Here is a 72,089-nt window from a genome sequence, read left to right on the forward strand (position 1 = left end):
GAGGAACATTATTCTTAGATTGTTGAACTGATTTCTAAGTCTTTCACAAAGTGGTGAACCTCTCCCCATCTTCACTGCTGAGAGACTCTGCCTCTCTGAAATCATCTTTTTATACCCAATCATGTTACTGATCAGTTGCCATGGTAACCTGATCAGTTGTCAGATGTTCCACCAGGTGTTTTTTTTTTTTTTTTTTTAGCTTTACACAACTTTTCCAGTCTTTTGTTGACCTTGTCACAACTTTTTAGAGATGTGTACCTCACTCCCTTCTCTCTACTGTCTCCTCAGCCTCAGGGCACCCTTGAAGAGTCCCCCAGTGTCTCTGCAGGATCGGTCCCAGAGGATGGGAACTCTGACAGCCTGGACTGGTGTGAGAGAAGCATCGGAGGAGGAGACATTTCTGAGGAGTACTTTGACTCATGGCACAGCGACATTGTGTCAGACACGAGTCCAGACAAAGAGGACTCGGTGGACTCTCTGCTCCGACTGGAGGACACCTTCGATGGTCAGCGAGCAGCCGGCAGCTTCTGTACGGGACACACTAAAGCCAGACGGAGGGAGTCGGTGTCAGCCAGGGACGCTTACAGAGACACTGAGACTGATGGTGGACGGCCCAGCTGCAGCAGGAGGAGTCCAGAGAACCACCTGGACCCGGATGTCTACCTGAAACCCAGAGACCTGAGTCCAGATATCGGACCCAGTCCCAGTACAGAGACACTAGAACTGGACCAGGACAGTTTACATTCACACAGCCAGCAGCACTTAGACATCAGACGGACCAGACCTGCTGACCCAGAGACATGCAGGGTCCACATAGAAGACAAGGAGGACGAGACTATGGAGACACATGAGACACACACAGGAAACACTGAGGTCAAACAGAAAGAAAAGAAACATGGAGTAATATTAGACGTCTGTCATGTTCAGGATATTAAACGGTTCAGTCGTAATTTTGCAGAGAAAAACAGATGCAACAGAGATTTTAACAGGAAACATTTGGAGGGTAAAATCAGAGAAGACAGAGAAGCTGTGAATGTCCTCAGTGAGAACAGAAGAGACACATTTAGGACCGTGGAGACGCATCATAATAGAAGACATCTTAAAACAGAGAGTTACTGTAGAGATGTTCATCATTTAACTGATGTCATCAATACACATCAATCTGACAGTATTTACACAGCAGAGTCTCAGGTGACATCATCACACCTGAACGCAGAGTCTCAGGTGACATCATCAGCCCACAGCAGCACGTCCCAGCTCAGACACACCCTCCACACACTCATCCATGTGTCTGCACAGCAGCTGGATGAAGAGGGTCTGAATGGAGGAGTGCCACCGATCCACCCTCAGGTTGGTACCACGGTAACTTGGCCCCGGGAGCGGGGGGGAGGGGGCTGTCTCCACAGGCAGCAGGCTGAATGTGTCGGTACCGTCTCACTCAGAACAGAACCTCTAGAACCTCAGAATCAGATCTGTTCCTCCATAACATTCTCCTCACAGACCACACCCTCCTTTATCCTGGACACCTGTGGTGCTGCACACCTGTCTGATCTCACCTGTGGTGCCGAGAGGTCCCAGCTGGGTCCAGGTGGAGTCCAGGATTTAACCTCTAATGTTTATCATGTTTATCTGGTCCAGAGACAAACTGTAAAATCAGTCAGAACCGACAGTTTAACAGAGTCCAGAGGTCCGGTTCACTCGGTATCACAGAAGAGGGAGAGGAGGAGCAGCAGAGAGAGGTGGAGGGAGAGGAGGAACAGCAGAGAGAGGTGGAGGGAGAGGAGGAGCAGCAGAGAGAGGAGGAGGTAGAGGAGGAGGAGTAGAGAGAGGACGAGGGAGGAAAGGAGGAGCAGAGAGCAGAGGAGGGAGAGGAGGAGGAGCATATAGAACATGAATGTGACATGCATCTTGCCGTCACCGGGGTTCTTCCAGCACGAATGACCAACGACCAGCCGAAGTATCGTGTCCAACGTTTTTATTGGCACACAGCAGCACCAGTGTCCACAGCCAGCCTGCTGCTCCGTGTCCCCAGTCTGCTCCGTCAGGTGACCTGCTGGTGCTTTTATGTAGAGAGAGACCAAATCAGTGATTCCCTGCAGCTGAGCTAATGAAGCCTCTTCCAGGCACCGTTCCCTGAACCACTCCCCCAATCAGTCCCTCCTGCAGCTGAGCCAAACCACACACCCCCACCACAGTGAAGAACATGAAGATGCAGAACATGCAGAACATGCAGAACATGAAGAACATGTAGAACATGTAAACAGGTATGAGTCGTCAGTGATGGGTTTTAAACTGGACAGTGAATGTAGAGTGGAGACACCTGACACACACACCCTGCAGGAGGTCGCCAGACCCTCTGACCCCGATGTGAGCCTCCTGCTGCATGCTGGGAGTCTGGAGTCCCTCCTGGAGGCTGATCTTTCAGTGGAGACCTGTGAGTCAAGGATATCAGCTTAATCAGGATATCAGTACTTCCTATTTATCACGTTAATGTCCTCTTCATCAGGATATCAGCACTTCATGTTACTATCCTCTTCATCACTAGAAACTGAAATGACCCTCTGTCTCCACAGACCCCTACTGGAGGCCCCCTGGGGCCCCTGAAGGCCCACTGCTTCTCCCAGAGCACCCCCATTGGTCTGGACTGCCTGGGCTGGAGGAGGCTGGTCTCCTTCTCCTGTGAGTACCTGCTGGTTCATCTTGTCAGTGATGTTGGACAGTTTATTTGATCATCAGTGTGGTGAAGCTGCAGCAGGCGACTGACAGTCGGAGCTCCTTCCTGAACGCTGCTCTGTGAAGTGGTTGTAAACACGTGATGGGACTAGTCCCTCCGCTCAGATTCAGGACGTATGACGGCAATATATCTTAAAGACACAGCTGCAGTTAAATGGCTAAGCTAACGTTAGCCTGTGTGAATGTTGTGGTGGAGGTCGGGGGTCACTGTGTCTGTGGTTCTGTTGTGTAAAACTGCTGACTCAGTGAGTCTGTGTGAAGTCTTGAACGTACCCTGAGAGATGAGAAGACAGACAGGATATTAGTCACAAGACAGATCACCTACATCTTGGTAGTCAGAGGACAGCCAGCTGTAACAGTGCAGCCTGTTTCTACACTATCAGGTCAGTCTTATTTAGGCACACTGCACTGGTTCTACCTGAGAGACTCACCTGGAACCACCAACACGTCTCATGTCCACTATAGCACATCAACACAGAGCTGCTGCAGTTCCCTCTGTAGCCTGCAGGGTGCAGTAACTCATCACAGTGAGACAGAGCTGAGAGTCACACACAGGACAGCGTGTGTGTGTGTGTGTGTGTGTGTGTGTGTGTGTGTGTGTGTGTGTGTGTGTGTGTGTGTGTGTGTGTGTGTGTGTGTGTGTGTGTGTGTGTGTGTGTGTGTGTGTGTGTGTGTGTGTGTGTGTGTGTGTGTGTGTGTGTGTGTGTGTGTGTTAAAGGTCGACTGATTAATTAGTTTGGCCAATCAATTGCTGCCAGTAGGACATCTTAGATAGTGAGCACTGGCTGTGCAACATCATCAGTGACAGCTGACCACCAGTGACCATCAGTGACCACCAGGAGGCTCCAAACACTCACTCCACATTACGGCAGTATGAGATAACATTCCCTTGATATGAAACAGATTATTCTTATTGATAAGGTTGTAGGTCATAATGTGGCATCATTAATGCAGTAAACTGAAGATGTTAAGTGTGGTTGTTAATATTTGTCTCCAGAACTAGAACCGCTGACTTCATGTTGGAGTCCACAGAGCGCTGCATACGATTGGTTGGATCAGGGCAGTGAGGAGGACCTCGACCTGTCATGGTGACTTAAGGATGTTTTGGGACATCCAGCTGTTTTAGATAATGTATGTAGTTGACTGGAGTCCGAAGGGTTACATGAACAGCTGTGTATCACGTATAGTTCTGGAGGGAGGTTCTGTCATGATAAAGGCTAACGCGGGAAACAGAACCGGTCCTGAGACCGATCTGTGTGGTGCCCCATGTTTAGTCCGAGCATTTCATGAACTCACCAACAGAAATGTAGTCCAGAGGTCCGGTCAATGTTCCAGTCGGTCAGGACGGGTCGATGGGTCAGAACCAGCTCTGAGCTCATGTTCTGGTCAGGAGGTCATCTGGACACCACAATAATGAAGCACATGGACTCTGACACTAACGCTGATAATTCACCATTTCATGATATATTCGAACATATTAATGATTATTTCAGCCTCTGTGAGCAGCTCTGAATCAGTTTGACATGTTTTTAAGACAAATATACGTCAAATTACTGAAACTTCACTTCATCTGAAAGGTTTGATTTCAACAATCTTAAGAAAACATCTGCAGCATCATTAATATGGATGCAAATACACACCAATAGAAATACACACCAATAGAAATATACACCTATAGAAATACACACCTATAGAAATATACACCTATAGAAATACACACCTATAGAAATACACACCAATAGAAATACACACCAATAGAAATATACACCTATAGAAATACACACCTATAGAAATATACACCAATAGAAATACACACCAATAGAAATACACACCTATAGAAATATACACCAATAGAAATACACACCAATAGAAATACACACCTATAGAAATACACACCAATAGAAATATACACAAATAGAAATACACACCTATAGAAATATACACCTATAGAAATATACACCAATAGAAATACACACCAATAGAAATAGTTCTAGAGTTGCCCAGTCTTTGATGAGCAGTGCTGGATTTGGGTTGTATCGGCTGATCAATGGTTTCAGATGATTTTTATGAAGTTCCAGTCAGTCCTGTCACCATCAGCCTTGCTGTTCCTGGAACTTGATAATATAATAATAATATAATATATCTAATGAGGCCAAACCAAAGTTCCCTGAAGAAGCAGCAGTCAATAAATGATTCAGGAATCCTCCAATAACTTTACTCTTCTCAGAGGTTGTTCATCCAAATGATCAAAATACTAAATATCATGTTTTCTCTTTAGTCATATCTGGAGATATTGTCAAATATGGAGATACCATGAATATCCGTATATATCAGTAAATAACCACATCATGCATTGAGGAACAGTGATATTTCTATTTATTTAATTTTATTTACATTTACTTGACTAGTAAATAATCAGCAGAATATTTAATATTCATGAATACAGTGTAACAGAGCACGGTGTTATACACACATGCTAATATCAATATAAGATATTGATCTTCATCCTGATTATCCTCACTGATGTGGAGGAATACTTATTTATTTATATATTTTTATTTTTATTGTTATTTATTGATTTACTACCCTGTTTCCAAATACGTTGGGACATTGTGTAAAATGTAAATAAAAACAATGCAATGAGTTACAATTCACATTAACTCATGTAACTGAAAATAGTTCAAAGACAACATCTCAAATGTTGAAACAGACATTTTATTGTTTTATATAAATATCTTCTAATTGTGAATCAGATGTCAGCAACACGTCTCTATAAAGTTGTTCCAGGATCATGTTCACCACTGAGCTGCATCAACTCTTCTTTTAACAACACTCTGGAAACCTTTGGGAACTCAGGAGACCGACCAGCTTCTGGAGTTTAGAAAGTGAAATGTGGTCCCATTCTTGCCTGATAGAGGATTTCAGCTGCTCAACAGTTCAGGGTCTCAGTTCCTCAGACCTCAGGACAGTTTTCTACTTCACCTCAGTCCATCTTCAATGATCTCGGTCCAGAGAAGGCGGCGGTGTTTCTGGATCATGTTTCTATCTGGTTTCTTCTTTGGAGAGTTTTAACATCATTTGTGGACGCAGCGATGAACTGTGTTCACAGACGATGGTTTTCACAAGTGTTCCTGAGCCCATGCAGTGATTTCCACTCCAGAATAGTGTGTTTTTAATGCAGTGCTGCCTGAGGGCCCGAAGATCACCACCATCCAATATTGGTTTCCAGCCTTGTCCCTTGTGTTCAGAGATTTCTCCAGATTCTCTGAATCTTTTAATGATATTATGAACCGTAGACGATGAAATCCACTAATTCTTTGTAGTTTTACGTTGAGGAACATTATTCTTAGATTGTTGAACTATTTTCCAACACAGTCTTTCACAGAGTGGTGAACCTCTCCCCATCTTCACTGCTGAGACTCTGTCTCTCTGAAATCATCTTTTTATACCCAATCATGTTCCTGATCTGTTGCCATGGTAACCTGATTAGTTGTCAGATGTTCCACCGGATGTTTTTTTTTTTTTTTTAGCTTTACACAACTTTTCTAGTCTTTTGTTGAACCTGTCACAACTTTTTAGAGACATGTTGCTGCCATCAAATTCAAAATGAGCAGATATTAATTAAATATGGGTTCATGAGATTTGTAAATCATTACATTCAGTTTTATTTACATTTTACACAGAGTCCCTATTTTTTTTGGAAACAGTGTTGTAATCTAATGACTGGACGTCTCTTCTGTTTAGATCTGCCTCACATTAGCCCCACCGTGACTCTTACTGTCAGTCAGTGTGTGTGTGTGTGTGTGTGTGTGTGTTGGAGGAGGGGGGGTTGGCTCCACCTTAACGTCTCCTGGTGCAGTGAACCATCCACGCTGTCGCTAGCAGCCAAACGACGCGGTCGCTCTCTGGAGTCCCCCTGAAGGACCCCCACTGATGTCAGCCTGGAGAGAGAAAGAGAGTAGAGGGGCGAGTTAATGTGAGGAGATGAAGCGGAGAGAAAGAGACGGGAGAGAGGGAGGGAGGAGCAGAGAGAGAGAGACAGAGAGAGGGAGAGGGAGGTGAAGGAGGAGAGGAGCTGCAGCTTCCTGCTCTGAGTTGGGAGGAGACAGCAGCGAGCTGACAGCTGAAGCTTACCTCAGCAAATAGTGCAGCAAATCTCCTGCAGGCCACTTGCTCCTCCTGCTCCTCCTGCTCCTGCTCCTCCCCCTCCTCCTTCGCTGCACCCTCTCCCTGCCAGGAGAATAAAGCACCTGCTCAGCTGCCTCGCCTCCTCTCCGGTCCCCTCGTTGCCGTGGTTCCTGATCCGATGCGGACCCAGCAGGGGGAGGAGGGGGGCGTGCCACTGCCCGGGGGCAGCTGTGGCAGCAGCGGCAGCTCTGGTCTGTCTCCGGGGTCTGAGTCGGACGGAGGGAGCCCCACAGGCGGAGGGGTGGACGGCATGGTGGACGGAGGTCTCGGGGTGGGTGGATGTATGGGGGGAGGTGGAGGAGGAGGCAGCCTGGGCGGCACTCTGAGGGGGGTCCTGTCTCGCTACTGGAGCTTGGAGAGTCTGCACTCCACCACAGGTAAGTGCACGGCGCAGGTGTGTGTTCATCTGCAGTGAAGAGATGTGCATGGGTGCTGGCTGCCTGGAGGTCCGTGGGGTACCAGACTGGATGGGATGTCTGAGCAGCTGATGGGATGTCTGAGCAGCTGACAGGGTGCTGTGGCATGTGTTGGGTGGGCCGGATGCTCTTTGAGCAGAGACACCAGATTACTGTGTCTCCTGCAGCACCGGGTTTCTGCTCTTAAATGTGCTGATCTGATACACAAGCAGCTCTGCGCATGTGTTCTGGGCTGTTTGTCAAGGTTGAAGTCATTGAAGCAGCTCATATAGCGTGAGACGGACCGTCCTCACCTCTCAGGGACACATCTGAAACACTGGGGGGTCTGTTGATATGACGGTGACACAGCACACAGGACAGACAGGAGACGGGAGGGAGAGAGCAGAGACTCAGGCAGGAAGACTGGTGTGTCCAGCAGGTCAGCAGGACAGCAGGACAACAGGACATCAGGACAACAGGACAAGTAGCCAGAAGAACAGAAGGACAGCAGAACAAGATGACAGCAGTGCAGCAGGTCAAGAAGACAGCAGGACAGCAGGACAAGAAGACAGCAGGACAGAAGGACAGCAGGACAAGAGGACAGCATGACAGCATGACAGCAGGACAGCAGAACAACAGGACAAGAAGACAGCAGGACAACAGTACAGCAGGACAGTAGGACAGCAGGAAAGCAGGACAACAGGACAGCAGGACAGCAGGACAACAGGACAAGGAGACAACAGGACAAGAACACAGCAGGACAACAGGACACTTGGTCCCCCACATGACTCTTTTCTGATCTCAGTCTGAGAATGAGAAACATTTGGAATATCCAGATGTGGATCAGAACTCTGTGATCAGAGGGATTCTAAAACTAAGTGGATCCTCAGGTTTCATCGTCATACTAAAACCAAATTATTATATGATTTCAATCACAATATATTTGATTTTTAATTTTTTTTTTATATATAAACTGGCTAAAATTGAATGAGTAAATGTTCCATGTGACAGACTGGAACAACACGTTGATGTTTTTGCTTGATATATTTTCATAATATAAATTTTTGACCTGGATGATGATCATCAGGTCGATACTCATTCTGTCTGAGACATGATTCAGTTTGAACTGCAGCTGCAGGTCTATTCATGACCATGAAGGGTTGTGTCCCTTTTTACCTGTCGTAGTTTAACATCAAGTCCCCTCAGCTGCCACACCTGTCCACCATTACCCCCCCCTCCTTCAGCTCCCCCCTCCGGGCTGACGTCAGTGGAAAATGTCACGAGGTAACAAGGAAAGATGTGAAGGAGGATTCGTTACACAACCTCAGTTAGACTGTACTTCCACCAGATGTGCAAAACCTTTATTCTGCCTACACGCGCACGCACGCACACGCACACGCACGCACAGACACACAGACTTACTTGTGTCATAAACTCAGTTCAACAGCTACAATCCAACCAGGACAGAGCTGATGAGAACTTTGTCTGTGGTTTCATCTTTGATGTTTGAGATGAATGTTGTGTCCAACTTCAAACTGACTTCATCTTGTTGTTGATTATTGATCAGTGGATGGAGCGTCTGCTCGCTGCTTCACTCTGATTGTGCTAAGCTGTGGTGGACTGATGATTGGCAGTTAGACTGAACCTCTTCCTCTTTTATTTTGAAAGAGCTCCACTCTGAAATTCCTGTCGGCTGTAATTGTCTCTGAATGTTTCTGCTGTTCCCACGGTGACATCTGGTCTCCGAAAAAGACAACCTGTGTTCTGAGTCACATATTAATGGTCTCAGTCGTAGGAAACAATAAACACTGACGGTAGTAAACTGTAAACACTGACTGTAGTAAACATGGATTGTAGTAAAAAGTAACAATTGACTGTAGTAAACTGTAAACGCTGGCTGTAGTAAACTGTAAACATTGACTGTAGTAAACTGTAAACACTGGCTGTAGTAAACTGTAAACATTGATTATAGTAAACTGTAAACATTGACTGTAGTAAACTGTAAACACTGGCTGTAGTAAACTGTAAACATTGACTACAGTAAACTGTAAACATTGACTGTAGTAAACTGTAAACATTGACTGTAGTAAACACTGAACACTGACTGCAGTCAAAAGTAAACACTGACATAAACGGTGAACACTGACGAGGTAAACAGTAAACACTGACTATAGTTAACTGTAAACATTGACTGTAGTAAACAGTAAACACTGACTGTAGTAAACAGTAAACACTGACTGTAGTAAACTGTAAACACTGACTGCAGTAAATGGAAAACACTGACTAGTAAACAGTAAACACTGACTATAGCAAACTGTAAATACTGACTGTCATAAACAGTAAACACTGACAGTAGTAAACCGTAAACACTGACTATAGTTAACTGTAAACATTGACTGTAGTAAATAGTAAACACTGACTGTAGTAAACAGTAACAATTGACTGTAGTAAACTGTAAACATTGACTGTAGTAAACAGTAAAAACTGACTGTAGTAAATAGTAAACACAAACTGTAGTAAACAGTAAACACTGACAGTAGTAAACCGTAAACACTGACTATAGTAAACTGTAAACATTGACTGTACTAAACAGTAACAATTGACTGTAGTAAACAGTAACAATTGACTGTAGTAAACTGTAAACATTGACTGTAGTAAACAGTAAAAACTGACTGTAGTAAATAGTAAACACAAACTGTAGTAAACTGTAAACACTGGCTGTGGTAAACTGTAAACACTGACTGTTGTAAACGTAAATATTGACTATAGTAAACTGTAAACACTGACTGTAGTAAACAGTAAACACTGACTGTAGTATATTGACTATAGTAAACTGTAAAAATTGACTGTAGTAAACTGTAAACACTGACTATGGCAAACATTAAACACTGACTGTCATAAACAGTAAACACTGTCTGTAGTAAACACTGACTGTAGTAAACACTGACTGTAGTAAACGGTAAACACTGACTGTAGTAAACAGTAAACACTTCATGTAGTAAAAAGTAAATACTGACTGTAGTAAACAGTAAACACTGACTGTAGTAAACAGTAAACACTTCATGTAGTAAACAGTTAATGTTGACTATAGTAAACAGTAAACACTGACTAGTAAACTGTAAACATTGACTGTAGTAAACAGTAAACACTGACTATGGTAAACAGTAAACACTGACTGTCGTAAACAGTAAACACTGTCTGTAGTAAACACTAAAACATGACTGTAGTAAACAGTAATCACTGACTGTAGTAAACAATAAGCACTGACTGTAGTAAACAGTAAACACTTCCTGTAGTAAACAGTTAACGTTGACTATAGTAAACAGTAAACACTGACTGTGGTTAACTGTAACAATTGACTGTAGTAAACTGTAAACATTGACTGTAGTAAACAGTAAAAACTGACTGTAGTAAATAGTAAACACAAACTGTAGTAAACTGTAAACACTGGCTGTGGTAAACTGTAAACACTGACTGTTGTAAACGTAAATATTGACTATAGTAAACTGTAAACACTGACTGTAGTAAACAGTAAACACTGACTGTAGTATATTGACTATAGTAAACTGTAAAAATTGACTGTAGTAAACTGTAAACACTGACTATGGCAAACATTAAACACTGACTGTCATAAACAGTAAACACTGTCTGTAGTAAACACTGACTGTAGTAAACACTGACTGTAGTAAACGGTAAACACTGACTGTAGTAAACAGTAAACACTTACTGTAGTAAACAGTTAATGTTCACTATAGTAAACAGTAAACACTGACTGTAGTAAACAGTAAACATTGACATGTAGTAAACAGTTAATGTTGACTATAGTAAACAGTAAACACTGACTGTAGTAAACTGTAAACATTGACTGTAGTAAACAGTAAACACTGACTATAGTAAACAGTAAACACTGACTGTCGTAAACAGTAAACACTGACTGTAGTAAACAGTAAAAAATGACTGTAGTAAACAGTAAACACTGACTGTAGTAAACAATAAACACTGACTATAGTAAACAGTAAACACTGACTGTAGTAAACAGTTAACATCGACTATAGTAAACAGTAAACACTGACAAGTAAACTGTAAACATTGATTGTAGTAAACAGTAAAAACTGACTGTAGTAAATAGTAAACACAAACTGTAGTAAACTGTAAACACTGGCTGTGGTAAACTGTAAACACTGACTGTAGTAAACTGTAAACACTGACTGTAGTAAACAGTAAACACTAAACAGTAAAAAACACTGTAGTACATTGACTATAGTAAACATTGACTAGTAAAGTAAACTGTAGTAAACACTGACTGTGGTAAACAGTAAACACTGACTAAACAGTAAACACTGACTGTAGTAAACTGTAAACATTGACTGTAGTAAACTGTACAAATTGACTATAGTAAACACTGACTGTCTTAAACAGTAAACACTGACTGTAGTTAACTGTAAAGCATTGACTGTAGTAAACACTGACTGTCCTGAACAGTAAACACTGACTGTAGTTAACTGTAAACATTGACTGTAGTAAACGATAAACACTGACTAGAGTAAATTGTAAATACTGACTGCAGTAAACTGTAAACACTTACTATAGTAAACAGTAAACACTGACTGTAGTAAACAGTAAACAGTAAACAGTAAACACTGACTGTAGTAAATCGTAAACACTGATGTAGTAAACAGTAAACACTGACTGTAGTGAACAGTAAACATTGACTGTAGAAAACATTTACTGTCATAAACACTAACCACTGACTGCAGTAAACTGTAAACACTGACTATAGTAAACTGTAAAAATTGACTGTAGTAAACTGTAAAAAAATTCTGTAGTAAACACTGACTGTCCTAAACAGTAAACACTGACTGCAGTAAACTGTAAACACTGACTATAGTAAACAGTAAACACTGACTGTAGTAAACAGTTAACATTGACTATAGTAAACTGTAAACATTGACTGTAGTAAACAGTGAACACCGACTGTAGCAAACAGTAAACATTGACTGTAGTAAACACTGACTGTCATAAACACTAACCACTGACTGCAGTAAACTGTACACACTGACTATAGTAAACAATAAACACTGAATGTAGTAAATTGTAAACATTGACTGAAGTAAACAGTAAACACTGACTGTGGTAAACTGTAAACACAAACTTTAGTAAATATTGACTATTGTAAACAGTAAACACTCACTGTTTACTACAGGAATACACTGACTGTAGTAAACAAGTAAACATTAACTACAGTAAACAGTAAACAGTAAACACTGACAAGTAAACTGTAAACATTGACTGTAGTAATCTGTAAACACTGGCTGTAGTAAATAGTAAACACTGAATATAATAAACTGTAAACATTGACTGTCATAAACAGCAAACATTGACTGTTTTAAACAGTAAAGATTGTCGTAAACAGTAAACACTACTAGTAAACACTGATTGTTGTAATCTGAAAAAATTGACTGTCGTAAACAGTAAACACTGACTTTAGTAAACACTGACTATCGTAAACACCGACTGTCATAAAAAGTAAACACTGACTATAGTAAACAGTATACATTGACTACAGCAAACAGTAAACATTGAGTGACGTAAACAGTAAACACCGACTGTAGTAAACACTGGCTATAGTAAACTGTGAACACTGACTGTAGTAAACATTGACGATAATAAAAATGAAACACTGACTGTCGTAAACTGTAAAAATTGACTCGTAACAAGTAAACACTGACTGTAGTAAATACTGACTGTCATAAACGCTAACCACTGACTATAGTAAACAGTAAACACTGACTGTAGTAAACAGTTAACATCGACTACAGTAAACTGTAAACATTGACTGTAGTAAACAGTAAATGTCAGTGAATGTCATGTTATTTGAAGCACTGAAGGTTGTGTTGGATTATTTACCTAAAGTATGATTGTCTGAATTCAGTCACAAAACGTTCCCGCAAATGTTTCATAAAAAACCTTTTCATGAAGGGTTTGTTCGTATTAAAACGCGATAGAGCTTTTAGTTAGAAAAACTACTGGAAGTGTTGAGTTTGTAACAAGAAAGTGAACTGTACTGAACATGGCCAAGACCAGAGAGAATGTGGTCGACTTCAGGAGGAAAACGACGGCTCCACAACCACTGAGAGTTCTGGGAGAGGAGGTGGACATGGTGCAGGAGTACAAGTACCTGGTGTCTCCATGACAACAGACTGAACTGGAAGACCAACATCAACGCTGTCTACAAGAAGGGGATGAGTCGACTCTTTTTCTTGAGGAAACTTTGATCCTTCAATGTGTGCAGCGAGATGTTGGAGATGTTCTACCAGTCTGTTGTGGCCAGTGAACTGTACTTCTAGTAGTCTGCTGGGGGGAGAAGGGGGAGGGGGGCAGCATTGGAGCCGGTGACACCAACAGACTTAACAAACTGGTGAAGAAGGCCGGCTCCATCATTGGCTCCAAACTGGACAGTCTGGAAAAGGAGGTGGAGAGGAGGGCGCTGAGGAAACTATTATCCATATTGGATAATCCAGACCACCCTCTCCACCTGCTGCAGGGACAGAGGAGGACGTTCTCCAAAAGACTCCTCCAGCTGCTGTCACAAGGACAGATGCAGGAGATCATTGATACAGGAGATCATTCCTGATAGAGGAGATCATTCCTGTTACAAGAGATCCTTCCAGATACAGGAGATCATTCCTGATACAGGAGATCATTCCTGATACAGGAGATCATTCCAGATATAGGAGATCATTCCAGATACAGGAGATCATTCCTGATACAGGAGATCATTCAGGAGATCATTCCAGATACAGGAGATCATTCAGGAGATCATTCCTGATACAGGAGATCATTCCAGATACAGGAGATCATTCTTGATACAGGAGATCATTCCAGATACAGGAGATCATTCCTGATACAGGAGATCATTCTTGATACAGGAGATCATTCCAGATATAGGAGATCATTCCAGATACAGGAGATCATTCCTGATACAGGAGATCATTCAGGAGATCATTCCAGATATAGGAGATCATTCCAGATACAGGAGATCATTCCTGATACAGGAGATCATTCCAGATATAGGAGATCATTCCAGATACAGGAGATCATTCCTGATACAGGAGATCATTCCAGATACAGAAGATCATTCCAGATACAGGAGATCATTCCTGATACAGGAGATCATTCCTGCCCACTGCAATAAGACTGTACAATAACTCACTTCTGGCAAAATCCATCACACAACAATAACACCATTATTGTTCTTGTTTGTTGAAATCTTTGCACTATTGTTTAGTTAGTTTTAATTTAATTATTCTATTTTATTCTATTTATTGTATATACACTGTGCATTTTTATATTTAATATTTTTTACTGTTGTTTTATTGCTTTCCTGTATCTATAATGCTGCTGTAGCGAAAAAAAAAAAAACTGGAGCTGCTTAACCATCCTGCTGTTTCTGTTACTGTTCAGCACACGTAAATATATATTTCAACAGATTCATTATTTCTGTTCAGGACCTTCGATGTCACACAGAACAGCCCGACATAGCAGCAGTAACAGGGGGTACTTAGGGTTTACTGAGTGTGTACTCAGTGTGTACTCAGTGTGTACTCAGTGTGTACTTAGTGTGTACTTAGGGTGTACTCAGTTTGTACTCTGTGTACTTAGGGTCTACTCAGTGTGTACTCAGTGTGTACTTAGGGTCTACTCAGTGTGTACTTAGTGTGTACTCAGCCTCCTCCTGCTGCTTCACTCAGCAACAGCCAGTGTAACAAAGAGCTGAAATAACTCTTTGTAGGAGGAAGAAGTGAGTCGAAAGGAGCGTCTCTGTTCTCCCGCTGGCAGGTGGACAGTGAGATGTCTTTGTCCTTTAAATAGATTCCTGTGAATCCCCCCCCCCCATCCCTCCTCCTCTCTGTGGCCTTGTTACTGTTCAGTCCGTCAGCTCGTTAGTATGAACAGCGTGACGTGATACTTGATAGTTGATCTGCTGCTTAATGCTGCTCTGACTGACAGGCAGGGGGGGGGGTGCACTACACACAGTGATAGAGGTCAGAGGACAGTGTAGAGGACAAAGGACAGTGACAGAGGACAGAGGACATTGACAGACGGCAGTGACAGAGAACAGAGGACAGTGATAGAGGACCGAGGATAGTGATAGAAGACAGAGGGCAGTGGTAGAGGATGGAGGACAGTGATAGAGGACAGAGGACAGTGACAGAGGACAGACACACACACATACACAGAGGTTAATCGGAATGTGTATACCAACTCTGATAACTCAGTCAGTGTGGTCACAGGTTTAAAACTCCAACCAGCTACATTCTCCACCTCCTCATCCTCTTCATCATCCACCTCCTCATCCTCTTCATCATCCACCTCATCATCCTCTTCATCATCCACCTCCTCATCCTCTTCATCATCCACCTCATCATCCTCTTCATCATCCACCTCATCATCCTCTTCATCATCCAGTCCAGATTTAGACCACATAATTCTGATATACAGACTCTCTAACCTCACCATCACATCAATAATAATAATAATAATAACAATAATAATAATAATACAATTGCACCCTAATAATACGTTAAATATTACACATTGATGACATCACAGGTAAAATATGTTTACACCCATCAGCCATAACATTAAGATGTGGTTCTGTTGGAGCTTGTGGTGTGTGTGCAGTCCTGTCTGTCCTCCACAGTCCTCTCTGTCCTCCACAGGTCTCTCCTCCACAGTCCTGTCTGTCCTCCACAGGTCTGTCTGTCCTGCACAGTCCTGTCTGTCCTCCACAGGCCTTTCCTCCACAGATCTGTCCTCCATCTGAATCCCAGCTCACATCTGATGGTTGTTTCTTCTGAAGCAGTTTTGTCTTCAGGACTCTTCTGTGTTTGTTTATGATCTGCTCAAGTTTTTTGGAAAATATCCCACAGATTTACTAATGAACATAAAACTCTTCAGTGTTTATAAAACTAGTAAAAAGTGCAGTTAAGATTCAGAGTAAAGTATTTTTTTAGTTCTATCAGTCAGTGTAACATGTAATACTGTTGTGTTTGTACGTCCGTCCCAGTGAAGCTTCTGTCTCTGTCGTCTCTGATGTCTCACTGAGAGGGCTGCAGGTCTGTCATCCATCAAAGGTCTGAAGAAACTCTAATGAGGCTGAAAACGCTGACTCAGATGATTTTCCTATTTTTGTCATCCTGTTTGTTATTGGTAAAAACTGAGGTCGTTTCTCCTCCTTCAGACTGACACACATTTACTTGATCATTCTTCATCGTCAGCAGTCTCATTCTTCTGCTCCCGTCTCTGTCCCTCTTGGCAGACATGCTGAATGGGTCTGAAGAAACCCCTCACGTCCCACGTTGTCATGTTTCAGCTGTTCTGCTGGACGGAACCCAGAAGGAACAGAACCACCCAGCGGTGGTTTCGTCCTCTCGGCCTGCTGGATCTCTTTTATTTCTACTTCATTGTTGGTGTCATGGAAATGACTCCTCCGTCCAAATGAGGGGGAAACTCTCCTCAGAACCAACTTCTGGTAGAAAGTTAAAGGGTCCAGCAGTCTGTTTGTACTCAGACAACCCGGTTCTAGATGCTCCGCTGCCTCCTGCTTCCTCTCACATGGCTAACGCAGCACCGATATATCTGCTTTGTTTCTAAACACGTAGACTCAGCAACAGTATCTGAGACAGCCCAAACACATGCACAACATCCAGATCCACACCCTCCAGATCCACACCCTCCAGATCCACACTCTCCAGATCCACAGCCTCCAGATCCACAACCTCCAGATCCACACCCTCCAGATCCACACTCTCCAGATCCACAACCTCCAGATCCACACCCTCCAGATCCACACCCTCCAGATCCACACCCTCCAGATCCACAACCTCCAGATCCACAACATCCAGATCCACACCCTCTAGATCCACACCCTCCAGATCCACAACATCCAGATCCACAACCACCAGATCCACAACCTCCAGATCCACAACCTCCAGATCCACAACATCAACAACATCCAGACACTGTTGGGAACATGTTTAGTTGCAACACAAATGAAGACAACAATTTAATGTTTATAATCAGTCGAACAGGTTCATGTTGATAATCAGTATGCAGAGCGCCCCCTGCTGACTCAGACTGGTCTTTACCACTGTACACATCAGGTGATGGAGCACAAGAGAATGTGAAGATGATTCATGGAGACACAGTTCATTTATTGTAGAATGTATTGTTCCAGCGGATTACAAATATCACCAGATACACACACACATCCACATCCAGACAAACACACACACGTGCGCACACACACACACACACACACACACACACACACACACACACACACACACACACACACACACACACACACACACACACACACACACACACACACACACACACACACACACACACAGCTCTCCAGCGTCCTGGTTAGCTGAGTGGCTGAGGACAGGCATTTGGACGAGGCTGTCCAGTCATGCGTTGCTAGTAGACACATGACTCAGTGCAGCACACACACACACACACACACACACACACACACACACACACACACACACACACACACACACACACACACACACACACACACACACACACACACACACACACACACACACACACACACACACAGACATTGAATGAAAATGCAACCGTTCCGCCTGACTTCCTGCACTAACTGTTGGATGTTCTCTGATCTGATCTAACCTACATTCAAAGGGTGATTAAATCTACAGTTACACACAAACCCATTAAATCAATGTTGTGTAGTGATCCCATCAGTCCAGACACACACACACACACACAAACACACACACAAACACACGCACACACACACGCGCACACACACACACACGGGCACACACACACACGCACACACACAAACACACAAACACACACACTCACACACACACACACACACACACACACACACACACACACACACACACACACACACACACACACACACACACACACACACACACACACACACACACACACAAACAAACGCACAAACACACACACACACACACACACACACACACACACACACAGACACACAAACAAACACACACTCACACACACTCAAACACACACTCACGCACACAAACAAACACACACACACACACACACACAAACAAACACACACATACACACAGAGGCCTGTGTTGTGCGTGGTCAGAAGGTGTGACTGAGGCTTTGTTCTCTGTGGATACTAAAGATGGAGGACTGCCCCTCTATTGTCACCGTTACAATCCTCAGGATGTGGATCATTTTACAGTAATCCCATTGTTAGATAGAGGTCAGTAGGTGCAGGTCACTAGGTGGAGGTCAGTAGGTGGTCAGTAGGTGGAGGTCAGTAGGTAGAGGTCAGTAAATGGAGGTCAGTAGGTGGAGGTCAGTAGGTGGTCAGTAGGTGGAGGTCAGTAAATGGAGGTCAATAGGTGGAGGTCAGTAGATGGAGGTCCGTAGGTGGAGGTCAGTAAATGGAGGTCAGTAGATGGACGTCAGTAGGTAGAGGTCAGTAGGTGGAGGTCAGTTAATGGAGGTCGGTAGGTGGAGGTCAGTAAATGGATGTCAGTAGGTGGAGGTCAGTAAATGGTGTTCAGTAAGTGGAGGTCAGTAGGTGAAGGTCAGTAGATGGAGGTAAGTAGGTGGAGGTCAGTAGGTGGAGGTCAGTAAATGAAGGTCTGTAAATGGAGGTCAGAAGGTGGAGGTCAGTAGGTGGAGGTCAGTAAATGGTGTTCAGTAAGTGGAGATCAGTAGGTGGAGGTCAGTAGATGGAGGTCAGTAAATGGAGGTCAGTAGGTGAAGATCAGTAGATGGATGTCAGTAAATGGAGATTAGTAGGTGGAGGTCAATAGATGGTCAGTAGGTAGAGGTCAGTAAATGGAGGTCTGTAGATGGAGGTCAGTAAATGGAGGTCAGTAGGTGATCAGTAGGTGGAGGTCAATAGATGGTCAGTAGGTGGAGGTCAGTAGATGGTCAGTAGCATATCAGTAGGTGGAGATCACTAGGTGGTCAGTAAATGGAGGTCAGCAGATTGTCAGTAGGTGGAGGTCACTAGGTGGAGGTCAGTAGATGGGCAGTAAGTGGAGGTCAGTAAATGGAGGTCGGTAGGTGGAGGTCAGTAGGTGTGGGTCAGTAAATGGAGGTCAGTAAGTGGAGATCAGTAGGTGGAGGTCAGTTAATGGAGGTCCGTAGGTGAAGGTCAGTAGCTAGAGGTCAGTAGATAGAGGTCAGTAAGTGGAGGTCAGTAAATGAAGGTCAGTAGGTGGAGGTCAGTAAATGGAGGTCTGTAGGTGGAGGTCAGTAAGTGGAGGTCATTAGCTGGAGGTCAGTAGATGGAGGTCAGTAGGCAGAGGTCAGTAGTTTGAGGTCAGTAAATGGAGGTCAGTAAGTGGAAGTCAATAAGTGGACGTCAGTAGGTGGAGGTCAGTAGATGGAGGTCAGTAGGTGGAGGTCAATAGTTTCAGGTCAGTTGATGGAGGTCAAGAAGTGGAGGTCAGTAGGTGAAGGTCAGTGGATGGAGGTCAACAAATGGAGGTCAGTAAATTGAGGTCAGTAGGTGGAGGTCTAGTAAATGGAGGTCAGTAAATGGAGGTCAGCAAGTGGAGATCAGCAGGTGGAGGTCAGTAAAAGGAGGTCAGTAAGTGGAGGTCAGTAAATGGAGGTCAGTAGGTGTAGGTCAGTAGATGGAGGTCAGTAAATGGAGGTCAGTAAGTGGAGGTCAGTAGATGGAGGTCAGTAGGTGGAGGTCAATAGTTTCAGGTCAGTTGATGGAGGTCAAGAGGTGGAGGTCAGTAGGTGGTCAGTAGGTGAAGGTCAGTAGATGGAGGTCAGCAAATGGAGGTCAGTAAGTGGAAGTCAGTAAGTGGACGTCAGTAGGTGGAGGTCAGTAGATGGAGGTCAGTAGGTGGAGGTCAATAGTTTCACGTCAGTTGATGGAGGTCAAGAGGTGGAGGTCAGTAGGTGAAGGTCAGTGGATGGAGGTCAACAAATGGAGGTCAGTAAATTGAGGTCAGTAGGTGGAGGTCAAGTAAATGGAGGTCAGTAAATGGAGGTCAGTAGGTGGAGGTCAGTAAATGGTGTTCAGTAAGTGGAGGTCAGTAGGTGGAGGTCAGTAGATGGAGGTCAGTAGGTGGAGGTCTAGTAAATGGAGGTCAGTAGGTGAAGGTCAATAGTTTGAGGTCAGTAGGTGGAGGTCTAGTAAATGGAGGTCAGTAGGTGGAGGTCTAGTGAATGGAGGTCAGTAGGTGAAGGTCAATAGTTTAAGGTCAGTAGATGGAGGTCAGTAGGTGGAGGTCAGTAAATGGTGTTCAGTAAGTGGAGGTCATTAACTGGAGGTCAGTAAGTGGAGGTCAGTAAGTGGAGGTCAGTAAGTGGAGGTCAGTAAATGGAGGTCAGTAGATGCGTGCTCCACCCTCAGTGTGCTTCACCCTCATGGTAAACCCCCCATGCCCTTTCCTCCTTTTTTTAGCACCTGACTCTCTTCGTGCATCTTTTCCATATCAGCCGGGGGTTCTGTGCTCTTTCTTTATATCCATCTCTCTGTATCTCCATGGGGATCTGTCACCACAGAAATATCCTCCGTGGCAACAGCTGTTGGCAGGCAGCTGAGGGCAACGCTGTGATGAAGTGTGACAGTAGGAGTATTTTTAACTCGTCAGCGGAGGTTGGAGGAGAAACAGAGCAGCTGATCCAGGATGTTTACACCCTGTGTTATTACTCAGTGTTATTACACCCTGTGTTATTACACCCTGTGTTATTACAAGTGTTATTACACCCTGTGTTATTACAAGTGTTATTACACCCTGTGTTATTACTCAGTGTTATTACACCCTGTGTTATTACAAGTGTTATTACACCCTGTGTTATTACAAATGTTATTACACCCTGTGTTATTACTCAGTATTATTACACCCTGTGTTATTACACCCTGTGTTATTACAAGTGTTATTACACCCTGTGTTATTACAAATGTTATTACACCCTGTGTTATTACTCAGTATTATTACACCCTGTGTTATTACACCCTGTGTTATTACTCAGTGTTATTACACCCTGTGTTATTACACCCTGTTATTACTCAGTGTTATTACACCCTGTGTTATTACACCCTGTTATTACACCCTGTGTTATTACAAGTGTTATTACAATTGTCATTACACCCTGTGTTATTACAAGTGTTATTACAATTGTTATTACACCCTGTGTTACTACACGTGTACCGTGTTTTATTACATCTTGTTATTACACCATAATGTGTTATTACATCCTGTGTTATTACTGTTAGATAGATAGATAGATAGATAGATAGATAGATAGATAGATAGATAGATAGATACTTTATTAATCCCTCAGAGGGAAATATTTATGTCACAGCAGCATGTACAAGGCAAACATTTTTATATATAAAAAAAAATGCACATTCTATACAATAAAATAAAATAATATCAAATAAACGAAACAAAATAACCCTAACCTAAACCTAAACAACAGTGCAATGGATTAGAACAAAACAACATACAAGACAGCAGTGCCAGGGTGTTATTGTTGTGTGATGGATTTGGCCAGAGGTGATTTATTGTACAGTCTTATTGCAGTGGGCAAGAATGATCTCCTGTATCAGGAATGATCTCCTGTATCTGGAATGATCTCCTGTATCTGGAATAATCTCTTGTATCTGTCCTTGTGACAGCAGCTGGAGGAGTCTTTTGGAGAACGTCCTCCTCTGTCCCTGCAGCAGGTGGAGAGGGTGGTCAGGATTATCCAATATGGGTAATAGTTTCCTCAGCGTCCTCCTCTCCACCTCCTTTTCCAGACTGTCCAGTTTGCAGCCAATGATGGAGCCGGCCTTCTTCACCAGTTTGTTAAGTCTGTTGGTGTCTCCGGCTCCAATGCTGCCCCCTCCCCCCTCCCCCCAGCAGACTACTAGAAGTACAGTTCACTGGCCACAACAGATGGTAGAACATCTCCAACATCTCGCTGCACACATTGAAGGATCGAAGTTTCCTCAAGAAAAAGAGTCGACTCATCCCCTTCTTGCAGACAGCGTTGATGTTGGTTTTCCAGTTCAGTCTGTTGTCATGGAGACACCAGGTAAGTACCTCCACCATGTCCACCTCCTCTCCCAGAACTCTCAGCAGTTGTGGAGCCGTCATCTTCCTCCTGAAGTCGACCACTGGTCTTGGCCACGTTCAGAAGGAGGTGATTTCTACCAGGCCACTCCACAAAGTCCTCCACTCCTGCCCTGTACTCCTCCTCCCGTCCATCCCTTATACACCGACCACTGACTCCTCCTCCCGTCCATCTCTTATACATCCTACCACTGCAGAGTCATCAGAGAACTTCTGCAGATGTCTTGACTCTGAGTTGTTCTGGAAGTCAGTGGTGTAGGAGGTGAACAAGAAGGAGACAGAACAGTTCCCTGTGGAGCTCCAGTACCACTGACCACCGTATCAGACAGCACACTGCCCAGACGGACAAACTGTGGTCTGCCTGTCAGGTAGTCAGTGATCCAGGAGACGGTGGACATGTCCACCCCCACCACCCCCCACCACCCGCAGCTTCTCACTCAGCAGCAGTGGTTGGATGATGTTGAATGCACTGGAGAAATCAAAGAAAGTGATTCTCACAGTCACCGGTTCCATCCAGGTGAGACTGAGCTCGTTGCAGCAGGTAGATGATGGCGTCGTCCACTCCCACATGAGGCTGGTACGCAAATTGCAGAGAGTCCAGTGAAGACTTCACCAGTGGTCTGAGGTGGGCCAAGACCAGCCTCTCCAGCACCTTCATCACATGAGATGTGAGGGCAACCGGTCGGTAGTCGTTGAGGCCGGATGGAGTCGTCTTCTTTGGTACAGGAATCAGGCAGGACGTCTTCCACAGCACCGGGACCTCCTCCTGCTTCAGGCTCAGGTTGAAGAGGTGTTGTAGGACCTCAGCCAGCTGGACGGCGCAGGTCTTCAGGACCCAGGGCCGATGCCGTCAGGTCTTCAGGATCCAGGGCCGATGCCGTCAAGTCCTCAGGACCTGGGGCTGATGCCATCAGGTCTTCAGGACCCCGGGGCTGATGCCGTCAGGTCCTGCAGCCTTGCACTGGTGGAGTCTCTCCAGCTGTCTCCTAACCTGGCCAGTCGTCACAGAGAGGAGGGGGGGGGGTGTCATGGCGTCAGTGGTGGAAGAGCCCTTTGGAGTTGAGGACTCTGTGTCCATGCAGCTCACCAGGGGGGACAGATCGGGGAGGGGTAAGGCAGCGGAGGTGTTTGGGGGTGTGAGGTGTGGAGGAGACAGATGAGGGCAGTGAACTAAATCTGTTGAAGAAACAGTTTAGCTCATTGTTCCTCTCCAGGTTCCCCCTGGTTGTTCCTCTCCAGGTTCCCCCTGGTTGTCTCCCTCCAACCTAGAAGCCAGTAATCTCCTTCATCGCGGTCATCACCTCCCTCACGTTGTTCTGCTGGAGTTTGGCCTCCAGCTTCCTCCTATAGGAGTCCTTGCACTCCCTCATCTTCTCCTTCAGGTGGCGCTGCACTCTCCTGAGCTCCTCCCTGTCCCCAGACCTGAAGGCTGCTTTCTTCTGATTAAGAAGAACTTTCAGGTCACTGGTGATCCACGGCTTGTTGTTGGGGAAGCATTTTACAGTCCAGGATGGTACGGTGGTGTGTTCACAGAATTTGATGTATTCTGTGATACAGTCCGTCCTGCTGTTGATGTCCTCCCCATGTGGTCCACACAGCACATCCCAGTCCATGGACTCAAAGCAGTCCTGCAGGGCGTCTTTAGCCTCCTGTGTCCACCTCCTCACGGTCCTGAAGCCGAGTACAGTCCTGAAGCAGAGAACGGTCCTGAAGCCGGGTACAGTCCTGAAGCAGGGAGCGGTCCTGAAGCAGGGTATGGTCCTGAAGCAGTGAACGGTCCTGAAGCCGGGAACGGTCCTGAAGCCGGGTACGGTCCTGAAACAGGGAACGGTCCTGAAGCCGGGAATGGTCCTGAAGACGGGTACGGTCCTGAAGCAGGGAACGGTCCTGAAGCAGTGATCGGTCCTGAAGCAGGGAACGGTCCTGAAGCCGGGTACGGCCGCGCTGTGGTCTGGGAAATGTGAGTGCAGCCATATCTCGGTGAAACACATGATGCTGCACTCCCGGTATTCCCGCTGAGTCTTTACCAGCGCGCCGAGTTCATCCGTCTTATTGGCCAATGACCTCACGTTCCCCATTAAAATCTCCGGTACCGATGATTTATATTTCCTCCTCTTCGCCTTCAGCTTCTTGGTTTAATGACACTACACAGTCTTGCAGAATAAGTGTCTATTTTTTTATTTGATTAATTATTAAGATTATTATGGTTTATTATTACATTTAGAAAATTACAAACATCGACATAGCTGTCATCAGGTTACCTCAGACTCTCCGACTGCTTCCTTGTTCTGATGAAGCTCCTCCTCCGTTATGTGGATGTGTGCTTTGGTTCGTTGTGATGCTGGAAGGTGAAACTCACTTTCATCTTCAGTTTCAGTTTCATCTAAATCTTCAGTTTTATCTTCAGCTTCAACTTCAGCTTCAGTTTCAGCTTCAGCTTCCTGTCTGCAGGTTCTGTGAATTGAAGCTGTTCATGATTTCTTCCATTTTAAAGCTCCAGCTGCTCCACCATGTCCTCTGAGCCGCTGCTGACGTTGTTCTTGTGACAAACACAGTTCGGTTATTCGGTTATCCTGTTGTTAGAGATGTTATGATATGATGAAGAGTCATCTCCTCCTGCTCTTAGAGGTCCCAGACGTTGACAGAAAGGTGGTTTCAGTGCTGACGTTAGTCTCTGAACTCTGACAGCTTGTCTTCACTCTGATACATCTCAGTGTCTCTTCATGTCCAACAGCAGCAGTCTGAACTGTCTGGACTGGACACGGACGACTCGGAAACTTGACATGCACATTTATTATTATTATTTAAATAATCTGTACGTCAATTAATCCGACTGTCTTTGTCTCCCCCCCTATGCTCTGTCCTCCCCGTCTCAGCCGTGGTTGTCCCTGACGGGGCGTCTGATAAGGTTTGTCTTGGGGACGAGCTGGGCAGTGAGGAGGACCTTCTGTACGAAGAGTTTCGTAGTGCTGGACATCGTTTTGGACATCCAGGAGGGGGCGGCGGAGAGCAGCTGGCCATCAACGAGGTGGGTGGAGACTCTAATACTGATGGAGAACTGTGGTTGCATTAACGACCACCACAGCAGCTTTGTGTACATTACTACTGTAACACAGTGTTTTCATTCTGCCACCGGGGGCGCTGTTGTTGTCTTTAACATGAGTAATGGTTGGTTCAGGCTGTGGTATGTGTGTACTGTTATTAAGCTGTTACCATGGAAATAAATCTATCACATCACTTCACGTCCAGTCCATGAATGACGTCCATCCAGAACCTTTGTCTCAGAGAGCCTTCGCCCCACAGTCATCCTCACCGTAGGGAAGCAGCCTGTCATCAGTACAGGACAAGACTCAGATGGCTACTCGGGGGTCGTGGGTTTGTTTGGTTGTCACGGTTACCTGCTGTGTATTCTACATGTAGTAGTCCTGTTAATAATCTGTCCCTGTGCTATGGGTCATCATCCTCTGCTGCTTCATCATGTGGTCTCTTCTCTGTTCCTTTGATTGGTTGATGGGCTGCACTCTGACAGCAAATCAAAATGGAGAGCCAGCTGCAAAGAAAGCAGTTTCCTTCTTCTTCCTGAGTATCAGAGTCAGCTCTGTGCTGTCACCCTGTGGAGGACTGATGTATGTGTGTCAAACGTTTAACGTGTGGGAACAAATGTACAAATCAGTCTGTGTGTGTGTGTCAGTTCCATATGACAGTGAAGTCTATGTTTGTCCTTTTAACTGGTTCTTGAATAAAATTGCAGATTTGAGAACATCAGATAAGGAAATGATAACATTATTTTGAGGTTTGAGTGGCTGCTAGTTCATGTTGGGACGCTGCGTAAAATATGTAAACACATTTGATTTAAAATAGAACAAAGACAACATATCAAATTTGGAAAAAATTTTTTTTATTATTTTATGTAAAATATCTGCTCATTTTGAATTTGATGGCAGCAACACGTCTCTATAAGGTTATCACAGGATCAACAAAAGACGGGAAAAGTTGAGTAACAAAAAAAAAAAAAAAACACCTGGTGGAACATCTGACAACTAATGAGGTTACCATGGCAACAGATCAGTAACATCATTGGGTATATTGTGGGTAAAAGATGATTTCAGAGAGGCAGTCTCTCAGCAGTGAAGATGGGGAGAGGTTCACCACTCTGAAAGACTGTGTTAGAAAATAGTGCAACAATCTAAGAATAATGTTCCTCAACGTAAAACTACAAAGAATTAGTGGATTTCATCGTCTACGGTTCATAATATCATTAAAAGATTCAGAGAATCTGGAGAAATCTCTGAACACAAGGGACAAGGCTGGAAACCAATATTGGATGGTGGTGATCTTCGGGCCCTCAGGCAGCACTGCATTAAAAACACACTATTCTGGAGTGGAAATCACTGCATGGGCTCAGGAACACTTGTGAAAACCATCGTCTGTGAACACAGTTCATCTCTGCGTCCACAAATGATGTTAAAACTCTCCAAAGAAGAAACCAGATAGAAACATGATCCAGAAACACCGCCGCCTTCTCTGGACCGAGATCATTGAAGATGGACTGAGGTGAAGTGGACAACTGTCCTGAGGTCTGATGGATCACAATCTGAGATTCTGTTTGGAAATCGTGGACGCTGCATCCTCCAGGTTAAAGAGGAGAGGGACCATCCAGCTTGTTATCAGCTCAGTTCTACAGCCAGCATCTGTGATGGTACAGGATGCATTAGTGCACATGGCATGGGTAGCTTGAACATCTGGAAGGAAGCATTAATCCTGAATGATACTGTTCACGGATGAAAAATGGGCTGCTGTGTATTCTTGAATGTCATTTAATCAACATTTTATTTTAATTACACATTATAGTACATGAGAGGTATATTTAGTAGGATTTATTTCCCATTATGTAATACCACTTTGTACAGAAAGAGGCAACAGTGACTCACTGTGCCTGCTCTCATATTCTTCCCCTCACTCCTCATGTCTGAACAGAACCAACCTGACCAACACAGACTGTGAAGGGGGAAAGGTTTCAGTGTAACACCGGCTCTCAGCGTGTCAGCAGTATGGTGAAGTGTTGTTGTCCTGCTGTTCGTAGTTGTTGTTTTTTGTATAACTGATGATTGTTAAGTCAGATAGTCTGGCAGTCATTGATCCACAGAAACTGGTGATCAGTGAAGTTTGAAGTTACATTAAAGCTCATTATTCTATTCAGGATGATAATCACACCCAACCCCCCTCCCCCCACCTTTCTCTGAGGGGTTGCTATGGCCCTGCCCCAACCACTCTGGTATCCAGGATATGCTGACACTCTCTGCATTCTGATTGGCTGGCTGCTCTGTCAGGGTGGAGGCACTACCAGAGGAAGGGGAGGTAGGGGGGAGAGGAGGGTGGTGGTGGTTGGACGGATGCTGAGCACCATTTTAGAAGGAGACACAGATACGGAGACAAAAGCGAGTCAGAGGCGGAGCCAACGTCTGTCTGCAGGAGAAGCAGGAAGCAGGAGAGAGAGGAGCGCTCTGCAAAACAGACGGAGGACAAGAAGAGAAAGAACAGAGGAGGAGGAGGAGGAGGAGAAGGAGGAGGAGGAGGAGGATGGTGGACCGGAGAGATGCAGCATCCCATCCGTCTTTCATCCTCACGTCCTGACCGAGAGAGACGAGAACACGAGCACTGAACCGGAGACGGATACAAAGGAGACGAAGAGGGGAGGTCCCTGTTTCACAGAGGAGAAAGGAGTGAAGGAGGAGGTCCCTGTTTCACGGAGGAGAAAGGAGTGAAGGAGGAGGTGCCTGTTTCTCAGAGGAGAAAGGAGTGAAGGAGGAGGGGAGGTGCTCAGCTCTACAGACTGCCAGCGCTCTGACGGAAAGGCTCCGCCTCCACTGCAGGCCGGAGCAACGCTGCTCATCGGCAAAGTGGCAGGAGAAGCAGAGGAGGTGAGCGGAGCCGAGCGGAGGAGGACTGCAGCAGCGGAGGACGCAGACGGAGACGGGCGAGGAGGAGGACGAGGGGACGCCGTGTGGTGTGCAGGCTCGGCCCTGAGGGAAAGGAGACGGGGGAGGGGTGGTGAGGAAGAGGAGGAGGAGGAGGCCAGAGGACTGATGGCGCGCGGCAGCGGCTCGGGGAGGTGGAGCAGGCAGAGGATGGGGCTGTTCAGCACCGTGCTGCGCTGTAACCTCCCCCCCGACACGCAGAAGGTGGTCGTCTTCATCATCATGATGCTGCTCATCGTCATCAACGTGGTGCTCATGTTCCTGCTGGCCTTCCAGTAGACACACACACACACACTCACACACACACACACGCACACGCACACTCACACACACACACACACACACACACACTCTCTGACACAGGATTGTAGCTGGAGACAGCAGATGAAGTGATGCTGAGGATCAGAGGAGGACCGGCCCGTTAACGAGCGGCGCTGCTCGGATTCATGGGAGTCCAACATGGCCGCAGCAGAACGCAGGTACACCAGCAGAGGGAGGATGTGTGTTCATGTGTGTGATTACGAACATGTGAACATATGAAGGGTTGTCGTGTCCTGCTGGCTCTCAGCCTCCAGTCATCAGAGTCTGAGCCGATGGTTTTGGTCCGGTTCATCCAGGCTGTGACGTGTGTGTCTTTGTGATTCCAGTCGGCACCGCGCTACTAAACATGCTGATGCTGCACTTATTCTGTTTCACTCATATGTCAACAAACTCCATAAAAACAACCAAAACCAACATGTTAGTCCGTCTCTCAATACTTTCCTACTCCGCCCCGGGCAGGAACCACTGATGTCTTTAAAAGTATCCACGTGTTTAGTTTCATGTTTAAAAAGACTCAGGAACCCCCCCCTCCCACCGCACGCACACACACACACACACACACACACACACACACACACACACACACACACACTCTCACCCACTTTCTCACCCACTCACACAGACACACACAAACTCTCACACACACACACACACACACACACACACACACACACACACACACACACACACACACACACACACACACACACACACACACACACACACACACACACACACACACACACACACACACACACACACACACTTTCTCACACACTCACACACACTCACACAGACACACACACACACACACACACACACACACACACACACACACACACACACACACACACACACACACACACACACACACACACACACTCTCTGAAACACCCTCAACCATCAGTGATGTCATCAACCATCAGTGATGTCATCGTTGGTTTGTGAACGTTATGAATCCTCCAGTTCAGATTCTGTCCGTCACCATCTTGCTAGTTCGGAGCGGTTCGGAGCAGGAAGTGACCATATTTGGACGAGCTGGGGGAGGAGCCAGCAGTGGATCTGACCGATCTGATTGGAAACCTGACGATACTACGTCCCGCCCACCGATAGCTGCAACCTGACTGCACCACAGGCCTGTCAATCAAACAGACACGCCCCCAAAAACAGGTCTTCTTGAATCTTCTTTTCTAATGAATGAGGGATTATTTTCAGATGGACCTCCAGAAAACTAAGAAGAAGGAGTGACTTTAGCTAACAACACCGAGATAACTGATGGACACATTTTATTCACTTTGGATTTGATGAGAGAAGTTGAATGGGAGTCTATGGAGCCGGAGGCTTTTTGGAGCCGACCTCTAGTGGCACTCGCTGGTATTGCAGCTGAAGACACTTCTGGATCAGAACCATTTTACAGACCTGAAGCTACGAACTCTTTAATAAACAGTTAATACACCAAACAACAACTGCTTCAAGTGTGGGACACGTAGAGCTCTATTGTCTGAGGTTTTTTATCCAGTCTGAGGTTTTATAGTTTTTTATCCAGTCTGAGGTTTTATAGTTTTTTATCCAGTCTGAGGTTTTATATAGTTTTTTTATCCAGTCTGAGGTTTTATATAGTTTTTTATCCAGTCTGAGGTTTTATAGTTTTTTATCCAGTCTGAGATGATTATAAACAAAGTCAATGCAAAGACACGAACGTCCACAAATTCACGTCGTCCTCGCACGAGTAACATGAGGTGAACATTCCCATTGTGTGTGCGTGTGTGCGATCACATGTAATCAGAGGATTGTGGTGTCATGTAGTCAGAGAGGAATCTGGAAAGACCAACAGCAGAGGGAAGATGATGTGGGTGTGTTGCTTAGCAACAGCCACAGCGTGTGTTTTCCTCATCACCATAAAAGATCAGTGGAGCTGAGAGTCGGATCAGAGAGAGAAAGTAAAAGCAGTGTGTCTTTCACACTGTCTCCTCTCCCCCTGGAGGAGACGAAGGAGATGGAGGGAAGGCGGAGATGGAGGAGACGGCAGAGATGAAGGGACACTGGCTCAGTCACCATTGTGGATGGTGTATGGAGTTTTGTTGACGCAGGGGTCTGTAAAGGCAGAGAAATATGACCACTGCAGAGTCTCCATCAATAACTCTGCCACCTCCTCATCCTCCTCGTCCTCCTTCTCCGGCAGGAGGTGGTGGTCTCTATGCTGGTTCAGTGTTCATCATCACAGCTCCTGCTGCATGATGGGAACCACACCTGCAAATACCACCTGTTCATCTTCTCTGGGTCTCAAAGACCAGATCTCCCATCAGGACTCCTCAGATCAGAGTCCAGGTCTCCTCTGGTCTCGTGTCCTTTCCTGGTCTCTGTCCCAGCAGGTCTCCTCTGGTCTCGTGTCCTCTCCTGGTGACTCTTGGTCCCAGCAGGTCTCCTCCATGCTGACATGTTGATGACCTCATGAAGCTGCCGTTAATTCAAATCAATGTTATTTATATAGCTCCAAATCACAACACAGGTTATTTCATGGTACTTAACACATTAAAGTCTTTACAGCAAAACGTTACAATATTATACAGAGAAACCAACAATACAGCAATTCCCACATAAGCTAGGAGGGAAAAGAGAGAAAAGGACAGCATAGAGATACAAGAGAAGAACTGTTGGTGGAGACGACAATCGCAGAGCAGAGACATGCAGCTCCATGACGGGACATCTGGAAAAGAAAGAACAGAAACTACACGAGCGAAAGAACTGAATGGAGACAACAGATAATAAGAAGAAACTATGGGAGAGAAAAAGATGGTGAGGTATGAGTCAGTTAAAGAGGAGAAGGAAAGAAAAGAAGCTCAGCATGTAACGAAGTCCTCCAGCAGCCTCGGCCTATAACAGCATAACTAAGGGTTGGTTCAGGTCTACCTGAGCCAGCCCTAACTATAGGCTTTATCAAGAAGGAAGGTTTTGAGTCTAATCTTAAAGCTAGAGAGGGTTTCTGCCCCTCCAACACAAACTGGGAGCTGGTTCCACAGGGGAGGAGCCTGAACACTGAAGCTCCGCCTTCCATTCTACTTCTGGAAACTCTAGGAACCACAAGTAGACCAGCGTACTGAGAGAGAAGTCCTCTGCTAGGATTATATGGTTCTATAAGATCTCTAAGATATGATGGAGCCTGGTCATGTAGAGCTTTGTAAGTCATCAAGAGAATTTTAAATTCTATTCTTGATTTCACAGGAAGCCAGTGAAGAGAAGATAAAACTGGAGAAATATGATCTCTCTTGCTAAATCCCGTCAGTACTCTTGCTGCAGCATTTTGGATCAGCTGCAGGTTTTTAATGAGTAATTTGGACATCCTAACAACAAGGAATTACAATAATCTAGTCTAGAAGTAACAAACGCATGACTGAGTTTTTCTGCTTCACGCTGAGGAAGGATTTTCCTGATTTTATTAATATTATGTAGATGAAAGAAGGCAGTTCTGGAGATTTGCTTTATATGGTGTCTAAAGGACAAATTCTCATCAAAGATGACTCCAAGGTTCCTCACAGTTTTACTGGAGGCCAAGACAACGTCATCTAGAGTAACTAAGTGATTACAGAAAGAGTTTCTGAGGTGTTTAGGACCAAGTACAAGAACTTCTGTTTTGTCTGAATTTAGAAGCAGGACGTTTTTGGTCATCCAGGCCTTTATGTCTTTTAGACAGGCTTCAAGTTTTACTAACTGATTAGTTTCATCTGGTTTTATAGAAAGATATAGCTGAGTGTCATCTGCATAACAATGGAAGTTGATGCAGTGCTTCCTGATGACATCTCCTAATGGAAGCATGTACAAAGTAAAAAGTATTGGGCCTAACACTGAGCCTTGTGGAACGCCATAACTAACTCTTGTTTGTCTGGAAGACTCATTGTTTACATGAACAAACTGGAATCTATCTGATAAGTAGGATTTGAACCAGTCTAATGCAGTTCCTTTAATCTTCGTAACGTCTTTTAATCTCTGTAATAAAATCGTATGATCAATCGTATCAAAAGCAGCACTGAGGGCCAGAAGAACAAGTACAGAGACGAGTCCATTATCTGAGGCTAATGAAAGGTCGTTAGTAACTTTCACCAGAGCTGTTTCTGTGCTATGATGAACTCTAAAGACTGAACATCTTCAAACAGATCATTCCTTTGTAAATGATCACAAAGTTGATTTGAAACAACTTTTTCAAGGATTTTAGAAATAAACGTCAGGTTGAAAATTGGTCTGTAGTTTCCTAAAACAGCTGATCAAGAGTCGGCTTTTTAAGTAAAGTTTTAATTACAGCCACTTTAAAAGCCTGCGGTACATAGCTGGTTACAATAGATAGGTTGATCTGATCTAATATGAAAGTATTAATTAAAGGGAAGACTTCCTTAAAAAGTTTAGTTGGGATGAGATCTAACAGACAGCTAGAGGATCCAGATGAAGAAATAATTCTAGTTAACTCAGAGAGCTCAACAGGAGAGAAATGTTCCAAGTTTACATCTGGTCCTACAGTTGCTTTCAGGGCTGCTGTGTTTAACATCACATCAGTGATGGTGTCAGGAAGGGTCGGCCCGATTCTCTCCCTGATAGTAAGAATTTTATTAGTAAAGAAGTTAATGAAGTCATTACTGCTGAGAGCTGAAGGAATAGAGGGCTCAACAGAACTGGGACTCTTTGTCAGCCTGCTACAGTGATGAAAAGAAACCTGGGGTTGTTCTTGTTGTCCTCTATTAATGATGAATAATATAAAGTTCTGGCCTTACGAAGAGCTTTCTTATATAATATTAGACTCTCCTTCCAGGCAGGTGAAATTCTTCTAAATTAGTGGAACTCCATTTCCTTTCCATCTTTCTAGTCGCGGCCTAGCAGAGCGTAGTTCTGAGTTGTACCATGGAGACAACTTCCTCTGGTTCATGACTCTCTTCTTCAGAGGGGCGACATCATCTAGAGTTGTAGCAGAGATACTGCAGTGTTTTCTACCAGATGATCCACTTGTGTGGGACTAAGATCAACGTAGATGTCTTCCACTGCTTTAACACACGGCATCGAAGAGGATAAACATGTAACTGCTTCCTTAAACTTGGCCACGGCATCATCTGACAGACATCTACTGTAGTGGGATTTATTCCCACATGCTGTGTCGTCCATTATTGGAACTTCAGATGTTAATAAGAAGTGGTCCGACAAAACAGGGTTTTGAGGAAATACTATTACATTTTCAGTTTCCATTCCATACAACAGAACCAGATGGAGGGTGTGGTTACCATGGTAACGGGGTTTATTTACATTCTGAGAAAAGCCAATAGAATCTAATAATGAGCTGAAAGTAGAACTGAGGCTGTCGTTGTCCACGTCAACATGAATGTTAAAGTCTCCCACTATCATCACTTTATCTGAACTCAGCACTAAATCTGATCAAAAGTCAGAATTCAGTTAGAAACTCTGAATAAGGACCAGGTGGGAAATAAACAACAACAATACAATCCGTTTCTCTGCTTTCCAGTTTGGGTGAGAGACTAAGAGTCAGACTCTCAAATGATTTAGAACTAAATTTAGGCTTTGGATTAATTGATAAACTTGAGTGGAAGATTGCTGCCACTCCTCCTCCTCCTCGATTTATGATTAGCCTTAGTCAGCAGTTTCAGGTTTGATTCAATGTATGTCACCCGCTCTGGCCCCTGGAAGACATCTGTCTCTGGCCCCTGGAAGGCATCTGACTCTGTCCCCTGGTTTCACTAACTTCATGTTAAATAGGGTCTCCAATAACCAGAGTTGGTTTCTCAGCAGGTGTTTCACAGAATGTGGAACATCAGTTGGAGACGTGAAGGTCGGTGGTGAACCGTGGGCTTCTTCTTGGGACGATGTCTCCTTCGTACTGTCCCCCGGCCGCCCGGCTGTTCGGGTGCTGCGGGGGACCGGCTAACTAAACCTGTACCCTGGACAGCTGTCCACCCCCTCCCTGATTAGCTCCTACAGCTAGCTGGTTGTGTAGCATGGTGCACAGCAGTGATTCTAATTCTATGACCCTCCAGAGCCCTAACTACACTCCTCCTCCTCCTCCCCCCCCTCCTCGGTGACCCTGGCCTCCAGAGCCCTAACTACACTACATTTATTACAGGTAGCATTATCATTAAGGGAGGCAGGGTCGTAACTAAACGTCACACACTGAGCAGGAAAAACCAGAAGATGTGGAGGGAGAGAGGGAAGCCATTGCTAACTTCTAAGCTAGCAGCACCAAAACACCAAGTTAGTGAACGTTGGTCAAAGATTTAACAGTAGAATTGTTCAAGAGCAAACGTGAGTTTTAACTTGAGATTAGAAGAAGTGTGGAGAGAGTTAAGATATGTTTAATTCAGGAAAAGAAGATGAAATAGCAGAGAAGTAACACTAGTCACAATGTTTGTAGACAGGAAGAGATGCAATACGCTCACCGTGATGTCAGACGAGATTCCTCCAATCTGTGTTCACATCTGTCAAACTGAAGAGTCTGAAATGTGAAGTGTATATTTGTTTGTTTACACATTTTTTATTTATTCCATCATTCCATGTTTGATATTTCATAGTTGTGATGTCATCAGTTTGGTTCTACACTGTAGAAAATGGTGAAGAATAAAGAAACTCCCTGAATGTGTCCAAACTGGTTACCCAGTACCTAAAAACACTTCGTTACACTTTCCCACAATGCACCTGTTTGTTCCTGCAGAGTCTTCCTGTTGTCTTCCTCTGCAGTAGTCTGCAGGACCGTTGAGGCAGTGGTTCGAGGTCAGGGTTAGTGATGGTGAGGTTTGTGTTGGTCACATCGGAGCAGCAGAACTGACGAGCCGGGACGGAGCAGTGATGTTCCCGTCATGTAACGGCCACATTGCAGCACAGCACGTAGAACCAAAGCTCACAGAACCGGTCTGCTTCCTCTCCAGCTGATCAGCGATGGCAGCGTGGTGTACGCCGAGGCCCTCTGGGACCACGTCACCATGGACGACCAGGAGCTGGGCTTCAAAGCCGGTGATGTCATCGAAGTAGTGGATGCCACGAACAAGGAGTGGTGGTGGGGACGCATGGTGGACAGTGAAGGCTGGTTCCCCGCCAGCTTCGTACGGGTGAGACACAAATTATCGACCCGTTATATTTGTGTTGTCTGCAGAGTCCGAGCTTTATGCTAAAGGACTGTCATTAAAACAGAACAAAGCATCATAATGACGGTACGATGTTCGTCAACGAGGGACTGCAGGCAGAACGTGTGGTTCATATTGATGTGATTTTAAAGAGAACAAAGATGCGAGAGATCTTTGTCCGTGACTCTAACAGTCAACTCTCTCCCCAGCTGCGTGTGAACCAGGACGAGCCCATGGAGGAGTACCTGGCCCAGCTGGAGGAGAACCAGGTTGGGGAGCAGGACCGGGCAGGTCTGGGCTCGTTGCTGGGACCCGGTTTACCCTGCAAAGAGCAGATGAGGACCAACGTCATCAATGAGATCATGAGCACAGAGAGAGACTACATCAAGCACCTGAAGGACATTTGTGAGGTCTGACTGGAAAACATGCTGTCAATCATGATCTGCTTTATAAACTGTTAGACCAGCTCTAATGAACCTGCTCATGAACCATGAAATACACAACACACTCTAAAGCCAACGACTCTTCTAATGACACTAATCTAAGAAAACATCTACAGCTGTCTAACAAACATCCTGAAGGACCAACACATCAAACACATGAGAAAACACATCAATGTGTTCAGTAGAACATCAGAGTTCAACATGACGGAGAGGTTTGGTTTTAAAGTGAGTGTCAGAGTGGAGCAGAAGATCAACCGACATCATGCAGCACCCACAAACAGACCTGACATACTTCGTTACGTCCACATAAGTAGGAACAGGACCGGGGACGGACGGTCAGACTCACTGGCGACAGATGGTGGGAGACTAGTAGTAACAGGCAGCATCTGGTCAAAACTAGACAGAATCTGACAGTAACTTGCAGTATGGACCGACACCAGATGATTGCAGGGGCAGGGCAAATATAGTCTCTGGAGGTGATCAGGGAAATGAGCCACCTGCAGGTGGTGATTGGGGAGAGTGGTAGCAGCTGCTGAGACCAGTGATGGGTGTGGCCATGGGAGGTGACAGGAGGCAAGGAGAGGAGGACACAGAACACATGGGGACACAATAACTTGTTTGTTAAGGGGACCGACAGAAAACATGAGGAGAGAAGGGACCGACAGAAAACATGAGGAGAGGTGAATGGGGACAAAACAGAGGAGCAGACAGGAATCCTAACAGATTCAGTGATTCACTTTCACTGATTTACTTTCACTGATTCACTGATTTACTGATTCACTTTCACTGATTTACTTTCACTGATTTACTGATTCGCTGAATCGCAGATTCACTGATTCACTGATTCACTGCCACCCACTGACTCTCTGGTTAAATAATGTCCTTACAGGAAAGTCAAACCAGCAGAACACCTGCAGCTTTAAGATGTGGAACGTTCAGAAAATGTTAATGTCTGAAAAACGGTCTCGGAGTCGATGACTTCTGAATCAGAGGAACACAGCTGATGTTCTCTAACATCATCAAACTGTTTATCTGGTCTTCATGTGTTTGTATGTGACAGATGGTTCCATGTGTTTGTCATGTTTGCTGTTTAAACAATGTGTGCAGCTGGTTCTGAGCCGGTCTGCGTTCTCTTCAGGGTTACATCAAACAGTGCCGCAAGAGGACCGATATGTTCACCGAGGAGCAGCTCCGCACCATCTTTAGCAACATCGAGGAGATCTACCGGTTCCAGAGGAAGTTTCTGAAGGTTCTGGAGAAGAAGTTCAACAAGGAGCAGCCGCACCTCAGCGAGATCGGATTCTGCTTCCTGGAACACGTAAGCTGAGTCAGCTCGAATCCAGAGAACCTAGAACCTAGAACCAGGTGCAGGTCAGGTGATTCATGTTCTCAGAGAACTGTACGACAGACACCTGCTTCTTTCTGCTCTGAGTTAGTCTTCTCAGAGTTTCTTCCCCTGACCCTGTTGTTGTGGTTCATGTGCAGCAAACAGACTTCCAGATCTACTCGGAGTACTGTAACAACCACCCAAACGCCTGCGTGCAGCTCTCCAAGGTCATGAAGGTCAACAAGTACATGTTTTTCTTCGAGGCGTGCCGCCTGCTGCAGAAGATGATCGACATCTCTTTAGACGGATTCCTGCTCACTCCGGTTCAGAAGATCTGCAAATACCCGCTGCAGCTGGCGGAGCTGCTCAAATACACCAACCCCCAGCACAGGTGACGTCCTTAGGGGACACATGACTAATGTCCACGCGGGGGACACATGTCTAATGTCCACACAAGGGACACATGTTTAATGTCCACACGGGGACACATGTCTAATGTCCACACAGGGGGACACGTGTCTAATGTCCACACAGGAGGACATGTGTCTAATGTCCACGCAGGGGCACATGTGTTTAATGTGTACACTGTCTAGCTGGGGGACACATGTCTAATGCCCACGCAGGGGGACACGTCTAATGTCCACACAGGGAGACACATGTCTAATGTCTAGCAGGGGGACACATCTAATATCTAGCAGGGGGACACATGTCTAATGTCTAGCAGGGGGACACATGTCTAATGTCCATGCAGGGGGACACGTGTCTAATGTCCACACAGGAGGACATGTGTCTAATGTCCACGCAGGGGCACACGTGTTTAATGTGTACACTGTCTAATGTCTAGCTGGGGGACACATGTCTAATGTCCACACAGGGAGACACGTGTCTAATGTCCACACAGGGAGACACATGTCTAATGTCTAGCAGGGGGACACATCTAATATCTAGCAGGGGGACACGTGTCTAATGTCCATGCAGGGGGACACGTGTCTAATGTCTAGCAGGGGGACACGTCTAATATCTACCAGGGGGACACATGTCTAATGTCCATGCAGGGGGACACGTGTCTAATGTCTAGCAGGGGGACACATGTCTAATGTCCACACAGGGGGACACGTGTCCAAAAAGAGGAATAAGACCGATCAGTACTCAACAACACAACGGTCCTTTACTCTTCATGTTCACACCCTGACTGACGGTCTCTGATCTCCAGGGATTATAAAGACGTGGAGGCGGCGCTAAACGCCATGAAGAATGTAGCCCGACTGATCAACGAGAGGAAACGACGTCTAGAGAACATCGACAAGATCGCTCAGTGGCAGAGCTGCATCGAGGACTGGGAGGTCAGCAGAGGGTCACTTTATATTACCATGTACACCCATCTGATATTTACAACACACACAATACAACACATACAATACACACAACAGAATACACAGAAGACAAGATAAGACATCACAATACAACAGTACACAATACAATACAACATTATACAACTCAAAGCTATGCTATACAACACAATACACACAACACAACACAATATAATACAATAAAACTTTAGTAACAGTTGTCTGTGTCTCTGTGTCCTCACAGGGTGAAGACGTCCTCAGCAGGAGCTCTGATCTGATTTTTTCAGGGGAGTTGACCAAACTGTCTCAGCTTCAGGCCAAAAGTCAGCAGCGAATGTTTTTCCTCTTCGATCATCAGATGGTTTTCTGTAAAAAGGTACATTTCACCCTTTTGGTCAGACATTTTAACACTGTAACACATTTTAACACATTTCAACAAAGTGTAACATATTTCAACACGGTGTAACATTTTAACACAGTAACACATTTTAACACAGTGTACCACATTTTAACACAGTGTACCACATTTTAACACAGTGTAACACCTTTTAACAATGTAACAGTTTAACACATTTGAACACATTTCAACAAAGTGTAACACATTTTAACAGTGTAACATATTTCAACACGGTGTAACATTTTGACACTAACACATTTTAACAGTGTACCACATTTTAACAGTGTAACACCTTTTAACAATGTAACCGTTTCGCATATTTTAACACAGTGTAACACATTTTAACAGTGCAACACATTTCAACACGGTGTAACATTTTAACACAGGAACACATTTCAACACACTAACACTTTTCAACATAGTGTAACACAGCGTAACACATTTTAACAGTGTAACATATTTAAACACGGTGTAACATTTTAACAGTGTAACACATTTTAACACAGTGTACCACATTTTAACACAGTGTAACACCTTTTAACAATGTAACATAGTTTCACACATTTTAACAGTGTAACACATTTTAACACATTTCAACAAAGTGTAACACATTTTAACAGTGCAACATATTTCAACACGGTGTAACATTTCAACACAGTAACACATTTTAACAGTGTAACACATTTTAACACATTTCAACAAAGTGTAACACATTTTAACAGTGTAACATATTTCAACACGGTGTAACATTTTGACACTAACACATTTTAACAGTGTACCACATTTTAACAGTGCAACACCTTTTAACAATGTAACAGTTTAACACATTTGAACACATTTCAACAAAGTGTAACACATTTTAACAGTGTAACATATTTCAACACGGTGTAACATTTTGACACTAACACATTTTAACAGTGTACCACATTTTAACAGTGTAACACCTTTTAACAATGTAACCGTTTCGCATATTTTAACACAGTGTAACACATTTTAACAGTGCAACACATTTCAACACGGTGTAACATTTTAACACAGGAACACATTTCAACACACTAACACTTTTCAACATAGTGTAACACAGCGTAACACATTTTAACAGTGTAACATATTTAAACACGGTGTAACATTTTAACAGTGTAACACATTTTAACACAGTGTACCACATTTTAACACAGTGTAACACCTTTTAACAATGTAACATAGTTTCACACATTTTAACAGTGTAACACATTTTAACACATTTCAACAAAGTGTAACACATTTTAACAGTGCAACATATTTCAACACGGTGTAACATTTCAACACAGTAACACATTTTAACAGTGTAACACATTTTAACACATTTCAACAAAGTGTAACACATTTTAACAGTGTAACATATTTCAACACGGTGTAACATTTTGACACTAACACATTTTAACAGTGTACCACATTTTAACAGTGCAACACCTTTTAACAATGTAACAGTTTAACACATTTGAACACATTTCAACAAAGTGTAACACATTTTAACAGTGTAACATATTTCAACACGGTGTAACATTTTGACACTAACACATTTTAACAGTGTACCACATTTTAACAGTGTAACACCTTTTAACAATGTAACCGTTTCGCATATTTTAACACAGTGTAACACATTTTAACAGTGCAACACATTTCAACACGGTGTAACATTTTAACACAGGAACACATTTTAACAGTGTAACACATTTTAACAGTGCAACACCTTTTAACAATGTAACAGTGTAACACATTTGAACACATTTCAACAAAGTGTAACATATTTTAACAGTGTAACACCTTTTAACACCATCTACTCCACTGTGTCCAAACTTCAGACTAAGCATCCCGGTGTGTTTTTGTTAGTTACTGGAGACTTTAACCAGTCTGGATAAAGTTCTGCCAACTGTTCACCAGTATGTGAACTGCCCCACACGGAACAATAAAACTCTGGACCTACTGTATGCTAATGCCATGGATGCATACAGTACGACTGCCCTTCCCCCCCTTGGTAGATCAGACCACAATATGGACCTACTGACACCAAACAAAGTATGTTCCTCTGGTGCAGAGGCAGCCTGTAACCACCAGGACTGTGAGGAGGTGGACACAGGAGGCTAAAGACGCCCTGCAGGACTGCTTTGAGTCCACGGACTGGGATGTGCTGTGTGGACCACATGGGGAGGACATCAACAGCAGGACGGACTGTATCACAGAATACATCAAATTCTGTGAACACTCCTGGACTGTAAAATGCTTCCCCAACAACAAGCCGTGGATCACCAGTGACCTGAAAGTTCTTCTAAATAAGAAGAAAGCAGGCTTCAGGTCTGGGGACAGGGAGGAGTTCAGGAGAGTGCAGCGCCACCTGAAGGAGAAGATGAGGGAGTGCAAGGACTCCTACAGGAGGAAGCTGGAGGCCAAACTCCAGCAGAACAATGTGAGGGAGGAGTGGACTGGTATGAAGGAGATTACTGGATTCAAGGGGAGAGAGAGAGACAACCAGGGGGAACCTGGAGAGGAACAACCAGGGGGAACCTGGAGAGGAACAATCAGCTAAACTGTTTCTTCAACAGGTTTAGTTCACCGCCCTCATCTGTCTCCTCCACACACCACACCTCCCAAACACCTCTGCTGCCTCCCTCCCTCTCCCCTCTGCCCCCCCTGGTGAACTGCATAGAGCCCTCAATCTCAAAGGGCTCTTCCTCCATTGACACCTTGACCCCCGCCCTCCCCCACACCCCCCACTCTGTGATGACTGGCCAGGTTAGGAGACAGCTGGAGAGACTCCACCAGCGCAAGGCTGCAGGACCTGACGGCATCAACCCCAGGGTCCTGAAGACCTGACGGCATCGGCCCCGGGTCCTGAAGACCTGCACCATCCAGCTGGCTGAGGTCCTACAACACCTCTTCAACCTGAGTCTGAAGCAGGAGGAAGTCCCGGTGCTGTGGAAGACGTCCTGCCTGGTTCCTGTTCCTAAGAAGACAACTCCATCTGGCCTCAACAACTACCGACCGGTTGCCCTCACATCTCATGTGATGAAGGTGCTGGAGAGGCTGGTCTTGGCCCACCTCAGACCGCTGGTGAAATCTTCTCTGGACCCTCTACAATTTACGTACCAGCCTCATGTGGGAGTGGACGATGCCATCATCTACCTGCTGCAACGAGCTCAGTCTCACCTGGATGGAACCGGTGACTCTGTGAGAATCACTTTCTTTGATTTCTCCAGTGCATTCAACACCATCCAACCACTGCTGCTGAGGGAGAAGCTGCGGGTGGTGGGGGTGGACATGTCCACCGTCTCCTGGATCAATGACTACCTGACAGGCAGACTACAGTTTGTCCGTCTGGGCAGTGTGCTGTCTGATACGGTGGTCAGTGGTACTGGAGCTCCTCAGGGAACTGTTCTGTCTCCTTCCTGTTCACCTTCTACACCACTGACTTCCAGAACAACTCAGAGTCAAGACATCTGCAGAAGTTCTCTGATGACTGCAGTGGACGGTGTATAAGGGATGGACGGGAGGAGGAGTCAGTGGACGGTGTATAAGGGATGGACGGGAGGAGGAGTCAGTGGACGGTGTATAAGGGATGGACGGGAGGAGGAGTCAGTGGACGGTGTATAAGGGATGGACGGGAGGATGAGTACAGGACAGTAGTGGAGGACTTTGTGGAGTGGGCGGGAATAAATCACCTGCTCCTGAACATGGCCAAGACCAGTGAGATGGTGGTCGACTTCAGGAGGAAGACGACGGCTCCACAACCACTGAGTGTTCTGGGAGAGGAGGTGGACATGGTGGAGGAGTACAAGTACCTGGTGTCTCCATGACAACAGACTGAACTGGAAGACCAACATCAACGCTGTCTACAAGAAGGGGATGAGGATGTTGGAGATGTTTTACCATCTGTTGTGGCCAGTGAACTGTACTTCGCTGTGGTCTGCTGGGGGAGCAGCATTGGAGCCGGAGACACCAACAGACTTAACAAACTGGTGAAGAAGGCCGGCTCCATCATTGGCTGCAAACTGGACAGTCTGGAAAAGGAGGTGGAGAGGAGGACGCTGAACAAACTATTATCCATATTGGATAATCCTGACCACCGTCTCCACCTGCTGCAGGGACAGAGGAGGACGTTCTCCAAAAGATTCCTCCAGCTCCGCTGTCACAAGGACAGATACAGGAGATCATTCCTGCCGACCGCAATAAGACTGTACAATAACTGACCTCTGGCAAAATAATACTGTTGACTGTGTTTTTTGGTTGTTTGTATATAATATATATAGATATATACTGTACTGTATACACTGTATATACTCTGCATTTTATATTTATATTTTATAATTTTACTGCTATTTTATTGCTTTTCTATTGTTCTATTATTATCTTGTTGCTTCTGTATGCTGCTGTAGTGAAAAAATGTCCCCTCGGGGATTAATAAAGTAACTACCTAACCTAACAATGTAACATAGTTTAACACATTTCAACAAAGTGTAACACGTTTTAACAGTGTAACACATTTTTAGACATTTAAAAAAAGATGAACAGTTTCTGACATTTTAACACATTTCAACACATTGCAACACACTGTAACACTTTTCAACATAGTGTAACACAGTGTAACACATTTTAACAGTGACATATTTCAACACGGTGTAACATTTTAACACAGTAACACATTTTAACAGTGTAACACATTTTAACACAGTGTAACACCTTTTAACAATGTAACATAGTTTAACACATTTTAACACAGTGTAACACATTTTGACACATTTTCACAGTGTAACACATTTTTAGACATTTAAAAAAAGATGAACACAGTTTCTGACATTTTAACACATTTCAACACGCTAACACTTTTCAACATAGTGTAACACATTGTAACACATTTTAACAGTGTGACATATTTCAACACGGTGTAACATTTTAACACCGTAACATATTTTAACAGTGTAACACATTTTAACAGTGTAACATATTTCAACACGGTGTAACATTTTAACACAGTAACACATTTTAACAGTGTAACACATTTTAACACATTTTCACAGTGTAACACATTTTTAGACATTTAAAAAAAGATGAACACAGTTTCTGACATTTTAACACAGTAACACATTTTAATAGTGTAACTAACACATTTTAACAATGTAACATATTTCAACACGGTGTAACATTTTAACACAGTAACACATTTTAACAGTGTAACACCTTTTAACACAGTGTAACACATTTCAACACAGTGTAACACATTTTAACAGTGTAACACATTTTAACAGTGTAACATTTTAACATGATGACACTAACACATTTTAACACATTCTTTTGACATTTTAACAGATTAACACAGTTTCTGACATTTAACACATTTTAACACAGTGTAACACAGTTCAACACAGTGTAACAGTGTAACACAGTTTAACACATATTTCAATGCATTTTAACACAGTGTAACACATTTTAACAGTGTAACATTTTAACACAATAACACTAACATATTTTAACACAGTGTAACACATTTTAACACAGTTCAACACAGTGTAACAGTGTAACACAGTTTAACACATTTCAATGCATTTTAACAGTGTAACATTTTAACACAATAACACAGTTACACATTTTAACACAGTGTAACACATTTTAACAGTGTAACATTTTAACACAATAACACAGTTACACATTTTAACACAGTGCAACACATTTTAACAGTGTAACATTTTAACACAATAACTAACACATTTTAAAAAGGAGGGGGTGTCATGAGGAGGAGGTGTCATGAGGGGGGGTGACATAAGGCACGATTTGATTCAAACTATGTATAAAGAAGTCCCTTATTTCACTTTACCAACGTGTTATAAGATATAGTATTACAAAACAGATCACATTTTAAACGATGAGGTCATTCTACCTAATTAGTCAGATAGAGATGTGAGAGAGGTGGAGAAGAGTGAGAGAGAGGGGTGAGGGACATAGAGGAGTAGAAAGAGAGTGTCCGCATATTCACGTAAAGTCATAGTTTGCGATACAGAACACTTTCTATCAATGTCACAGTTAGCAGAATCATCAGAGTACATTAGGTAGGTAGGTAGGTATATACTTTATTAATCCCCGAGGGGAATTTTTTTTTAATTTTTTTATAGCAGGTTATATCATAGGAATCACAAAGTCCATATTTTGTTCTTATAGTTGGTGAGTTTTTGGTGACCTATGACCTCATGAGGGAGATGTGGATCTTAGAGATGGTCAATCCTGGAGGTCATCTGGCGTCTGGAGAGTATCACCTGTGGAGTTTGTGTATTGGAGCGGTTGTGACCCAACAGGGATTAAAGGGATATCCTGTGGTTTTCAGCTGGCAGGATGTGCTCTCCAAAGTGACAGGTTTTATACACCTAGAGGGTGTATGTGTGGATATTGTCACTTGTGGCAGAAGGGTTGGGTTTTTATGAGGTAAAAGGGTGATAAAGAGGGGCCAGAGCAGTTTAACAAAAGTTCACGGTACATCACGACGTCCGGGTTGAGAATTGGGAAAAGTACATCCAGGGTCAAATGAGATAACTGGGGAGGACTTATGGTTCTGGTACTTTGAGAAAGATACTTCAAAGCATGTACACTACAAGAGACACGGGTGAATTATAATCTGGTAGTAAACAGAGGTACAGGTTTTCAAAATATTTTTAAATCAGTGTAATTATATTTTAAGCATGCAACGTTTTATAATTAACCATGTAGAAGGACAGTTGGCCAAGTTGGGTTGCACTCTATAAAGAAGTGCTCTCTAAATGTGTCACTGTTGTCACTGCAGGATCTCCTGCGTCGGGACATGTTGTACTACAAGGGCCGGATGGACGTGGACCACATGGAGGTGATGGACGTGGAGGATGGAAAGGAGAAGGACTTTAACATCAGCGTGAAGAATGCCCTAAAGCTGCAGTCGCTGGATGGTGATGAAGTCCACATCCTGTGTGCCAAGAAGCCGGAACAAAAACAGCGGTGGCTCCGAGCCTTTGCTGATGAGAGGAGACAGGTCCAGCATGACCGCGAGACAGGTCAGGTCCAAGCACACTTCATGTTCACACTTAAAATCCAAGCACACTTCATGTTCATGCTTAATACTGAATTATAAAACAATTACTGCCGACCCAGGGATCTGATTGGTCAACAGAACAGAACATTTGGAATGTGGTCAAATCATCATGACATCACACCCTGCTCATCACTAGAAATACCATTCCACCTCCTCAATGGAAATATAGAATTAGAATAGAATTTCATGTAACGTGTAATTTAATGTAGTTTAGATGGATAGATGGATAGATAGACGGATAGACGGATAGACAGATAGATAGATAGATAGATAGATAGATAGATAGATAGATAGATAGATAGATAGATAGATAGATAGATAGATAGATAGATAGATAGATAGATAGATAGTTACTTTATTAATCCCCAAGGGGGAATTTTTCCGCTACAGCAGCATTTGTAGATACAGGAAAGAAATAAAATAACAGTCAAAAATTATTAAATATAAAAATGCACAGTATATACAATAAAATAGAATAAAATAAAATAAAATAGAATTAAATTAAATCTAACTAAACAATAGTACAAAGTTTTTTTGTTGTTGTTTTTTATATTTAAACAAACAAGAAAAACAGACAACGGTGTTATTGTTGTGTGATGGATTTTGACAGAGGTGAGTTATTGTACAGTCTTATTGCAGTGGACCGGAATGATCTCCTGTATCTGGAATGATCTCCTGTATCAGGAACGATCTCCTGTATCTGGAATGATCTCCTGTATCTGGAACGATCTCCTGTATCTGGAATGATCTCCTGTATCTGGTATGATCTCCCGTATCAGGAACGATCTCCTGTATCAGGAACCATCTCCTGTATCTGGAACGATCTCCTTTATCTGGAAGGATCCCCTGTATCTGGAATGATCTCCTGTATCAGGAATGATCTCCTGTATCTGAAATTATCTCCTGTATCTGGAATGATCTCCTGTGTCTGGAATGATCTCCTGTATCAGGAATGATCTCCTGTATCTGGAATGATCTCTTATATCTGTCCTTGTGACAGCAGCTGGAGGAGTCTTTTGGAGAACGTCCTCCTCTGTCCCTGCAGCAGGTGGAGAGGGTGGTCAGGATTATCCAATATGGATAATAGTTTCCTCAGCGTCCTCCTCTCCACCTCCTTTCCAGACTGTCCAGTTTGCAGCCAATGATGGAGCCGGCCTTCTTCACCAGTTTGTTAAGTCTGTTGGTGTCTCCGGCTACAATGCTTCCCCCCCCCAGCAGACTACTAGAAGTACAGTTCACTGGCCACAACAGATGGTAGAACATCTCCAACATCTTGTTGCACACATTGAAGGATCGAAGTTTCCTCAAGAAAAAGAATCGACTCATCCCCTTCTTGCAGACAGCGTTGATGTTGGTCTTCCAGTTCAGTCTGTTGTCATGGAGACACCAGGTACTTGTACTCCTCAACCATGTCCACCTCCTCTCCCAGAACTCTCAGCGGTTGTGGAGCCGTCGTCTTCCTCCTGAAGTCGACCACCATCTCTCTGGTCTTGGCCATGTTCAGAAGGAGGTGATTTCTACCAGCCCACTCCACAAAGTCCTCCACTACTGCCCTGTACTCCTCCTCCCGTCCATCCCTTATACACCGTCCACTGACTCCTCCTCCCGTCCATCCCTTATACACCGTCCACTGACTCCTCCTCCCGTCCATCCCTTATACACCGTCCACTGCAGTCATCAGAGAACTTCTGCAGATGTCTTGACTCTGAGTTGTTCTGGAAGTCAGTGGTGTAGAAGGTGAACAGGAAGGAGACAGAACAGTTCCCTGTGGAGCTCCAATACCACTGACCACCGTATCAGATAGCACACTGCCCAGACGGACAAACTGTGGTCTGCCTGTCAGGTAGTCAGTGATCCAGGAGACGGTGGACATGTCCACCCCCACCACCCGCAGCTTCTCACTCAGCAGCAGTGGTTGGATGATGTTGAATGCACTGGAGAAATCAAAGAAAGTGATTCTCACAGAGTCACCGGTTCCATCCAGGTGAGACTGAGCTCGTTGCAGCAGGTAGATGATGGCATCGTCCACTCCCACATTAGGCTGGTACGCAAATTGCAGAGGGTCCAGAGAAGATTTCACCAGCGGTCTGAGGTGGGCCAAGACCAGCCTCTCCAGCACCTTCATCACATGAGATGTGAGGGCAACCAGTCGGTAGTCGTGGAGTCGTCTTCTTAGGGACGTCTTAAAACAGCACCGGGACCTCCTCCTGCTTCAGGCTCAGGTTGAAGAGGTGTTGTAGGACCTCAGCCAGCTGGGCGGTGCAGGTCTTCAGGACCCCGTGGCCGATGCCATCAGGTCCTGCAGCCTTACGCTGGTGGAGTCTCTTCAGGTGTCTCCTAACCTGGCCAGTCGTCACAGAGAGAGAGGGGGGGGAAGGACTCTGTGTCCATGCAACTCACCAGGAGGGACAGAGGGGGGTGGGGGAAGGCAGCAGAGGTGTTTGGGAGGTGTGAGGTGTGGAGGAGACCGATAAGGGCGGTGAACTAAACCTGTTGAAGAAACAGTTTAGCTGGTTGTTCCTCTCCACGTTCCCCCTGATTGTTCCTCTCCAGGTTCCCCTGGTTGTCTCTCTCTCCCTTTGAAGCCAGTAATCTCCTCCATCCCGGTCATCACCTCCTTCACGTTGTTCTGCTGGAATTTGGCCTCCAGCCTCCTCCTGTGTGGTGTGTTCACAGAATTTGATGTATTCTGTGATACAGTCCGTCCTGCTGTTGATGTCCTCCCCATGTGGTCCACACAGCACATCCCAGTCCGTGGACTCAAAGCAGTCCTGCAGGGTGTCCACCTCCTCACAGTCCTGGTGGTTACAGGCTGCCTCTGCACCAGAGGAACATACCTGGGAGTCAGCAGGACCAGGTTGTGGTCTGATCTACCAAGGGGGGGAAGGGCAGTAGCACTGTATGCATCCATGGCATTAGCATACAGTAGGTCCAGAGTTTTATTGTTCCTTGTGGGGCAGTTCACATACTGGTGAACAGTTGGCAGGACTTCATCCAGACTGGTTAAAGTCTCCAGTAACTAACAAAAATGCACTGGGATGCTTAGTCTGAAGTTTGGACACAGTGGAGTAGATGGTGTCCACTGCTGCCTCTACGTCAGCTGATGGAGGAACATACACAGCGATAACAATGGCGGACGTGAACTCCCTCGGTAAATAATAAGGGCGCATCCCCACGGCTAGAAGTTCAATGTCCGGGCTACAGAAACGTTCCTTCACACACACATGGTCAGGATTGCACCACCTCTCGTTCACATAGACTTCAATCCCTCCACCTTTCTTCTTAAAGCTCTGCACAACGTCTCCGTCCCCCCGAACAGTCCTGAAGCCGGGCATGGCCGCGCTGTGGTCCGGGAGATGTGAGTGCAGCCATGTCTCGGTGAAACACATGATGCTGCACTCCCGGTATTCCCTCTGGGTCTTTACCAGCGCGCCGAGCTCGTCCGTCTTGTTGGCCAACGACCTCACGTTCCCCATTAAAATCTCCGGTACCGATGGTTTATATCTCCTCCTCTTCACCTTCAGTTGAGCTCCAGCTCTGCGACCCCAACGTCTTCTCTGAAGTTCGTCCGGGATTTCAGGCCTCGCTCCGGGCAGCAGCAGTAGAGGCCTACTCAGCGCAATCAGCTGATCACGAGAGTAAACAATGGCCCCAGTCCACTGTGCGTAGCTCTCCGTTACAAAGAGGGAAAAAAGTAGAAGAGCCACCAGAAAAGTGGAAAAGTTACGGTCCATTGTCTGACCGTCACTTAACAAACGTGAAGAAAAAACAACAACTCCGAAGAGAGAAGAAAGAAAAAAAAATACTTGAAACAAACACACTCGGGGGAGCTGCTGTAACAGGCTGCCACTAGCACGGCGTCATTTTACTTGAGTCGAAAACTAAAAAAATACGAATGTGTCAGAGTACTAACGTGTCGGATTATTAACGTGTCAGAGTATTATTGCATCAGAGTACTAACGTGTTGGAGTATTAATGGGTCAGAGTACTAATATTTCAGAGTACTAAGACGTCAGAGTGCTAACGTGTGAGATTACAAACGTGGCAAAGTATTAACGCGTCAGAGTACTAACATGTCAGAGTACTAACGTGTCAAAGTATTAATTTGTCAGAGTACTGACGTGTGAGATTACAAATGTGTCAGAGCATTAACGTGTCGCTGTATTAACGTGCCGAGTATTAACGTGTCAGAGTACTAACGTGTCGGAGTACAAACGTGTCTGATTACTATCTAGTCGGAGTAATAACGTTTCAGAGTATTAATGCATCAGAGTACTAACGTGTCGGAGTACAAACGTGTCTGATTACTATCTAGTCGGAGTAATAACGTTTCAGAGTATTAATGCATCAGAGTACTAACGTGTCGGAGTATTAATGTGTATTAACGTGTCAGAGTATTAACGCGTCAGACTACTAACGTGTCGGAGTATTAACGTGTCAGAGTATTAACGTGTCAGAGTACTAACGTGTCGGAGTATTAACGTGTCAGAGTACTAACGTGTCGGAGTACAAACGTGTCTGATTACTATCTAGTCAGAGTAATAACGTTTCAGAGTATTAATGCGTCAGAGTACTAATGTGTCGGAGTATTAATGCGTCAGACTACTAACGTGTCGGAGTATTAACGTGTCAGAGTATTAACGTGTCAGAGTATTAACGCGTCAGAGTACTAACGTGTCGGAGTACAAACGTGTCTGATTACTATCTAGTCAGAGTAATAACGTTTCAGAGTATTAATGCGTCAGAGTACTAATGTGTCAGAGTATTAACGCGTCAGACTACTAACGTGTCGGAGTATTAACATGTCAGAGTACTAATGTGTCAGAGTATTAACATGTCAGAGTACTAACGTGTCAGAGTACTAACGCGTCAGACTACTAATGTGTCGGAGTATTAACATGTCAGAGTATTAACGTGTCAGAGTATTAACGCGTCAGACTACTAACGTGTCGGAGTATTAACGTGTCAGAGTACTAACGTGTCAGACTACTCCTTCCACTTACAGTAGTTTTAATATTCAGTGTTGAACCTACTCATGTCTTTATCAAACTCACCACTGAATCAAAGTCTCCTGACTTTTTGGGATGTGTCTGTCAAACATTCATTCATGCATAGTTCCTTCATTAAATGATGTTTCAGAAGTTTTCCTGTCGGTTCTCAGGCTTCTCTCTCACAGAGGTTCAGAAGAAACAAGCCATGCTGAACGCCTGCAAGAGACATCCAGCTGGGAAACCCAAAGGTATGCCGATCAATCAGAGCTTTCTGTCTGTCTGCTGTCTGTCTTTCTGTCTGTCTGCCAGTCAGTCAGTCAGTATGTCTGTCTGTCCTCTGACTGTCTGCTGTTTGTCTGTCTGTTTTCTGTCTGTCTGTCTGTCTGTAGTTTAGTCTGTCTGCTGTTTGTCTGTCTGTTTTCTGTCTGTCTCTCTGTCTGTAGTTTAGTCTGTCTGCTGTTTGTCTGTTTGCTGTTTGCTGTCTTTAGTTCTGTCTGTCTGTTTGCCTTCTGTCTGTCTTTTTGCTGTCTGTTGTTCTGTCTGTCTGTCTAACAAACATAGTCCTCGATTGTAAGTGTGTTTTGAGTCAGATGGAGATGAAGCAGAATATTCTGATTGTTTTTTCTGACCTTCACTCGTTCAAACTGCATCAGTTCATTAATACAAAGCTGGATGGAACCAACAGTTTCTTTGCTTGCTGATCATTTCTAATTACATAACACATATATATATATATATATATATATATATATATATATGTATATATATATATATAAAACACTTCCTGTCATGTGCCTTAACGTGCCAGCGGTGACCAGACCCTACTACGACTTCCTGCTGCGACAGAAACACCCCTCCCTGCCCACCGCTCTGCCCCAGCAGCAGGTCTTCATGCTGGCCGAGCCAAAGAGGAAAACCTCCACCTTCTGGCACAACATCGGCAGACTGACTCCGTTCAGGAAGTAAACCCAGCGGCCCAGAAGTGAGGAGGAGGAGGAGGAGGAGGAAATCTCTTTGCTCGTGCCTGAATAGACCCTTTTTACTTCTTCCTCTTTTCTTTCCTACTCGTAACATTGCCCTAACTGATGTACTGATTTACTGTAGAGATGAAGATGATGATGAGAAGGAGGAGATTATTTTTGAAAGCACTTTATCGTTTGATCAACAGTCAGACTGGAGAACGGTCTGGTGGAGACACTGAGTGGAACAGGGAGCCTGGACTCTGCTCCACCTTCAGTCAGCTACTGATGGTTACTAATACGACTACTGTTCTGTGAGTGAGGAGGACTCCTGGCTGCTGCCTCTGTGAAGACGTTGCCTGTGGACAAGTGTGTTCTTTTCTGTTTTCTGATTTGAGGCCTACTGTTCCTCGTGCCAGATGATCGCTGTATGTTTCTTAGTGTCTGCTGATGACTAAAGGGAAGTTTAGGGGTCAACATTTCTTATGCTTCTCTCTGTGCAGATTTCTCCTTTCAGGATGAGTTCAGCTCCGTTCTTCACTGTCTTGTGTTTTCCACCTGCCAGGATCTGCCTGTGTATTTGTCTGATGCATTAGTGGTGTATTGCAGCCAAAAGAAGATTCAGCTGATCCCAGAGTCTTAGCTTTTTATTACATTTTTTTATTACATTTATTTAGTACAAGCAGCAGCAGCCACATTCATCTCATCCTCGACTCCTCCTTCTACCTACATGTCATGAAAGTACACAAATTCATCCTCTATCTTTTCCTTCTTTCCGTTTATCTTATGTTTTGAAGTGCCATTTGAAGTGTGTCACGGATTACCTACAATGACCTACAACAACCTTCAGTGACCCACAATGAACTACAATGACCCACAATAACCTTCAGTGACCCACAATGACCTACAATGACCCAAAATGACCTTCAATGACGCACAATAACCTACAATGACCTAGAATGACCAACAATGACCCACAATAACCTACAATGACCTAGAATGACCAACAATGACCCACAATGACCTAGAATGACCAACAATGACCTACAATGACCCAAAATGACCCACTATGACCTACACTGACCTACAATAACCTACAATGACCCACAATAACCTACAATGACATGCATGGATGTGATAAAACCTGCTGTGAAGAATATTTTTTTATCTGAGAAACCTGCGATATTTAACCACAATCAGGAACTGAGGCTTCACAGAGACACTGAGCTGACACACACACACACACACACACACACACACACACACACACACACACACACACACACACACACACACACACACACACACACACACACACACACACACACACACACACACACACACACACACACACACACACACACACACATCTCTCTGTTCTTCTGATTTCCTCCTGCTGTGTGTTTTCAGTATAAACATAGATCCAGTATGATCTCTGCAGCCCAGCTCCTCTCTCTCTCTCTCTCTCTCTCTCTCTCTCTCTCTCTGTCGGTGCATTCAGTAAATGTACTCCTCTCACCTTTATGTTCAAATGTTTTAGCTTCTATTAAACATTCCTAAACTGATGAACGCTGCTGTCAGTCAGAGTGATTATTATTTAATGTGACACTCAGGAGGTGATGAATTCAGTTGGTTGCAGTCTGTAGCCTCACCACTAGATGGCACTAAACCAGTGAGGTGGTTGTTAGAGTGGAGGGTGAGTTTAGGATGTATTACTGTATTATATGGTGTTAATCTGCAGCCTACTTCACTAATAACAGATAATTATACAAACCCAGAGTACATGACATACATATGCTCTTTTTACATCTAATATTAAAGTTGCTTCCAGTTCTCCCCTCCTGTAAACTCTGAGACCTGCAGGATAAAATTCTGCATCAGTCTCATGTGCTGCCAATTATATATTATTATATAATTATGTATATCTGACTTCACATTCCAACAGGGACACAGTGGGGTTGACCAGACCAAGAGGATTCCTCAAAGAACAAACATTATACTGGGAGTAACTTTACATTGAAATGGTCCTTAAGAGTCCAATGAAAATTTGTATTTTTATTAATGTGAAATCAATTAATGTTCAGAGCAAATGTAGCCCCTGTTCCTGTCCCCATTCTTGTTCCCGTTCCCTCTCGTCCTCGTCCCTGTCCCCGTTCCCGTCCCTGTATCTGTTCTTGTTCTTTTTGCCATCCCTGTCCCTGTCCTTGTACCTGTTCTTGTTCCGGTTCCTGATCTTTTTCCTCTCCCTGTTCCTGTCCTTGTCCCTGTCCCTGTTCTTGTTCCCATTCTTGTTCCTGTTCCCGTTCTCGTTCTTGTTCCCATCCCCATCCCTGTTCCGTCTCGTCCTCGTCCCTGTCCCTGTATCTGTTCTTGTTCTTTTTGCCGTCCCTTTCCCTGTCCCTGTTCATGTCCCTGTTCCTGTCCCTGTTCCTGTCCTTGTTCCTGTTCTTTTTCCTTTTTCTTTTCCTCTTCCTGATCTTTTTCCTGTCCCTGTCCCTATCCCTGTTTTTGTTCCTGTCCCTGTCCTTGTACCTGTTCTTGTTCCCGATCTTTTCCCTGTTCCTGTTCCAGTCCGTTCCTTTCCCTGTTCCTGTCCCTGTCCTTGTACCTGTTCTTGTTTCTGTTCTTTTTCCTTTTCCTGTTTATGTTTCTGTTCCTGTACCTGTCATTGTACCTGTTCTTGTTCCTTTTCCTTTTCCTTTTCCTGTCCCTGTTCCTTTTCCTTTTTCTGTCCCTGTCCCCGTTCTTGTTCCCATCCCCGTTCTCCTGTTCCTGTTGTTTTTCCTTTTCCTTTTCCTTTTCCTTTTCCTTTTCCTTTTCCTTTTCCTGTTTCTGGTTCTGCTCCTGCCCCTGTCCCTGTTCCCGTTCCCGTCCCCACCCCCGCCCCCGTCCCTGTTCCTGTTTTTGTTTCGTTCCTGTTCCTGTCCCCGTTCTTGTCCCTGTCCCCGTTCCTGTCCCCATTCTTGTTCCTGTCCCTGTCCCTGTTCCGGGCCACTAGCTTCCGGCCGGGTCGACAACGCCGTCTCTCCTGTTTCTGTCTCCAGCTGGGTTGATGCTACGCCGCCTGCTCGGCGCCCGGAGGAGTACTGCCTTGGCCGACTCTCCCCTACTGGCCTCCAAGCGAGCCTTCGCCTGTGGCTTCCTGACGCTCTGCCAGTGACTCTCTGCCTTCGTGGTCATCTCTCTTTCCTGCCACTGGATGAACCCTGGTCCTTCACTCCTGCATTATCAGTTTGTTACATCTACTCACCCTCAACCTGTCAGCATACCTGCAGTCAACCTGACCCGTCTCCTCGTCTTTATTTATTTATTTATTTATTTATTTTGCAGGGACAATACACACCAATCAACAGTAAAACTGTAAGTGAGCCAGAGTTAGCCAGAGAGGCAAATTTTCATCTGCTGTCCCCGGCCAGATGTTTGAAGGCAGCCTAAAATTACAAAATTTAAATTAACAATGAAACTAAAATTAATCGATAAGCAGACAATAACGTATGGACAAAATCAATTCACGTAAGCAAAAGAAAAGTGTGCCTACAGTACAAACACATATATAACACTGAGGCACAGAACATACATCAACACTGAACAAGACAAATGCACATATAGGTGAACCAAGCAGGCAGGACACACAGTACATTAATGCTTGCACACCTGAGTGGCAACAAGCCATTTATTAAGGCTGTTTGAATGTTTTGTACATGTTTTTTGTGTGTATGTGTGATGGCAGAGCATTCAACAAGTGTGCTGAATTCACAGATAATGCAGATTTGCTAAAAGAACTTGACCTATGGTGAAATTACACAATCACCTCTTAAAGTAGATCTAGCGTGTCTGCTACTTTCAGTGCGTCGTTTAATAAAATCACTAAGCGGACGCGGGGCCATGCCATGTAAAATTTTTATAAACAGACACACAAGTGAATTTAATGAGGTTCTCCCAACTCAAGATATGGTGTTTGATAAGGATATTGCAGTGACGGTGACTTTTTGGCTTTTCAAGTGTTTTTAGAGCTTGTTTATGGAGAATATGTCAGGAGTCCAGTTTTTTCCTCCGTTTTGCCCCCGATCACCTCTCCTCCTGTGTCCCCTGTCTTTGTCTGTGGCCACGCCCCTCACCTCCCGTGGCCACGCCCCTCACCGGTCCCAGCAGATGCAGCCACTCACCCCTGATCACCACCTGCAGGTGTGCTGCATCTCCCTGATCACCTCCCCGAACTATATGTAACCTGCCCCTGCACAACTCTGGTTGTTGGTTCATTTTTGTTAGTCACCCGTCCATCCTCTGTCAGCTCTCCGTCAGTCCTGTTCCCGTTCCCGTTCCTCTGGCCTCTGTGTCTCCTGCGGATATTCCCTGTCAAAGTCACCAGTCGGTGGAGTTGCCCTCCCGGCTTGGAGGATTGTTGACGCCGTCCCTTCCGCTGGTCTGCCGGCTGCTCTGTCAGCCGTGTCCCCCTGGAGCTGTCGGTCGAGTTGCCCTCCCAAATGGACGCAAGTGGACATGATCGGTGCCACCTTTTGGTTTGTTGTTTTTTTTACAATAAAGACTGTACTTTGAAACCTATACCTCGAGTCTGTGAGCTTGCATTTGGGTCCTGGAAAAACACCCACCACATAACAGAATATGGATAGATTTTAATGTTGTGCTGCTGGTTTGTGCCCAGCTGGTTAATTCAATTAAATTTTATTTATATAGCGCCAAATCCCAACATAGGTTATTTCATGGCACTTAACACATTAAAGTCCTTACAGCAAGACTTCACAATATTATACAGGGAAACCAACAATTCAATAATTCCACATAAGCTAGGAGGGGAAAAAACCTCCTCTTTAAGGGAGAAAAACCTCCAACAGAGGGAAGAAAAACTCCCTTTAACAGGAAGAAACCTCCGACAGAACCAGGATCAGAGGTGGGCGGAGCATCTGTCAACAGAACCAGGATCAGAGGTGGGCGACCATTCAGCCTCAACCGGTTGGGGTGAGAGGAGAGCAGAGAGAGAAAAGGACAGCATAGAGATACAAGAGAAGAACTGTTGGTGGAGACGACAAGCGCAGAGCAGAGACATGCAGCTCCATGATGGGACATCTGGAAAAGAAAGAACAGAAACTACACGAGCAAAGGAACTGAATGGAGACAACAGATAATAATAATAAACTATGGGAGAGAAGAAGATGGTGAGGTATGAGTCAGTTAAAGAGTAGGAGGAAAGAAAAGAAGCTCAGCATGTAACGAGGTCCCCCAGCAGCCTCGGCCTATAACAGCATAACTAAGGGTTGGTTCAGGTCTACCTGAGCCAGCCCTAACTATAGGCTTTATCAAGAAGGAAGGTTTTGAGTCTAATCTTAAAGCTAGAGAGGGTTTCTGCCCCTCCAACACAAACTGGGAGCTGGTTCCACAGGGGAGGAGCCTGAAAACTGAAGCTCCTCCTCCCATTCTACTTCTATAAACTCTAGGAACCACAAGTAGACCAGCGTACTGAGAGAAGTGCTCTGCTAGGATTATATGGTTCTATAAGATATCTAAGATATGATGGAGCCTGGTCATGTAGAGCTTTGTAAGTCATCAAGAGAATTTTAAATTCTATTCTTGATTTCACAGGAAGCCAGTGAGGAGAAGCTAAAACTGGAGAAATATGATCTCTCTTGCTAAATCCCATCAGTACTCTTGCTGCAGCATTTTGGATCAGCTGCAGGTTTTTAATGAGTAATTTGGACATCCTAACAACAAGGAATTACAATAATCTAGTCTAGAAGTAACAAACGCATGAATGAGTTTTTCTGCGTCAAGCTGAGGAAGGATTTTCCTGATTTCATTAATATTACATAGATGAAAGAAGGCAGTTCTAGAGTTTTGCTTTATCTGGTGTCTAAAGGACAAATCCTCATCAAAGATGACTCCAAGGTTCCTCACAGTTCTGCTGGAGGCCAAGACAACGTCATCTAGAGTAACTAAGTGATTACAGAAAGAGTTTCTGAGGTGTTTAGGACCAAGTACAAGAACTTCTGTTTTGTCTGAATTTAGAAGCAGGACGTTTTTGGTCATCCAGGACTTGATGTCTTTTAGGCAGGCTTCAAGTTTTACTAACTGATTAGTTTCATCTGGTTTTATAGAAAGATATAGCTGAGTGTCATCTGCATAACAATGGAAGTTGATGCAGTGTTTCCTGATGACATCTCCTAATGGAAGCATGTACAAAGTAAAAAGTATTAGGCCGAACACTGAGCCTTGTGGAACTCCATAACTAACTCTTGTTTGTCTGGAAGACTCATTGTTTACATGAACAAACTGAAATTTGGCGGCACGGTGGTGCAGTGGTTAGCATTGTCGCCTCACAGCAAAAAGGTTCCGGGTTCGAATCCGGTCCTGGGCCTTTCTGTGCGGATTTTGCATGTTCTCCCTGTGCTTGCGTGGGTTCTCCGGCTTCCTCCCATCATCCAAAAACATGCACCTCAGGTCAGGTTACCTGGCGCCACGCTAGTGGCAGCCTGTTGCAGCAGCTCCCCCCTGAGAGCCCCCCTGCTGCAGCGAAGAAATTTCCCCTCGGGGATTAATAAAGTGAAATAAAAAAAATCTATCTGATAAGTAGGATTTGAACCAGTCTAATGCAGTCCCTTTAATCTTCATAACGTCTTCTAATCTCTGTAATAAAATCGTATGATCAATCGTATCAAAAGCAGCACTGAAGTCCAGAAGAACACGTACAGAGACGAGTCCATTATCTGAGGCTAATGAAAGGTCGTTAGTAACTTTCACCAGAGCTGTTTCTGTGCTATGATGAACTCTAAAGACTGAACATCTTCAAACAGATCATTCCTTTGTAAATGATCACAAAGTTGATTTGAAACAACTTTTTCAAGGATTTTAGAAATAAACGTCCGGTTGCAAATTGGTCTGTAGTTTCCTAAAACAGCTGATCAAGAGTCGGCTTTTTAAGTAAAGGTTTAATTACAGCCACTTTAAAAGCCTGCGGTACATAGCCGGTTACAATAGATAGGTTGATCTGATCTAATATGGAAGTATTAATTAAAGGGAAGACTTCCTTAAAAAGTTTAGTTGGGATGAGATCTAACAGACAGCTAGAGGATCCAGATGAAGAAATAATTCTAGTTAACTCAGAGAGCTCAACAGGAGAGAAATGTTCCAAGTTTACATCTGGTCCTACAGTTGCTTTCAGGGCTGCTGTACTTAACATCACATCAGTGATGGTGTCAGGAAGGGTCGGCCCGATTCTCTCCCTGATAGTAAGAATTTTATTAGTAAAGAAGTTAATGAAGTCATTACTGCTGAGAGCTGAAGGAATAGAGGACTCAACAGAACTGGGACTCTTTGTCAGCCTGCTACAGTGATGAAAAGAAACCTGGGGTTGTTCTTGTTGTCCTCTATTAATGATGAATAATATAAAGTTCTGGCCTTACGAAGAGCTTTCTTATATAATATTAGACTCTCCTTCCAGGCAGGTGAAATTCTTCTAAATTAGTGGAACTCCATTTCCTTTCCATCTTTCTAGTCGCTGCCTAGCAGAGCGTAGTTCTGAGTTGTACCATGGAGACAACTTCCTCTGGTTCATGACTCTTCTTCAGAGGGGCGACATCATCTAGAGTTGTAGCAGAGATACTGCAGTGTTTTCTACCAGATGATCCACTTGTGTGGGACTAAGATCAACGTAGATGTCTTCCACTGCTTTAACACACGGCATCGAAGAGGATAAACATGTAACTGCTTCCTTAAACTTGGCCACGGCATCATCTGACAGACATCTACTGTAGTGGGATTTATTCCCACATGCTGTGTCGTCCATTATTGTAACTTCAGATGTTAATAAGAAGTGGTCCGACAAAACAGGGTTTTGAGGAAATACTATTACTTTTTCAGTTTCCATACGACAGAACCCGATGAAGGGTGTGGTTACCACGGTGACGGGGTTTATTTACATCCTGATAAAAGCCTATAGAATCTAATAATGAGCTGAAAGTAGAACTGAGGCTGTCGTTGTCCACGTCAACATGAATGTTAAAGTCTCCCACTATCATCACTTTATCTGAACTCAGCACTAAATCTGATCAAAAGTCAGAATTCAGTTAGAAACTCTGAATAAGGACCAGGTGGGAGATAAACAACAACAATACAATCCGTTTCTCTGCTTTCCAGTTTGGGTGAGAGACGAAGAGTCAGACTCTCAAATGATTTAGAACTAAATTTAGGCTTTGGATTAATTGATAAACTTGAGTGGAAGATTGCTGCCACTCCTCCTCCTCCTCGGCCTGAATCTCTAGGAATATGATAATTAATATGACTGGGAGGAGTTGCTTTATTAATACTAACATATTCTTCCGAAGCAGTAGGTCAGATGGGGGATAATCATTGCATTAAAATACAGTTCCACAGCCTGCATGGTTAGACTGTTTCTTCTATATCTGAAATTCATGAGGTTAAATTTGAAGACCTTTGTCACATGTTTTACCTGCTTTTTAAAAGAGATTCGAATCAATAAAAAAATCCTAAATATTTAAAATCTGACACTATCTGTAGCCTCTCACTAGCAACATAAACATCTGGCTCTGGTTACACTTTGCAAGCCCTCTTTGTGAAGAACATACAAACAGTATTTTTAACATTCAGGTGAAGGCAGGAATTTGCAAGCCATTTAGTTACATTTGTCATTGTGGACATAAACTTCAGTGCAGCTTGTTCTTTGCATGCACATAAATCACTATCATCAGCGTACATTTGAATATCACACCCGGCAAATCATGAATGTATAAACTGAATAATAAAGGCCCTAAAATAGAACCGTGGGGTACTCCCACGTTAGATCTCAGAATAAATGATGAAACATCACCCACTCTGACACACTGGGTTCTTCCTTCAAGGTAGGATTTCAGCAAGGCAAGAGACTCTCAGGAAAAGTTAAAATTTGACAGTTTATTAATCAGGACATTGTGATTAACCGTATCAAAAGTCTTCTTGAGGTCAAGAAAAAACCCTTTATTTTAAACCCCCTTTATTCATTTTAAGCTTCACATTCTCTAAGAGAAAACAGTTGGCTGTTTCAGTCGAATGATTAGCCCTGTAACCAAACTGCATAGGATGTAGCTGATATGGAGCTGTTGAGGTGTTTAATAAGTTGCTCTGCAACACATTTCTCAACAATTTTGGAAACAGCAGGTAGAATACTGATTGGCCGATAATGAGACGTCGGTTGAATCTCCTGATTTAAAAACGGGTGTTACTGTGGCTGATTTCCATCCTTTCGGAAACACACTTTGGCTGAGAGATTTGTTGACAATGCTTGTGATAGGGTGAGGGAGTGTGCCTTTGGAATTGACTTTTTTTTTCTGAAGAAACAAACATCTTTTGCCCTAGAATTCTTGAGTGAGCCTAGAACTCGGATGACAATAGATTCAGAGACTTCCTGAATAGAGAAGCATGGTTGACCTTCATATACTGGTGTATGATGAAATTGACCAATATTGGAACTTTGAGTTAAAGCTTCCACTGAGTTGATAAAGTATGAATTGAAAGCTGTACAAATTACAACTTCATCTTGTGCAAGACAGCCATTCACATTCATTTTAAGTTGCTTCATTGAATTGCTGTTATGTTTGTCTGTTAACTTCTTTAGATTATCCCATATTATTTTAGAATTCCCCCCTGCTTTATCAATGATCTTGATAAAAAAAAAAAGTGCTTTTGCGTTTCTAAGTTCTTTCGTTACCTGGTTTCTCAGCATTATGAATTTCTGCCTATCATTTCCTAATTTAGACTTGAGTGCCAGTTTTAACGCGTAGTCCCGTTTTTTCATTAAATTCCAGATGTCACTATTTAGCCATGGAAGTGTGTTCTTTTGATTTTGTTTAATTTTGGCTTTTTTAAGGAAACTGTTAATTGTGGTCTGTATTGTGGATAAGATGTTGCTGTCTTCCTCCACACTTGCAATCCCTGTATAGCATCCTCAAATAAATGTTGGTCACCTTTCGGTATTCTTAATTGATAAGCCTTTCTGGTAAAGAGATTTTAAAACATTTCTTTGCAAGTTTTCTTGTTAAAAGTATTAAATTATGGTCAGACATACCAGTTACCATATTGTGTGTTTTGATCATTCTTTCTGGTTTATTGCTAAAAAATCAAATCAATCTGGGACTGTGTGTTTGTTCACTAACTGAGTCATATTAAAACAATCAATTGTACATTTTAGGGATTTTCTTCCAGATTTATCCTCCCAATTTACATTAAAATCACCCATTAATATAACCTCTTCAAAGTCAAATTCCTTTAACATGGAATTAAGCTGATCATAAAATTCACATTTGGACAATGGTGGTCTGTAGATAAGAGTAAGAGACATTTGAGATGATAGTGACACTTTCAGACCAATACATTCCAATTTGACATCACTTGACCACTCAATCTGGCTACAATTAAGGTGTTCTTTAATGTAAAACATTGCTCCTCCTCCTTTACCACTAGATCTATCTCTTCTAAACATATTGTATCCACTTACATTCAAAGCAACAGAGGGCGAGTTTATATGTAGCCACGTTTCTGAGGCCTCGGACTTAGCTGATGTCCTGCGGAGATCCACGTAGATCATCGTCAACATGGAGCCTGCTGCTCCCAGAGTCCTCTGGTTCCTCCACCTCACTGCTGCTCCACCAGTTCAGACTCAGATCAGCAGGATAACTTTGCTCTGTCTCTGTCCTGCTGGCAAAATCTCTTACCACACACCCACCCACCCACCCACACACCTCACACCCACACCCACCCCCCACACACACCTACCCCCACACCCACACCCACACCCAACCACACACACCCCACACACACACACACACCTACCCACACACACACACCCCGCACACACACCACACACACACCCCACACACACACCTACCCACACACCCACACCCCACACCCACACCCACCCCACACCCACACACACACACCCCACACACACACCTACCCACACACCCCCACCCCCCACCCCCCACACACACCCCACACACACACACACACACACACACCACACACACACACACCCACACACACACACCCCCACACACACACACACCCACACCCCCCACACACACACACCCACCCACACCCACCCACACACACACACACACACACACACACACACACACACACACACACACACACACACACACACACACACCCCCACACACACCCACACACACACACACCCCACACCCACACACCAACACCACACACACACACCACACACACACACACCACACACACACACCCCCACACACACACACACACACACACACACACACACACACACACACACACACACACACACACACATACCCACACCCCCACCCACCCCCACCCACACACCCACACACACACATGGTGGACAAACTCCAGTGTGCCTACAAGGCGAAACGGGACGTTTGGCTTCTCTTGCAGTTGTCTGTGAATCTTTCATGGTCTTGTTTTTCATTGATTATTATGTGATGACAGTAAAGTTTTATACATCTTTGAAAAGCCACTCTGATGATGAAGTTTTATTGGAAGGAATCCACCTCTGAGCACCTTTGACCTTTTCCATATCAAAAGACAGCTGTTATTTAAATGACATAATTACATTAATATTGGATGATTGTGCACTTTACCACACAAAATATGTTCAGTGCAAACACAGGTGTCTCCTTTATGAAATAAATAAGACTGTCAAATTGAGGTGGTGGAGGAACATGGAGCACGTGGTTTTCATGCATCAAATGTTTTTGTGCTTATTTCTAACGGAGATTAAAAGCAAACAGCTCTTACTATACCTTCATCAAACATCCTGTTTATTGTCCTCAGTGTTACCTTATTAAAACCCTGTTTCCAAAAAAAGTTGGGACGCTGTGTAAAATGTAAATAAAAACTAAATGTGATGATTTACCAATCATGTAAACCTATATTTAATATTAAATAGTTCAAAGACAACATATCAAATGTTGAAACAGACATTTTAATGTTTTATTAAATATCTTCTCATTGTGAATCTGATGCAGCAACACGTCTTTATAAAGTTGTTCCAGGATCATGTTCACCACTGAGCTGCATCAACTCTTCTTTTAACAACACTCTGGAAATGTTGGGGAACTGAGGAGACCAGTTTCTGGAGTTTAGAAAGTGAAATGTGGTCCCATTCTTGCCTGATAGAGGATTTCAGCTGCTCGACAGTTCAGGGTCTCAGTTCCTCAGACCTCAGGACAGATTTCCACTTCACCTCAGTCCATCTTCAATGATCTCGGTCCAGAGAAGGCGGCGGTGTTTCTGGATCATGTTTCTATCTGGTTTCTTCTTTGGAGAGTTTTAACATCATTTGTGGACGCAGCGATGAACTGTGTTCACAGACGATGGTTTTCACAAGTGTTCCTGAGCCCATGCAGTGATTTCCACTCCAGAATAGTGTGTTTTTAATGCAGTGCTGCCTGAGGGCCCGAAGATCACCACCATCCAATATTGGTTTCCAGCCTTGTCCCTTGTGTTCAGAGATTTCTCCAGATTCTCTGAATCTTTTAATGATATTATGAACCGTAGACGATGAAATCCACTAATTCTTTGTAGTTTTACGTTGAGGAACATTATTCTTAGATTGTTGAACTATTTTCCAACACAGTCTTTCACAAAGTGGTGAACCTCTCCCCATCTTCACTGTTGAGACGCTGTCTCTCTGAAATCATCTTTTTATACCCAATCATGTTACTGATCTGTTGCCATGGTAACCTGATCAGTTGTTCCACCAGTCGTTATTTTATCTTTACACAACTTTTCCAGTCTTTTGTTGATCCTGTCAAAACTTTTTTGAGACATGTTGCTGCCATTAAATTCAAAATCAGAATTATTTTCATAAAACAATACATTTTCTCATTTTCGACATTCGAAATGTTGTCTTTGGTCTATTTATAATTAAATATGGGTTTATTTACAAAAATCATAACATTCTTTTTTTATTTACATTTTACACAGCGTCACTACTTTTATAAGAACAGGGTTGTAATATTAGATATACACAGTTTTGCATAGACCTTAATGCACTTTGATACCAACAACCATGGAAGCCAGTGTTGCATGCTGGGATTTGCTGTATTTCAGTGTGGAGGGCAGCACATCTCTGAATAAGGCGCCGTGTGTGGATGTTTCCTTGGCTTTCATTTTTGCCATCGGTGCATCTGGGCGTAGTGAGCAGCATAAGACTGCCTGCTGGTGTGCTGACCCTGCTCTATCTCTGATTTATACTCTTCTTCCTCTTCTTCCTCTTCCTCCTGCTCCAGCTGCTCCTCCATGGCTCTCTGGTGCTGTAAGGTGTTGTGAGACTGAAAATGAAAGTCAGTGGCTCAGTGACTGATGGGCTTCATGACAACAGTTCAAACTGCCCAGAGCAGAGATAAAGTCTGTTCTGTTACTATGGTAACGGGTACATGAGCGCTCACCCTGCTGGCTGTGTCTGGATACTGCTGCCGTCCGTGGGTTTGGCCGGTGGTGGAGGCCAACATGGACCTGAGTCTGTGGGTTTTCAGGGAGGCTAGGGGAGGACTGGGAAGGCGGTTGATGAAGGGAGCAGAGTGGCTGCTCAGAGGGGAGTCCAGAGGTCCAGCCAGAGAGTCGGACATCTTGATTCGTCCACTGAACAGCTGTGGAGACAAGAGGACAGAGATGCCGTCTCTTTCTGTGTTCGTACGCTTCTGAACTTCCTGTAGTGTGTTGGGTCGTCTCAGACTGGACACATCTGTCTCCTCTAATGAATCACCTGCAACACATCTGCTGCTCTTTTTGGTCGTTTGACTCAACATGAATGTTTTTATTTGCTCTGTTTAACACACATGTTCTTCTGTCCAGCAGCAGGATGGTTCTACTTCCTGTTAGAGAAATGTGGTAGATTAACGTGCTGCTGCTGCATCAGCTGCCCCCTCCCTCCCCTGGCCCCTCCCTCCACTGCCACCTCCCTCCGCTGCCCCTCCCTCCCCTGGCCCTTCCCTTCCCTGGCTCCTCCCTCCGCTGCCCCCTCCCCCCCTGGCCCCTCCCTCCCCTGCCTCTCCCTTCACTGTCTCCTCCCCCCTGGCCCCTCCCTCCCCTGCCTCTCCCTTCACTGTCTCCTCCCTCCCCTGGCCCCTCCCTCTGCTACCTCTCCCCCCATGTTCTTGTTACCTCCAGGTCCTTCTCGGTGTTCACGGCCTCCAGGTTGTGGTACGTGTGTGTGTAGACCTCCAGAGCTTTAGAGTGGAAGAGCATCTCCACGGTGACGAAGTCGATGAAGATCCTCTGATGAAGCAAACAACAAACAACCATGTTGAAACACTGAAAATTCACCTGCTGGACTGTGTCTGTTTTTGTGTGTCCATGTGTTTTATATGTGTGTGTGCGTCTGTATGTCTGAGTGTGTGTGTGTGTGTGTGTGTGTGTGTGTGTGTGTGTGTGTGTGTGTGTGTGTGTGTGTGTGTGTGTGTGTGTGTGTGTGTGTGTGTGTGTGTGTGTGTGTGTGTGTGTGTGTGTGTGTGTGTGTGTGTGTGTGTGTGTGTGTGTGTGTGTCGTGTGTGTGTGTGTGTGTGTGTGTGTGTGTGTGTGTTTGTGTCTGTGTGTGTGTGTCTGTCTATCTGTCTATCTGTGTGTGTCTGTGTGTGTGTGTGTGTCTGTCTGTCTGTGTGTGTGTGTGTGTGTGTGTGTGTGTGTGTGTGTGTGTGTGTGTGTGTGTGTGTGTGTGTGTGTGTGTGTGTGTGTGTGTGTGTGTGTGTGAGAGAGAGACCTTAATGTCCTCTAGTTTGTGTTTCTGGAAGTCCGTGATCGTCTCCTCCAGATGTGTGATGCTGCGCTGAGCGTTGTTTGAGGCCTTCTGAGCATTAACTTCAGCCTGTAAATATAAATATAACAGTTTATCTCAGGGTCAAGGGTCAAGGGTAAGGTGTCAGGGGTCAGGGGTCAGGAGAGTCATGACCCTCCTGTGTAGATTTTAAAATAATATCAATAATGTTAAATACCTGAGACTGAAGGGTCTGGTCAAGGAAATATTCTCTAATCATTTAAGTTTCAAACATTTTAACATGTGATGCCTGAATGTAAAACTATTATAACATATAATAAAAATAAATTGTCTCCATATGTAAACACAATATAAGAGAATATTAACACGCAGCGCACACGTATGTTCTCGGATATTACGTTTTAATTCTGACAACAATCGGTGTGTGTGTGTGTTTGCGTGTGTGTGTGTGTGTGTGTGTGTGTGTGTGTGTGTGTGTGTGTGTGTGTGTGTGTGTGTGTGTGTGTGTGTGTGTGAAGGATACGATGCCGTGTCGATCTTCAGGGTTCTTCAATCTGATCTTGTCCAGTTTCTGCAGCTCCTTATTCTCTTTGTTCAGATCAGCGCTGAACTTGTTCAGATCAGTCTGATGGAGAAACAACAGAAACATCATTGTTGTTGATTCTGACTTGTTCTTTCTGTTGAACACTTTAAAGAGTGGCTGAACTGAGATTCACTGTTCTGAGTACAATGACAAAAATAATCTCTCGTAACTTTATGAAGAAACATCACGTGATTTTATGAAGAAACATCACGTGATTTTATTAAGAAACATCACGTGATTTTATAAAGAAACATCACATGACTTTATTAAGAAACATCACGTGAATTCATTTAGAAACATCACATGACTTTATTTAGAAACATCACGTGACTTTATGAAGAAACATCACGTGACATTATGAAGAAACATCACGTGACTTTATGAAGAAACATCACGTGACTGTATTTAGAAACATCACCTGACTTTAAGAAACATCACGTGACTTTATAAAGAAACATCACCTGATTTTAAGAAACATCACGTGACTATGAAGAAACATCACGTGACTTTAGAAATATCACATGACTTTATGAAGAAACATCAGGTGACTTTATTTAGAAACATCACGTGACTTTATTTAGAAACATCACGTGACTTTATGAAGAAACATCAGGTGACTTTATGAAGAAACATCACGTGACTTTATTTAGAAACATCACGTGACTTTATGAAGAAACATCACGTGACTTTATTTAGAAACATCACGTGACTTTATGAAGAAACATCACGTGACTTTATGAAGAAACATCACGTGACTTTACGAAGAAACATCACGTGACTTTATGAAGAAGCATCATGTGACTTTATGAAGAAACATCACGTGACTTTACGAAGAAACATCACGTGACTTTATGAAGAAACATCACGTGACTTTATTTAGAAACATCACGTGACTTTATTTAGAAACATCACGTGACTTTATGAAGAAACATCAGGTGACTTTATGAAGAAACATCAGGTGACTTTATGAAGAAACATCACGTGACTTTATGAAGAAACATCACGTGACTTTATTTGGAAACATCACGTGACTTTATGAAGAAACATCACATGACTTTATGAAGAAACATCACGTGACTTTATGAAGAAACATCACGTGACATTATGAAGAAACATCACGTGACTTTATGAAGAAACATCACGTGACTTTATTTAGAAACATCACGTGACTTTATGAAGAAACATCACGTGACTTTATGAAGAAAACATCTTTATGAAGAAACATCACGTGACTTTATTTAGAAACATCACGTGACTTTATGAAGAAACATCACGTGACTTTATTTAGAAACATCACGTGTCTTTATGAAGAAACATCACGTGACTTTATGAAGAAACATCACGTGACTTTATTTAGAAACATCACGTGGCTTTATTTAGAAACATCACGTGTCTTTATGAAGAAACATCACATGACTTTATTTGGAAACATCACGTGACTTTATGAAGAAACATCACATGACTTTAGAAATATCATGTGACTTTATGAAGAAACATCACGTGACTTTATGAAGAAACATCACGTGACTTTATGAAGAAACATCACGTGACTTTACGAAGAAACATCACGTGACTTTATGAAGAAACATCACGTGACTTTATGAAGAAACATCACGTGACTTTATGAAGAAACATCACGTGACTTTATGAAGAAACATCACGTGACTTTATTTAGAAACATCACGTGACTTTATGAAGAAACATCACATGACTTTAGAAATAATATGTGACTTTATGAAGAAACATCACGTGACTTTACGAAGAAACATCACTTCACTGAGATTCTGGATTTTGATAATGATTTGTTATTCTTAGGTGAGAACCGAAACCACACACACACACACACACACACACACACACACACACACACACACACACACACACACACACACACACACACACACACACACACACACACACACACACTTTCTCTCTATCACACACACACTGACAATTTTGTGCCAAATAATTATTGTCGTCTTTTTTCTTAATTTGTACAGTTGAATAATATCATAGCATTCATTGTAGTGATACTTTTATAATTTCAAATATTCTTTGCTAATTGTTTTTATGAATGGGTTTCTGATTGATTATTATCTTCCACCATCCTTATTATGAGATCCAAGAAGTGACTTTTTACATTAATGAGGGATTATCAGTCAATCATGTTTCATACAAACATCAAAACTCACCCATTTAATTTTCACGATGTCTCCGTAGGCTTTTAGAGGACTGACGACTCTCGTCTCCAGTCTCTCTACCTGCAACAACAAACTATTCACTTTAACAACAACAAACTATTCACTTTAACAACAACAAAGTCTCCACTTTAACAACAACAAACTAGTTACTTTAACAACAACAAAGTCTTCACTTTAATAATGAGCACTTGCTTAAGAACTCGCTCCAGAAAAGGAGTTCCTGCAGCTCCTACAGTCCTGCAGCCTCTCTGACCTGAGCCTGCCTGTAGTCCTGCACCATGGCCAGGTCTTCAGCCAGATTCTTCAGGCCGACCTGCAGCTCAGGGTCCTGTGTGCTGGACACATCGAAGAGCAGCGCAACCAGCAGGTCGGCCTTGTCTCTGAGCCGGGCCGTCTTCCTGGTGTAGGAGGCCAGCAGGGAGCAGATCTCCCCAAGGTACTTCTCAGCATGTCTCACTGTCTGCTTCATGCTCTTCACCTGGACATCCCTGCTGGGACAGGTGGACATGAAAAATGTGGACATGTGGATATGAAGTGTGTGGACAGGTGACTATAGATAAAGAGAAGTCCTACCTGGAGACGAAGCTGCTCATGTTTCGTGCGCTTTGGCTCTTCTCCTCTGTTGTTTGTTTTGGCTGCTTCTCACCTGCACCAGGTAACAAAAGGCTGTTGCCATGGAAACACCAACAACAGACGGTGGGAGTGGCTGAGGTGGAGGTGGAAGTGTTGCTATTCACCACATGGTGGCAGCATAGTGTTATAACACCCATCAGTGTTTCTGTCTCCATTCAGAGACGCAGCTACATAAACTGTGACTTCTGATGGCTTCGCCCCGGTGAGAGTCGGTGGAGTTTCCCTCCCGACTCGGGAGGAAAGACATAGACTTTAGGTACCACCCCTGTTGAACAATAAAGACTGTTTTGACCTCTATCCTGCCTGTTATCTGAGTCGGCGTGCCTGCGTTTGGGTCCGGTTACACCTCACCTCACAACAGTTGTGACATCTTTGAATGTTATTTAATTTGTTTGACAGTATGAAGTCTATTTCGTTCTTTGTTCTCCCATCTGGACTTTTCCAAGTCTACTTCCTTGAATCCCTCTTCTTAAAGAAGGTATTCAAAATGTTCAATTTGTTGCTTATGGCAAATTCCACAAGTCTATCTCCTGTTGTTCGTACCAAAGTTTCCAACTGCTTCCTCTTCTCCATCTTCATTTTTCCCCACCTTAGTGTTGAAGTCTCCCATTAGTATTTTAAACTGTGCATTTCCTTACTCTAACAAGTTTGCGATGTCTTTTTACATAACATTACATTTCATTTAGCTGACGCTTTTATCCAAAATGACTTACAACACACTGATGGTTCACCATCGGGAGCAATTTTTTTTAGGGTTCAGTGTCTTGCTCAAGGACACTTAGGCATGTGGACAGGAGGAGCTGGGGATTGAACCACCAACCTTCCAATTAGTGTGCAACCCACTCTACCGACTGAACCACAGCCTCCCTGTCTTCATAAAGTTGTTCTACTTCTTCATCCCCATAGGTAGATGTTGGTGCATACACCTGAATAATCTTTACTTTATACCTTTTGTTAATTTTCAGTGTGAGTTGTGCCAAACATTCATTTATTCCTTTTATTTATATTACATTTCCTGCTAGGTTTCTATGCACAAGGAATCCTACCCCTGCTTTACTTTTGTCTTTCAATTCCAATATGGTAAAAATGTTGTCCACTTTTTAGTTCTTCAAACTGCTCGCCCTTCCTACGAACTTCACTGATTCCTACGATGTCCCATTTGATCCCCTCTAGTTCCTCCTCCAATTCCAGGAGTTTCTCTTGCATCAGCGTCCTGATATTATACGTTCCTACATTCAGATTGCGTTCATGGCCTGTCTTTACCCAGAGATTCTTAGCACCCCTGCTCCATTTCTGGTCAGACTGCCACCTTGGTCTGGGATAATAGAGCTGCTGGGGACTGGGGGCCTTTGGCTTTGTGATTTTTCCATGCTGGTTGTAGGCCTGCCCTTCCACGCTGTCCTGGTGCGGATTGGAAGGGGGACGCTTATTTTTTGATTTTGATTTTATTTGATTTTATACACTTTATTAATCCCC

At 44.0% G+C, this 72,089-nt stretch overlaps 3 protein-coding genes across 4 annotated transcripts; 1 reads left to right on the forward strand and 2 right to left on the reverse strand.

Annotated features, from left to right (window-relative positions):
• Positions 1-6,733: 6,733 nt before the first annotated feature.
• On the forward strand, positions 6,734-53,989 carry arhgef4 (Rho guanine nucleotide exchange factor (GEF) 4). Of its 2 annotated transcripts, XM_069725432.1 has the most exons (11): positions 6,734-7,298; positions 25,336-25,487; positions 35,673-35,852; positions 36,077-36,277; positions 37,449-37,628; positions 37,796-38,028; positions 38,851-38,980; positions 39,231-39,362; positions 46,189-46,432; positions 51,632-51,709; positions 52,270-53,989. In XM_069725432.1, exons 1-11 carry the CDS (start codon positions 7,040-7,042, stop codon positions 52,425-52,427), a joined length of 1,947 nt encoding a protein of 648 aa, XP_069581533.1. In that variant the 5' UTR covers positions 6,734-7,039; the 3' UTR covers positions 52,428-53,989. The 2 variants fall into 2 exon arrangements, with proteins under 2 accessions (XP_069581533.1, XP_069581534.1); XM_069725433.1 differs by lacking the exons at positions 6,734-7,298; positions 25,336-25,487 and adding an exon at positions 27,844-28,916.
• A 511-nt stretch (positions 53,990-54,500) lies between these two features.
• LOC138637012 (U1 small nuclear ribonucleoprotein 70 kDa-like) lies at positions 54,501-55,381 on the reverse strand. The gene is made up of 2 exons (XM_069725429.1): positions 55,083-55,381; positions 54,501-54,750 (listed from the first exon to the last, which is right to left on the reverse strand). The coding sequence occupies exons 1-2, from the start codon at positions 55,379-55,381 to the stop codon at positions 54,501-54,503; spliced, it is 549 nt and encodes a 182-aa protein (XP_069581530.1).
• A 10,208-nt stretch (positions 55,382-65,589) lies between these two features.
• Positions 65,590-70,488, reverse strand: LOC138637017 (CBY1-interacting BAR domain-containing protein 2-like). The gene is made up of 8 exons (XM_069725435.1): positions 70,234-70,488; positions 69,972-70,040; positions 67,720-67,821; positions 67,414-67,419; positions 67,182-67,286; positions 66,587-66,700; positions 65,872-66,072; positions 65,590-65,754 (listed from the first exon to the last, which is right to left on the reverse strand). Exons 1-8 carry the CDS (start codon positions 70,486-70,488, stop codon positions 65,590-65,592), a joined length of 1,017 nt encoding a protein of 338 aa, XP_069581536.1.
• Between the last annotated feature and the right edge of the window lie 1,601 nt (positions 70,489-72,089).

This window comes from Brachyistius frenatus, unplaced genomic scaffold (genome assembly GCF_029030835.1).
Source record: "Brachyistius frenatus isolate BFR_SWC_R1_liver_20210118 unplaced genomic scaffold, ASM2903083v1 Contig_423, whole genome shotgun sequence".
NCBI classification, from domain to species: Eukaryota; Metazoa; Chordata; class Actinopteri; family Embiotocidae; genus Brachyistius; species Brachyistius frenatus.

What these genes read in the sequence shown, in the direction of transcription:
- arhgef4 (XM_069725432.1), top strand. Translation starts at nt 7,040, where the DNA reads ATGCGGACCCAGCAGGGGGAGGAGGGGGGCGTGCCACTGCCCGGGGGC. An exon ending in ACCTGAAGGACATTTGTGAG is followed by an intron (nt 36,278 to 37,448) that starts GTCTGACTGGAA and finishes CGTTCTCTTCAG; the next exon opens with GGTTACATCAAACAGTGCCG. An exon ending in AGATGGTTTTCTGTAAAAAG is followed by an intron (nt 39,363 to 46,188) that starts GTACATTTCACC and finishes TTGTCACTGCAG; the next exon opens with GATCTCCTGCGTCGGGACAT.
- LOC138637012 (XM_069725429.1), bottom strand. Translation starts at nt 55,381, where the DNA reads ATGGGGACAGGAACGGGGACAGGGACAAGAACGGGGACAGGAACAGGA. An exon ending in AAGAACAGGTACAATGACAG is followed by an intron (nt 54,751 to 55,082) that starts GTACAGGAACAG and finishes GAGACGGAACAG; the next exon opens with GGATGGGGATGGGAACAAGA.
- LOC138637017 (XM_069725435.1), bottom strand. Translation starts at nt 70,488, where the DNA reads ATGTCCACCTGTCCCAGCAGGGATGTCCAGGTGAAGAGCATGAAGCAG. An exon ending in ACATCGTGAAAATTAAATGG is followed by an intron (nt 67,822 to 69,971) that starts GTGAGTTTTGAT and finishes TTTCTCCATCAG; the next exon opens with ACTGATCTGAACAAGTTCAG. An exon ending in ATCCAGACACAGCCAGCAGG is followed by an intron (nt 65,755 to 65,871) that starts GTGAGCGCTCAT and finishes TTTCATTTTCAG; the next exon opens with TCTCACAACACCTTACAGCA.